Source organism: Ostrinia nubilalis, chromosome 3 (assembly GCF_963855985.1).
Source record: "Ostrinia nubilalis chromosome 3, ilOstNubi1.1, whole genome shotgun sequence".
In the NCBI taxonomy this organism is placed as follows: Eukaryota; Metazoa; Arthropoda; class Insecta; order Lepidoptera; family Crambidae; genus Ostrinia; species Ostrinia nubilalis.
The window spans coordinates 9307629-9379437 of NC_087090.1; the positions used below are offsets into that span (position 1 = coordinate 9307629).

At 36.3% G+C, this 71809-nt stretch overlaps 8 protein-coding genes across 8 annotated transcripts in view; 5 read left to right on the plus strand and 3 right to left on the minus strand.

Moving 5' to 3' along the window:
• LOC135087849 (transcription initiation factor TFIID subunit 5) overlaps window positions 1-231 on the plus strand; it is a 5950-nt gene extending 5719 nt beyond the window's left edge. The window contains exon 12 of the mRNA XM_063982678.1: window positions 1-231. This exon is cut by the window's left edge and continues 48 nt beyond it. Within this exon, the coding sequence (XP_063838748.1) occupies window positions 1-161 (161 nt within the window). The 3' untranslated portion in view covers window positions 162-231.
• Window positions 218-2138, minus strand: LOC135087850 (integrator complex subunit 10). Its single transcript, XM_063982679.1, has one exon. The coding sequence runs from the start codon at window positions 2000-2002 to the stop codon at window positions 266-268; it is 1737 nt and encodes a 578-aa protein (XP_063838749.1). The 5' UTR covers window positions 2003-2138; the 3' UTR covers window positions 218-265.
• Window positions 2139-2589: 451 nt separating this feature from the next.
• Window positions 2590-4019, plus strand: LOC135088307 (F-box/SPRY domain-containing protein 1). Its single transcript, XM_063983170.1, has 4 exons — window positions 2590-3096; window positions 3174-3447; window positions 3538-3628; window positions 3794-4019. The coding sequence occupies exons 1-4, from the start codon at window positions 2708-2710 to the stop codon at window positions 3886-3888; spliced, it is 849 nt and encodes a 282-aa protein (XP_063839240.1). The 5' UTR covers window positions 2590-2707; the 3' UTR covers window positions 3889-4019.
• Window positions 4020-4696: 677 nt separating this feature from the next.
• On the minus strand, window positions 4697-9209 carry LOC135087851 (transmembrane protein 164). Its single transcript, XM_063982680.1, has 6 exons — window positions 8941-9209; window positions 8434-8616; window positions 8049-8165; window positions 7896-7974; window positions 7287-7387; window positions 4697-7206 (listed from the first exon to the last, which is right to left on the minus strand). The coding sequence occupies exons 1-6, from the start codon at window positions 9073-9075 to the stop codon at window positions 6970-6972; spliced, it is 852 nt and encodes a 283-aa protein (XP_063838750.1). The 5' UTR covers window positions 9076-9209; the 3' UTR covers window positions 4697-6969.
• Window positions 9210-9633: 424 nt separating this feature from the next.
• On the plus strand, window positions 9634-11641 carry LOC135088308 (PITH domain-containing protein CG6153). The gene is made up of 5 exons (XM_063983171.1): window positions 9634-9720; window positions 9818-10038; window positions 10116-10237; window positions 10822-10926; window positions 11358-11641. Exons 2-5 carry the CDS (start codon window positions 9853-9855, stop codon window positions 11566-11568), a joined length of 624 nt encoding a protein of 207 aa, XP_063839241.1. The 5' UTR covers window positions 9634-9720; window positions 9818-9852; the 3' UTR covers window positions 11569-11641.
• A 6995-nt stretch (window positions 11642-18636) lies between these two features.
• Window positions 18637-42495, minus strand: LOC135087852 (collagen alpha-2(IV) chain-like). The gene is made up of 15 exons (XM_063982681.1): window positions 42392-42495; window positions 28605-28790; window positions 28462-28506; window positions 28093-28377; window positions 27432-27680; window positions 26566-27349; window positions 25873-26133; window positions 25564-25786; window positions 24977-25092; window positions 24337-24737; window positions 21026-23096; window positions 20756-20933; window positions 20322-20436; window positions 19775-19995; window positions 18637-19485 (listed from the first exon to the last, which is right to left on the minus strand). The coding sequence occupies exons 1-15, from the start codon at window positions 42482-42484 to the stop codon at window positions 19308-19310; spliced, it is 5406 nt and encodes a 1801-aa protein (XP_063838751.1). The 5' UTR covers window positions 42485-42495; the 3' UTR covers window positions 18637-19307.
• An 88-nt stretch (window positions 42496-42583) lies between these two features.
• LOC135087853 (collagen alpha-1(IV) chain) lies at window positions 42584-60335 on the plus strand. The gene is made up of 12 exons (XM_063982682.1): window positions 42584-42663; window positions 42838-42874; window positions 51498-51779; window positions 51859-52101; window positions 52300-52521; window positions 52599-52907; window positions 53129-53596; window positions 53684-54067; window positions 54162-54618; window positions 55912-57429; window positions 57924-59155; window positions 59237-60335. The coding sequence occupies exons 1-12, from the start codon at window positions 42644-42646 to the stop codon at window positions 59492-59494; spliced, it is 5430 nt and encodes a 1809-aa protein (XP_063838752.1). The 5' UTR covers window positions 42584-42643; the 3' UTR covers window positions 59495-60335.
• A 3951-nt stretch (window positions 60336-64286) lies between these two features.
• The window catches only part of LOC135087854 (long-chain fatty acid transport protein 4-like), a 20479-nt gene continuing 12956 nt past the window's right edge, over window positions 64287-71809 (plus strand). Inside the window, exon 1 of the mRNA XM_063982683.1 lies at window positions 64287-64452. The gene's annotated coding sequence lies outside the window, so the exon portion shown is untranslated. The remainder of the gene's footprint in view (window positions 64453-71809) is intronic.

Below are 71809 nucleotides of genomic sequence, written 5' to 3' on the forward strand. Positions count from 1 at the left end.
AAGAAGTAACTGCCGAGGAAGCAGGAAATAGCAATGGAGTGCAAAAAGAAGAAAAGTTTTTGTTGAGATCATTTGCTACAAAGAATTCTCCCATAAAATGTTTACATTTTACTCGTCGTAATCTGCTGTTAGCTGTAGGAACATATGAAGGAAGTTCTTAATTAGGTACTTAGTTAAGGTTAAATGAATTAAATAATTTAAATAAAAGTTCATCATATTACTTATCAATAATATATTTTATTTCATTATTATAGACAAAGCAGAATTATAAAATTTGCAACAGATATGACCTTTCTGATGTTATAAACTGTATCATCAAATTCAGTATCGATTCATTGCTTCGTGCCACTTGTGCTTTCATTGCTTGTTTAAAATCTTCTTTTACTCCTTTATCTGCACCACGGGTGCCTATCCTTCTCTGTCCCAAATGTTGTTGAGAATTTGGTAAAATGTCCAAGGCAATGTTATTACCTTGTTCATTCCACATAAAACTGAGTTCTTCTAAAATATCTATATGAATTATATATGCAGAAAATAAATGGTAATGAAATACTCCTTTTTGCCGAATGGTATCCAGTATATGCATAAATATTGCCTCTTCTTGTGGCCAACCCAACTGCATTAACACAAGCATATGTCCATATGATAAATCAGAGCTGTTACTAGTATTAAATAGTATTCTTATGAGCAATGTGCAAAAGTAGTGCATCACAGCCACTCTGGTAACAGGCAAGAAATGAAGATGTCTGTGTTTACCACCAACAATCAACTCTGTTTCCAACACTCCTTCTATATTTGGAAGTTGTGGTAAAGCTAGCAATATGTTCTCAATACATGCAGTGTAATTTTTTTGAAAGTAATTTATAGAAACCCTGATAATACAAGCTTTCAGATTAGCAACTGACAGTGGTGGAATAGCTTCCTCATATCTCCCTCTGTACAAAGCCAGCTCTTCAACAAAACCCTCTGACCATGGTTTCACTTGCAACTGATTAGCTAACTTTGTGAATTCTCGAGATATAACTTCATTGCTGTGCAATAACTCCCAACAATTTGCAGCTGCTTGAAACTGCTGAGCTGATATACCAGTAACTTCAATTTCACCTTTTCTTCTTTTAGAAGGTGGAGCATCAGGATCTGATAATGATTCAATTAAAATGTGATTTCCTTTTATAGATCGCTGTTCATACAATGACCTCAAGAAAAAAGTAACACCACAGTATAACAGTTGACGGCAATCTTCACAATTTCTTAAAAGCATGAGCTTTTGAAAATATGTTTCTTTATTCAAACTATTGTTATAATTGATAAGATATGGGTCCCACCCCAATTGTCTTGCTAGTAAATCCAAAACACCATAAAGTCTCTGCCATGGATCAGAAATATCATGTTCTGCTTCATCATTAACATAAGAGTTATAGAAATCTATAGCTTTTATAAGTAATCTCTGAAGTAACCTTGGTGATTCTAAAGAACTTAGTAATGGTAATGTTTCAACTACTAGCAAACGAGCATATCTATTATCATAAAAGAATTTATCTGTGTTTATAAGAGTTTTAACTAAACTGTCAACCCCTAACTGGGGAAATTTTTTGAGGAGCAGAACTAATAATCTGCAATGCTCCATTGTATCATCACTATTTTCAACGCTAGTTTTCAGAATGGTTAACTGTATATCTGGGCAGATATTATCAAACATTTGACTCAAAAAACTTGTCTCTGATGACCTTAATGCATTTGCAATAGCGGAAATTTCTGGCAGTAAATCGGAGAGGTTTTGTCTTGACATTATTAAGGACGAAAAGCAATCTGCAGCCTCTTGAACATTGCCAGACTGTTTCTCCATTTGATAGGCTTCAAATTGGATCTTAAAGTTTGAGGGAAATAACGTTTTTGCCGTTAGCATCCATGCTTTAGCACTGTATAGATTATTTTTCTGGGCTTCTTTGGCTCGGAGTATAATATAATCTTCATCACTAATGGGTCCTTCTATCCCTGGCATTTTGTAAGAGGTAAATGTTGGTTACCGTGAGTGAAGCGCGCGCTACTTGAAGTAACAATAAAATAATAAAAGCGTGTTAAATAAGGTAAATTTTACGATTAAACACAGAGCGGCAGCATTTGACAGTATTGAATTCACAGATCACTATATATGTAGCAATGACAGATGGTTCCGCTAAGGTGTGACATCGATACAGTATACAGTGAAACGGAACGCAGTCCTGTCGACTAAGACCATAAACTTTATAAGGTCTTTGATGCGGGCTAGTGCTTCGACTTGTACAATTTACCGCCAAGTTTTCCGCATAGTGTACTTGCGCCCATAGCATCCATATTAATATCTGTGGGCATAAAAAAAAACCAACTGTCAGTGTCAGTAGTACCACCACCAAAAAATCAAAAATCTGTCGCACAGATTAGAGAGTGATCTGCCCCCCTAGACAAAACGTACTTTTTGATCGAATCGAAAATCGAATCCGTCAAATCTCCATACAAAAAAGGGGCTTTTCGACCACTTTTCGACTGGTTTGCGATTATAATTTGCACTTTGTCTAGACCCACTGTATTACTTTTCTCTATGGAGTGATCTGTCGTGTTCGTGTGGTTTGGGCTGTGTTTTAGAACTTTGATGAAATTATCGTCAATTTATTGTTGATATACAAATTTAATTGCATGGTTCTACTGTGGTACATTAATTGTGTTGCAAATGAGGGAAAAAGGATGTAAACGACTATTTTCAGTTGATGAAAGGGCTGAAATGTATCTCAATAAATTTAAAGATCTGAATGTGTATGACGATTACAGTATTGAAATACCTGATCATGTATTGGAGAGTATATTTTCATATTTGAATCTTAAAGACCTTCGAAACTGTTCTTTAGTATGTAAGAACTGGTATAAAATCCTAAGTGATGAAAATAATGATGTATGGAGACACCACTGTGTGAAAAGATTGGCAGAAGAAGTGTTAAAATCAGACCTACTTTCAACAGTGACCACCTATAAGTCCAAGTTGCGAGCATTTTATCACGCTTGGAATCCCCATGACTGTTCACGAAATATTTATGTTAAACCCAATGGCTTCACATTACATAGGTAAAGAAGATACAGCCCTAAATTTTTAAAATTAATTATCAGATTTATAAATTTACTAACAAAATATTGTTCTACAGAAATCCTGTAGCACAGAGTACAGATGCATGCAGAGGAAAAATTGGATTTCGTCAAGGACGCCATGCTTGGGAAGTTATTTGGGATGGGCCTTTAGGTACGGTGGCTGTAGTAGGTGTGTCTACTAAAGAAGCACCCCTGCAATGCCAAGGATATGTGGGGCTCCTTGGCTCAGATGAACAGAGCTGGGGATGGAATTTGGTTGATAATCATCTGTTACACAATGGAGATACCCAAGGGCACTATCCCTTACTAAATAACTGCCCAAAATATCAAGTGAGCAGTCACAATATGTTTTACCTAAGTGTTTCAGTTTTTCATATTATTTTCTATAAACAATAAGCATTTCCAACTTTTTCTTTACAGATGGGGGAAAGAATAAGAGTAATACTAGATTGCGAAGATAATACTTTATCATTTGAAAGAAATTATGAATTTTTAGGAGTTGCATTCAGAGGTAAAAATAATTTTATTTTCAGGCATGTTGCATGTGACTAAAATGTTTGAAATTCCTAACAATGTAAGCTACTTATCTTTAAATGGCTTGTAAGTAGGTATGGTAAAAAAAAGGAAACTTTTAAAATGTAGGTCACTAAATTTGGGAATTTTATTACTGTTCTAGGCCTTCCCAACAAGAAACTATACCCAACAGTGTCTGCAGTTTATGGAAACACAGAGGTGTCTATGGTATATCTAGGCCCACCGATGGATGGCTGATAGTTAATTACTTTCATAGTAAAAAGTATAATTCTAGTCCAAACATAATAATAATGTGATATGTAATTATTTAATAACACCAATGCCTTTTTATTGCGATAAAGCCTGTTACATGACAGATTTTTTTATAATTTTGTTATTGTACTATTTTTAAAAGAGTTATGTTATTGAAAGCAGTAAATTAATGTATTCTGGTTAAAATCACTTTAATATTATTTTATCATGAACACAATTAAAACAATAATTATATAAAATAATTAATCCTCTTCTTATTATTACCAGCAGGTATTTTATTAAGTCTGATTATATTTTTCATACCTACTTAAACATGATTTTGGAATGCAATTAAGTACGTCAACTAAGTACGAACGTACTTCACACACTAGTTCGAGGCACCGTACTCGCTGGCGAGTACGATGTCCTGCCTTCCATTTCGGACGGTTCTTCTCCCCCGGTTCCGAGATCCCCTTCAAATACCCCCGGTTCCGAGATTACCGGGACGCCCTAAGGTCGCGCCCGTTGTCCCCTCGAACGAGCCCACTAGTGAAACCGCCGTAGGCTGGAAACCAAATGAAAAGCCTGGAATTAAGCCCCACACTCTGCCTCGTTGGCACCACACACGCTGACGATCGCCAAACAACTTAATCGAGTACCTTCTGTTCTCGGCCACTCTGCCCCGTGAGGCTACAAAAGCTCCTCAAGCTAAAAGCACGGAGCGGGTCGCTTAAAAAAATTGCGGAGCTTTTCTGTGAAGCACCTATGACTACACATACAAGTACCATGCTCTTTTGCCAAATAAAAAACTCGATAGTTTATAATAAATACTTTTATTAACTAAAACCTGACTAAAACATGTCTTCTTCTTACAATGAGATTATTTTAAAATAATACTGATTACGTGTACTTTCTGGGTCTGTTATAAGACAGATTCCGTGTGTAAAAAAAAATTAAGCTAAATGTAATTTACTAAGGGATCATAACATTCAATTTTACCTATAATAACTATTTTAATAATACCACAAGTGTGTTGTAAAGTAACAAGCAGTTTACATAATTATAGTACGTTAAATTTCATTCGAGTAGCAAAACTTTTTCAGTTAAAATTGGTCTATTGATCAAATACAAATTCTAAAACTTAAAGTTTTGCCCTAAACCAGATAATAGCTGGTAAAAACACGACCTCATCAATATTGCACCTATACCTATTGTTGGAATAGGTATCCCCGTCCCTAATAAAACAACACCCCTAAATTAAAGTAGGTATTTCCATTCCCTTAACATTACTGAATCAGAAAAACGGTTTAAGCCTCGGTTAACGGTTTATAGAAGTCAACGCGCGGCACTTTGCGGCAAATAGCGAAACGAAACTACTGCATTTTATCGATTTTCGACGATTAGCCCATTCATTCTTCTTGGTACATTTATCGTCCAAAATCATCGATAACATTTTATCGAGGTTGTGAAAACTAGGATAATAATAAAGAAATCATAAAGTTCAGCTAATTAATAATATTTCAAAACAAGTTGCAGTAAAAAGTAAGAAATTTTAGACAAAATGATAACTGTGCACATGGGCTCCCCTAAAACGTGACAGTTTTAATTATTTGAAGTAAGTAATTAATACAAAAATAACGCGCGACTCTGCGCTGCGCTGGGGCCTACTTAAAACTGTCAGGTCTTGTAACTTGTCTACAGGACAGATCCCATAATTTTTTGAGATAATATTAGAACCGCACAGGCGTCTCGCCGAAACTTATAATGATCCGGATCCGGTGCCTACGAGTGGCTTTAACTTTTCAAATTAATATACCATCCGTATCCCTTTTATCACTTTATCCCCATCAACTTAGTAATTTTTTTATCATAAAATATTATGGTCGGGTCAACTGTTCCCACCTAAATAATATAAGTACAGAGTGTAAGGGGGAATTAAAAATTCGAGATTTTAGCACAAAATAAATTAATTTTAAATTTCTATACAAGACTGAAAAAAAAACAGCAGTTTAAAAACGTATTATTATGATATTATTGAATAAGTTTAATTGATTTGGGGTGAGATTAAGTAAAGGCCGAACCGCATTAGAGCAGCGGGGTGCTGCGCGGCGCGGCACAAAGCGTCAAAAAGATTCACATATTTTATACATACCTAACTAGCTTTTGCCCGCGGCTTCACCCGCGTGAAATTTAGTTTGTCACAGATCTTCATAAATTATAGCCTATATGTTATTCTGGGTTATTGTAAAGTTTCATCAAAATCCGTTCAGTAGTTTTTGCGTGAAAGAGCAACAAACATCCAGACATCCAAACTTTCGCATTTATAATATTAGTAGGATAGGAAGAAGGATAATATTATTAAGTATAATAATTGTGTGTCGGGTATAGTGTGCTGAAGCGAGAGTCGTTGCATAAAAAGTGACGTGCAGCTGCAGCACAGTGCCGCGGCGCTCAAATGTGCACCTACCTTCACTGTATGAGTTGAAAAATTTACCCTCACACCCTGTACCTACCTATCGTATGTAACTAGAATTATTTAGGTATACAATGTGTATAGGCGTTCAGAACAAACATTAATTTGAATTGGGTACATAGGACTTATTATAATCATTTTGCACTTATAAATTACGACGACATATCCGTTATGTAACCATCTAATTCAATGGGATACCGCACACGAGCACCTCGTTAGGCTCTATATTGACTAGTAATATTTGGTTCAAGCATGACAAATGTAGTGATACTAAACAAAGAAGCAATACAATACATGAAATTCAACAGGACTTTGTCCGTTTAATCGATATTTATCATTATGAAATAGACTCTAATTTGACTAAAAATCAAGGCATTATGTAAATATGGTTTTGCTATTACATAATTATGGCTACAAATACCACCTTATTTTAAATACCTTATAAACGCAGTTTAAAATCTAATAATATTATATTACCTTACATCTAGTAATCACTCGAACTAAATGGACGCGATGAAATATTGTTTTTACTATGATAGGCATTTTAATATAGATATTCTAGCTACCCTGAGAGGGTTACAGCCATAGAGACAGTATAATAATACAAATTATTACTAGTCAAGTTTCGATGGTTTGTCACTTGGTTTGTCTTGCAAGTAATCTTTCATGTGCGGCTTCACTTTCGTTGGTGGGAATTTCGTGAGGCAAAACTCGGCAGCGAGGCAGTAAGCCTTGCACAGCAGTGGACAAAGCAGCGCTTGATGCGTCACCGCTGCGATGCGGTACCAGGGGCCGTCAAACGGGTCCAATATAGCCGGACATAGCATATGGTTCAAATTAACTTGGGCAGGCTGAAAAAACAAATTCATAGCTGTAAATTTTAGTCAAAACATGTACTCTGCTAATTAAAGAATATACTATTCATACTTACAATAGCTATAAATTGTAACACAATAAAATGGTACAACAAATTCAAGCTGTAGCTAAATATGGCCCAATTGAAATCCCAAAATGGTTCTATGTTATAGACACCTGAAATGATAAAATAAGTTTGTTTATTGGCAATAACATTAATTATTACCTACAGTGATTCTTTGATTATAAATACATACAAGAATAACAATTTCGAAGTCGGCTTTTTCGTAAAATGGTACGCGACGACTAATTAATTATGCCATAGGTCGCAGGGTCGATTCCCGGTCTTTTAAGGTTAATTATTTTATGCAAACATGCATTAGGCCCTAAAAGGCCCCCCTAAGTGCTTATGATACTTTAAACAATGACAGACTTGTTAAGGTAAGATTTGCACTAGAGTATCCTTTTAAAAAATGAATCTAAATAAGTGCGCTTTCACTTTTAGGCGACTTAGCAACGCGACAAACGTGCAACACACGCGCTGCCGATAATTTTATACTATATGACAGCAGATGCCTGCCTTCACATAATAAAATCGCCGCTGCCGCGCTTCTCACGCCCTAATGTGAAAGCGGCCTAAATGCTCCAATACTATGAGGAGTACAGACACAATAAATATACATACCACCAATTCTCAGAAGATAGTAAGGAATAACAAACATCATTCCATGTTGAATCCAATATAATGCGGCTTCAGTGAATATCTGAAATAAATGGGGAAAATCAATCACTGTAATGTTAACCATACTCAACTAATGTATTGCAAAAATGTAATTACCGTTCTGGAAGCTGTCTCAGGAAACAAAAAGGCTAATAAAGGGCCATTCAATAAGTTTAGATGAATACGAAATAGTGCGTTGACCATTTTACTTGGTGGTGCAGAAAGTAAGTATATCTGTAAAAGGATGAAAATTATATTGATACAATAGTTTTTACGTTAGAAAAGTAATAAGCGGTGGAAATCTCATGTTCGAAAAAGATAAATGATTTGGGTTGATAATTATAAATAAATTCCTTTCCATAGGCCATAACGTTCATTGAAATTTTTATGGTCAAAATAAATATAGTTCACCATCTCAAATTAAAAATTGGAACAAAGTTATTAAATAAATAAAGATGTATTAGAATAATATGAGAATAAATACATATTTCAATGTACTTACTTGTATTAATGTAGTAACATGACATGGATTTAACAAATATATCACAGTACGAGATGCAAACTTGAAACCAATTTCCATTCCCCATAGGAAGGTTAACAATACAACAAGCAACCGTTTGCCACCTCTATCACTTTTAATATAATTGTCTTCTTTTGGTAATTGAAGTTTTGGATAAGTTTTGATCTGTAAATAATGAAAAATAAACAATTAGACAACTTAATTATTTATTTAAATTACAAAAATACCCACTCTTTTCAAGTGGGTAGTTAAATTGTAAAAATAAATAAATTAAGAAGCATAATATTGCAATAACTTATGATTACAATAATTCAATTTAGATGAATTAAAATTATTAATAACACAATAAATTGTAAAATACACATAGGAATTAATATAAAAAATAGTTAAAAATCCATTACAAGGATATTGAACTGATTAAGCTATACAATTAAATAGTTATAAGATGTTATTTTAAACATTTTGGAAAGTATTTTTTTTGATACTTACTAAAATATAAATGCAAATACCAGTTACTAATATGGTTTCAATTATCTGCCTTTGAGGAGATAAAAAAAACGCACATTCAGGACCAACATTTCTAGGAACGGCCTTATTTGCACCACTGTAAGCCCACTCAAACATTCTTGCAATTTTTTTTAGAAAATGATGACCATTTCTTTTAAATTAGAAAATCACTAATTAAATTATAAATAATCGCCTGAAATTATTTAACGCTATCACAGTTCTCCCGCTGACTGACAATAGTGATTGACAAACAAGGCTGCCAACAAACTGCAAACGACACATTCGTTCTGAAACATTCTGAAATTTCTTGAAATGCTGCTTTTACACTGCGCGGAAATTAGCCAAGTCAAGTAAAAAAAAACAGGTTTTTTTCCGCATAGTGTAAATCCGCCAAAAAATTGTAAGGCGCTTTTACACTGCGCCGAAATTAGCCAAGTCAAGTAAAAAAACAGTGGGGTGGTGATGAAAAATGAATGAATTTCATCCCCACTCCGCTGTTTTTTTTACTTGACTCGGCTAATTTCCGCGTAGTGTAAATCCGCCAGTAGGTACACTACATCACAGACAGAATTCGCTACAATTCGTAAATGAATGTTTCACGAGTCAGCGAACTCAGCAAATGCAATGCGACATTTATAATATCTTTGGAATAATAAAAAAAAAGGGTAGATGTCATGTCAATATTGTCAATGTCAAAGTCATTTTGTGATCTTGTGCTTCGTGAAGTGCCGGTTTTGTTTTCGTAAAAACGAAAACTTTAAAGTAAGTACGTTTTAACAAGGATTAAAACAGTAATACCTACTTAATGAAATGAAACATTCGCAAGTATTATATTCCTCTCATAAGACAATTTTTTCAGGAACTATTATTGAATAAAATATAAAACACAGTAAGATGGCACACAGTCATTGTCATGATGGTCATCATGACCACGATCATGCTGACTCAGATGAAATGGGTATACAATACAACTTGTTTGAGAAAATCGATAAAGAAAATTTAGAATGTCTGAATGAGAGTATTGATGGAGCTGGTAAAACTGTATTCAAACCATGGGACAAGAGATTGGACAGGACCAATGTAAGTTAATTTGAAAGTTTTGAAAAGTTTTATGATACATTTTATGCCACGCATGATTAATTTTGATTACATTTTAGTTTGTAGAAAGCGACGCAGATGAAGAGCTACTTTTTAACATACCTTTTACTGGAAATGTTAAACTCAAAGGCATAAGAATTTCTTCTGAAGATACTGATGCGCATCCAGCCAAATTAAGATTGTAAGTACCTAGTTTATTTCCTTTATTAAAATCTTAATCAGATTTAAATTTAATTTTAAGACAAAATAATCTTCGAGTATTAAGCTATTCAAAACATTCATTCATAAACTTGTGGATTTGTAGGCAGGTAGATTGGTTGAGTTTCATTAATTGGACCAATTACATATTTTAATATTATCTAATGTGTAGAGTCATACCTACTTGGGTGTCTTTTGTTCTCCATTTAATTTAAACATACAAATAGGTACATAGATACAGATCATACCTAACTTCTTTTCTAAACTGAATAAGCATAGAATTGCTTTATAAAATTAGAAAAAACAAAGAAGTATATTTTTTCTTAAATATCTCATGGGTTTATTATTTGCGTTTTAATCTTTAGTCATGTAACATTTTTCAAACTTTTTGTAAAATGTAGGTAGGTACCTAAGCAATCTTGTCTGGTCTTCAGTGTTTTGTTTTTATGATCCAAAACAATATGCTTAAAATTGTGTAGGACTCTTAAATACTTGCTTTTTGATGTAAGTCCAGTCAATTGGATTAGAGAATTAAATCAATAAATAATTTATGAAAACTTTATTCAGGTACAAAAATAGACCAAATATGACTTTTGATGATGTGTCCATAGAACCTGATCAGGTTTTTGAACTGCAAAGGGACAGTGAAGGCGCTCTTGAGTATGCTCCAAAGTAAGTATTTTGTAAGCAAAAAATACATTTACCTATTATCTATAATGGAGAATAACACAGCATTGAGTGACTAAAAATTTATAAAATATATTTTATTATTGTTTTTTAACTTAGATCAGATTTATGAGGGCTATCGTTTTTATACTTAATAGTCACCACTGGTGAGTGACAGGACCTTACTCTACAGTGGCGCCGACCTGGTGAGAAAAAGAAGGTGCAATTAAATAGTCTTCCTACCTCCTACCACTAAGGCTCACCAGTTGGCATCACTGTTCTAGTCACAAGCAAGTAACAGGATCTTACTCTTCAGTGGTGCCTATTGTGGACGATAGACTTCAATTGCTTAATTTCTTGTATATCACAAACAAAATAGTGTTCCAACTAACTTTTAATTTTATTTTTGTAGTAATCACAATGTATTTTTTTTTCAGAGTTGTTACATTTTCTTCTGTATCACATCTGTCTATGCACTTCCCGAGTAACTTTGGCGCTGAAAGTACTAAAATCTACTACATTGGTCTAAAAGGAGAATGGACACCAGGACATAGGCATGGGGTCACCATCTGCACATATGAAGCAAGACCAAATTTAGATGACCATAAATTAAAACATTTGGATTCTGTTGCCAAGCATATTGATTGATAAAAAGTGTACCTAATCGGTCTATACCTTGTATATAATGTATAGCACTTTAAAATAAATTATTCAAACTAAATTGTTTTTCCATGTTTTAATAAACTAGGCATAAACAGGTAGCTAATAACAATATTTCCCATTGCCAAATGCTATATATATGTTACGGTCAAAGTGATAAATGTGAAAATTATGAATAATCGCCGGTTATTATGAATAATTACCACATGATTTGGTAAATGTGATTATTATGAGGTCATTTATGTGTGTATAAAACTAAATAGGCGGCTTAGGGGTGGCCCAAGGGCCACCCCCGCCGCACCTTAACCTATTTTTCACTTTAAATCAAAAAAATATGTTATAGGCATCATGGAAAAGTAATATTATGCAAGAAACATTCCAAACTCATTATGCCAAATTATATTAATACTAGCTGTGCCCGCGACTTCGTCCGCGTGGAATAATGACTTTGGGTAGGCACTTTTAATAATTTAGTCTAATTATTTTACAAATAGCTTTTGCCCGCGACTTCGTCCGCGGAGAAGTCGAAAACGTTCTCATACGATTTTTAACCCTTAAATGCATAGTGTTGCCATATGTCTACGAAGTACTTTTTTAATTATAAAAAGTAACACATTATATAAGCGTTTCTGAACGTACGCTAATATCATAGAAAACATCATAATAAAAATGAAAAAAACGCAAATGAAGGTAGATTTGAAAAAAAATTAACCGATATTTGACGTAGCGATTGCGAAAGAGAAAAAATTGGTAGTGTCAAAATTTGTGGTATTTGAATTTCGGATTCAGTGAGAATTAATTGCTAAAACGATTGGAAAAAAATACATACGTGTTAGAAATAATGTAAGAATTCATTATTATAGCTTATTTTTTGGTAATATATCCCGAATGTGCCTTCGACTTGATTTTTGTGTATGTAGCCAAATGTCTACACCATGCGTTTATGCCATAAAATTGTTCTATGGTTTGCTCATTTGGCTTTTCTTTTCAGCATGTTTGGCTTGCTATCTGAAAAGGAAATTGAGGCAGCTCTTGCTGCTTTAAATGATGGTGCAGTCTCAGAAGATGATGAAAATTTAGATGATGATAATATCGATTTTTACCCAAACGTACGGGATTTATTGCATGATCTGGATGAGGAGTCCATAGATCATAATCTACCCTTGGAACATAACGAAGATCTGATCTAATATATGCTCCTCTTCATAGAATATGGGAGGGTTATGTTCCAGGGTCTTCGTTATGTTCCAAGGGTAGATTATGATCTATGGACTCCTCATCCTGATCATGCAACAAATCCCGTACGTTTGGGTAATAATCGATGTTATCATCATCTAAATTTTCATCATCTTCTGAGACTGCACCATCATTTAAAGCAGCAAGAGCTGCCTCAATTTCCTTTTCAGATAGCGAGCCAAACATGCTGAAAAAAAAAGCCAAATAAACAAACCATAGAACAATTTTACGGCATACAAACGCATGGTGTAGACATTTGGCTACATACTGTTAATTTTCAAAAATATACTTTTTTTCGTACTACGATTTTTTAAATTATTTTTCCCCCTATCTGTGACTAAAAATCTAATTGAAATATTTTTTTCATAACTAAATAAAAAATCATGCATTTAAGGGTTAAATGTTTTTAACGTTATTATATAAATGTTTGAATACTTATAAAATATAAAAATCTTAAAGGTTAAATAAACATGAAAATAAATTTTTCTTATATTTTATGAATATGCAGCTCGGCCTTTGATCCGGTGAAAGTTACTCGGTGGTATTATCTTTTTACTACGAAATCGAAAACTACACCTACCGCAGTATTATTGGTAAACTTTTTTTTTATTTTCCTACGGGTGCTAGAATCACCAAGCTTCTAGCATGCCACTGGCCGTGGGAGAAGGAGCTTTTCCTCAAGACTACTCCCACGACCTCAAGGGCCTCCGCCAAAACTCTCGCGCGAAAATGAGTTTTTGTATACAGGGTGACTGGCAGGGTATGGAAACTTCCATACAACGGTCATCGAAGTGAAACTTGCTTCCAAACAGCGACATCGGTGAATAAATTCAAATACTTTTTAACTACCCTAAAACGGTCTAGATGTCGCTGCTCGTGTTTTCTTCATATTTTCATTTTTTTCTTAATTAAAATATATTTGAGAATATTGTTAATTACAATGTGAAAACTTTTTTTAAATGAAATTAATTTGTTTTAATTTAAAACTGAACATTGACATTTTTGTTATAATTTACATAATAGAGTAGTAGAAATTACTATTTAACATATGGCAACTTTGTTTTTCCTCCAAAATGGCCGGTGTTGTTTTTGTTATGTTAAATGCATTCTTGTTTTCTTATCCATCATCTTAGATTAATAAAACCTAGATAGATAGTCAGTGCACGAAAGGTGAGGCAGTTTTTAGGGAGCCGGCACGGCTCACCCGTAAACGTCACATGAACTGTCAAAGTGAAAAATTGGTAAACACGTCCGACGAATTTTAATTAATTAAAACGGTTTGTGCTGTGAAAGGGTGTCTAAAATACATCAGAAAAACGAAAGAAAGTGACCAGTGTTACATTTCATTAAGTAAGTACTACAATTCGACGCGTATTTTGCTTGAATTTGGCTTTCAAAAATTAAATACGGGAATGATACCAGTAACAAGAAAATTTATTTCCCAATTGTTCGCCGTACAAATACACTTTCTTTTTTATGAAATCGAGACTTAAGTCGATTTATCTTATTGTTATTAGGTAGGTACTTTGAATTCAATAAATAAGTAAGTACATGATGCGTTTTGTTTTTGTTAATTATAAAATAATTAAAAACGTTTTAAAAATTTCCCTACTTTCGGGAAAATCGCCTTCACTGTCTACACTCCCCAACAAAATTGACACTAATGACATAAGATTTTTGCCTCACTCTTGACGAAGCGTTTGTATGAAGACTATCCATCTAGGTTTTATTAATCTAAGTCCATCATTTAAGTTTTCTGTGGCCCTATTAAAGTATTGAAGAGTCGTCGAGTCAAATTCAAGTTCATTCCTTCGTACCTGCTGCTGTTCTGGTTCATCGGAGTTTTGTTCGTTCCTTCGTGAATCGCGAAGAAACTTTCTGTTATGTTCACAAGTGATCTGAGTTTTCTCAATGTGCAAATGCTTTTTTAGTGTTGTTGAAAACTTTGCGAAAAGACGCTTTTGGTGTATAATATTATGTGTGTTCATAAATAAAGTAAAATTATTAAATTCAAAAGTTTTTGTTTACTTATTTGCATTTCCATGTGCAATGTAGAATTTTTCCAAATCCATTGTTTTGAAAATAATACAATACGTACACCATAAAGATAAATATTTTCAAAATAATGGATTTGAAAAAATTCTACATTGTACATCATAAAAACAATAATTCTTTGAAGGTTATGAGGGCCTATGTGTGCGTGAACTGTGTGTATGTGTGCGTGGACTTAATGTATGTATGTGTGCGTGTACTATGTGTGTATGTGAGCGTTACGTACGTAGGTTAAGTACAGGGAATTTAACACCAGGCTGTCAATTAGTAGGCTCAAAAATTTGACAGAGAGGGTTCTCTATTTCCTATGTATTACTTTTCTCTATGGTGACTGGAACTGAACCCGCCATAGCTAATACGCGTATAGAGGAGGTCATTTGCTAATTATTGAACCTTACTTTCTATGACTAAAGTTTTATAGTTTAGGAGATATGACAATTTTTATACTTGTTTCAGATTTTCCCGAAATTTGACCTAAAAACTGCTTAATTTTTTTTTCTCGCATGATTGTAACCGATTTTTTTATTTGATACTAATATCGAATAAACCTTCAGTCAAATAAAATAAATTTCAGATCTAGATAATGATTCAATAACTAGTTACGAGCCGCCAAAGTTCAACAAAAGCACAAACCAAGATAAAAAATTCAAATTCGATTTCGATTTAAGAAAAAACTAATGGTGATAATGGATTGCCAATGATCTTAAAAATATCTCTACCTTCTCTTCTTTCCAATGACATATCACACGTAGTAATTAGATATTGAAATTTATTAATAATTCAAAGTTTATGGAAGAAAATGGAGTAATTTACGAAAATTATCCATACAAAGTTTCTTCAAACAACTCATATTTTCTGCTATACTCCTTTTCATAACTATTTTCGTGTTTTTTTTTAAATGAATTTAAAAATAATAATCACATTATAAAGAAAAAAAAATTCAAAAAATTCAAAATCAACTTTGTATGGATAATTTTTGTATTATTACTCCATTTTCTTCCATAAACTTTAAATTTTTGATAAATTTCAATATCTAATTACAACGTGTGATATATCATTGGAAATAAAAGAAGCTGGTGATATTTTTAAGATTATTGGCAATCCATTATCACCAATAATTTTTGTTTCAATCGAATTTGAAGTAGAATTTTTTATCGTGGTTTGTACTTTTGTTAGACTTTGGCGGCTCGTAACTAGCTATTCAATCATTATCTGGATCAGAAATTTATTTTATTTGAATAAAGACATATTCGATATTAATATCAAATAAAAAAAACTGTTGAAATCACGCGAGAAAAAAAATTGAAGCAGTTTTTAGGTCAAATTTCGGAAAAATCTGAAAAAAGTATAAAAATTGACATATCTCCTAAACTATAAAACTTTAGCCATAGAAAGTAAGGTTCAATAATTAGCAAATGACCTCCTCTATACGCCTATTAGCTATGGCGGGTTCAGTTCCAGTCACCCTGTATACAGCGCAAGCAGGTGCCCGCGGCTTGACCGTCATGCATTACTATGCATTGTTAGGCGAGCGCACGCAGCACCCACTCCGAGGTTAAGTGGAGGCCCCTAGAGTATGATAGTCTGTAACATGACATGATTGTAAGAAAAATGCACTAATGAGTAGGTAATTAATATCAACTTTGAAGCAAATCACCACTAAAATAACTTTCTACCCCTTTTTAACATAGTTAGGGGGTGTATTTCACTAAAATACGAAACACATCTTCTATTAATTCTGTTATAGAATGCTTATGCGAAATTTGAAGTAGATTGAACGAAGGAATCTCGTTATCCCATACAAACTTTGCCACCCCTTTTTACCTCCTTAGGGGTAGAATTTTGGAAAATCCTTTCTTATCAGATGCTTACGTCTTACAAAGAACACACCGTCCAAGTTTCAGGTCTCTACGATCAGCGATTTAGGCTGTGCATTGATCCATCAGTGGCGCGCGCAGTACTTGATCATTATTTTGCTGCGATGATATTTTAAAACTGCGATATCTCCTAAGATATTTATTGAAATCGAATGGTGTAAAGGCCAAGTATGTTTAAAATTAAATACTTGTGATGAATAACTTATTTATTTGGATAAGGATTAATATCATGTTTATGAAAAAACCTCCGCAAATAATGCATTAATATAAAACAGATTTCTTTTTGCATAAAAAGGGTTACTATGAGCCAACCTTAAAAGATAGACATATACTATCGCGGACTTTTTTTTAGAACTTTTAAAGGGGAACAATCCTGTCATACATGATTTTTGCGAAACTTTAACCGTTTACGCAGCGTCAGCTCTCAAAAGGAAAAAAAATTACTGATTTGAAACATTCTTCATTGGTGCTCCGCTCCTATTGGTCTTAGCGTGATGATATATAGCCTAAAGCCTTCAGGAACTAACGGGCTATCCAACACGAAAAGAATTTTTCAAATCGGTCCAGTAGTTCCTGAGATTAGCGCGTTCAACCAAACAAACAAACAAACAAACAAACAAACAAACTCTTCAGCTTTATAATAATATTAGTATAGATATGATATCAAAACGTTCAAAAGTTTGGCTGTACACGAGCACGTACACAAAATGTAGTGCTCTTTTATGAAATTTGTTAGTACTAAGGTTGAATTATTAAATAATCACTGTTAAATGTGATTAATTTATCACTTTTACCGCGACTGTCAGTAATTATTCATAATAACCGGTTATTATTAATAATTTTCAATTTATCACATTAACCGTAACATATATATTTATAGTCAAGTTAATTGTAAGGTAATCTATACTAATGCCAAATGCTATATATATTTATAGTCAAGTTAATTGTAAGGTAATCTATACTAATATTAAAAGTAACTCTGTCTGTCTTGCTTTCACGCCTAAACCACTGAACCGATTTCGATGAAATTTAACAAAGAGATGGTTTGAGTCCCGGGAAAGGAAATGAAGGAGAGTTTTTATCCCGGTTTTTGAAACAGTTTGAAGAAGTTTTTCTGTGACAGACAAAATTACACGCGGGCGAAGCCGCGGGCGGAAAGCTAGTTTTGAATAAAGCAACAATTTTCGAGGAATTAATAACCTGAGAGCTTAACCTTTCTTTTTATGTAAAAAATAACTGAATATTAATAAGGGTCACCGCTAAAACTGGCGTTGGCGCCCGCACGTGGTTCTTGCGGTTCAGTATCGGAAATCAGTATGAGTAAAGTTTAATGTAGGCGGGTGCTCATCGCGGACACCCGTTCCGTGTGTCCTCAAGAAAGAGTTTTTAGCACACTACAGACCTTGTTGGTCGGGACTTGGTTCTATTACTTTCTGTGGTCGGGCTGTTTATTAGTATGAAAATAACGCAACATTACACAGATTTGGCATCGGCCGATTCAAGCTCAATTTTTACCCACGTCCATGTTGATCCCCAAAAGGTCACATTTTTATGCGTAGAAAATGTCTGAAAAGGGCTTATTCCACTATTCCCCGTTAACGCCAATTGGAGCATATTTAAAAAAAAAAATATTACCTATTATTAAAAATAAAATCCTAATATAACGGGGATTGTCAACGGGGAATAGTGGAATAAGCCGAAAAAGGACGGGGTATACGGTATGCCCTTAGATTAATAATCTAAGGGTATGCCTAACAACCACTAAAACTTCCGCGGCATTCCCCGAGTTCTGATGTCACGCCAGGATCAACCCCGAAAGGCAATGATTTCTACTCTAGCTAGAGGTTATTTAGGGGTTTATATTATTATCTACATGAATTAAACTAAAACATAGTTGTATCATTGTTTATTAACATACAAAACTAAATATTTATTTACATTATTTAATTACCTGTCTACAAATACATTTTAATTAATGCGGTTCATTTATTAATCTACATGAATGAGACTAGGTATCATACAGCACGAAGAAAGTAGTTTTTTTACTAAATAATAATTTATTAAGAAAATAATTCATCTGAAATATCATTTTACTTTATGTAATGCAATGTGCCTTTGATTCTTTACTTCTGTGCTTTACTTAACTTCTGGCCTACTGGTCTCTCATTATTGTGTAAAAAAATAAATATAATTATATGCCAGTGTTATATTTCTGAACTCTCAAATAACGTTTAAATTATTCATTTGAATAGAAAAAGGAAATGATAAAGCTTAAAGCTTGTAAAATGTAGACCTTTCTGTATTTTAATGGTATAAATAAAAGCCGGCGAGTTACATAATTATCTTATTTTAAAAATATTAACTAAGTTACTATTATTGGAACATGGAGCGCTCAATAACAGCCTTTGGCAGTGAATATAGTTTTTGTACATACCTACTCAACAAAGCGGTAGTTTTTACCAAAAAATAATGACTTAACTTGTTCGAATACCTATAGTAATGCTGTGAATTGAATTCTACGGCGTATCACATGGGATTAATGTTGTGCTTGTGATGGTGTTGTTATTGCCTGGGTCTTCCCCGCACTAAGCGGCCGCCGCGCCGGTACTCGCCGCGTAGGCGCGGCCGCCGGTACGCAGGGCGGCGCACCACCGCGTTTGGCACCGAGTTTACGTCTCCACTCGGGAATGAACCTTGTCCCGAATTCCAACCTGGTGGTCGCCTCATACAGACGGAACATCTGAAATGATCAAATGAATTGCGCGTAAGTAAGGCAGCCGAAGGATTCCCTCGTGGAAGGGAATGAAATCTAAGTGTATTATGTAAGTAGTACAAATGTACTAGATTTTGCGTGCAGCTTTACCCGCGTAAATGTTACGTTATTATATGTATTAACATCAAAATTCGTTCAGTAGTTTTCGCGTGAAAGAGTAACTAACATCCATACGTCCTCACAAACTTTCATATGTACAATATTACTTAGTCGGATAAAGTAGTGGGATTTTATTCAAAAGCTTTAAGAAACTTACCTGCTAATTTTAGATACTTGGTCAGCTTTAAGTGTCTGCTGCTCAGGCTTATCAAACATTCTTGCGTCGTTAATGGTCGAAAGCCAATACGAGACGGCAGTTGCGAAGTAGTTGCATCGGCCCAGCCCGTTGCACTCGATGAAAGGTCTCGTACGGAAGTCGCGAAGACAAGACCCGGGAGAAATCAGGCTCTGCCCTGCTGCATCCGCGCCCGCTGTATGCTGTGAAATATTTTTTCTCTGATATTATGTATTGCTATGAATGATGTAATATCCAACAATTACTACTTACTTAGGCTTCAATCACACCATCGTGTGCAGATCGCCATCGCCGGCGCGATCAAAGCCCAATGACAGGTCGCGCGACCCATGACAGTTCACGCGACCTGTCATTTCCCTTTAATCGCGCCGTGATCGCGCCGCCGGCGATGGCGATCTGCACGCGTTGGTGTGGTTGAAGCATTACAACAGAATTTTGTTCAATCTTATTCACAATGACGTGAGACAGTGGATTTAAATAGCCGATAAAGTAATAATGCGGATCTTACCATAAGGAAACTATATCCGATCCACAACCTTTCCCAACCGTTGGGACAGGAAGGTACGTCGGTACTTTGACTATGGATAGCAATGGTTCTCGTTGGTGATTCACAAACTTGACATCTGCGGATAAAACATTTTATAGATCGTTAAACACATAATAAACAATTTTTCTTTCTTTCAATGCCAAATTAAGATCGTTCCACTACTGCAACTGATTTTTGTATTAGGTAAATAGATATGTAGCATCTCTTATTTTACTTTTATAAATGATTTTGAAGGAAAGGTGTCTTTAATTCATACATAAATAGCTCCATTACGTATGAAAAAGTGTCATCTTAAGATTTATATGTAATAATAATTTCAATATATTCTCTTCGGTCTTTACCTACTTAACGATAATCTCATAAAAAAAACTAAGTAAGTAACTCATTTTACTTACCTGGATATGTAGCTTCCAACGTCTCTAGCCTGTATTGGTGTCATGGCCATGGGCATTGGTTCTGGTGTAGATAACCAAAAACTATAGTCCTCTCTCTGTGCGAAATCACAGACATTGTTCAAATTACAAAACATGTATGGCATAGTTGAGAACCTTCTCAAACAGCTTCCTGGTGCACCTAAAATTGTTTTATATTGCCGTTAGTCATAACATCAAAATGATTATTAGCAATAGGTTAAGCGGAACTTAGTCTTAGGTACTAGTGCTTACCTAAGTCTTGTCCATGAGCTTTTGCATTTGCAACAATATGAATTAAAGAAAATCCATTCCAGAGAGGTGAGGTGCCATCTGGACACTGCGGGATCATACTTGTTTGAGAATGTAAAGTGAAATAAAATCCTCTTGATCTTGGCACGGGAGGTGGCGGTGCTGGTAATCCTGGGAGACCTATACTTCCCCGTAAGCCTTCGTAACCTCTTTCACCTTGGCGACCTTTGATACCTTGGAACCCTGGTGCTCCCGGTTGCCCAACAGGACCGACAAAGCCCACGTCTCCTCTCATACCTTTTAAACCGGGCAATCCGTTTTTTCCAAATGACCCAGGCATACCATCAGAGCCTGGACGGCCATCAAAACCAGATGGACCCACATCACCGGTCATTCCAGGTAAAATTTCTGATTCTGGAAGAGGGTCACCTGTGTCACCCTTTATACCGTCCGGCCCTGGTGAACCAGTAGGTCCTTGTTGACCTTCATCGCCGATTTCTCCTTTCAATCCTCTCAATCCTTGTGGTCCGGGATATCCATTAGAACCGCTATCTCCTGCATCGCCTCTAAGACCAGTCATCCCTACTAAACCGTCCCATCCAGGATTTCCTTGTACACCTTTTGGACTGATTGCATAACCAGGTTCACCAATATCCCCCTTAAATCCGGGTTCACCGGGAGCACCTTCCATTCCTGGAGCACCAGGTGCCCCAGGAAGACCACGTTGCCCTGGTAGTCCGTCCATGCCTTTCATTCCCTTTGGTCCTTCAAAGACTAGACCAGGCATACCAGGTGCTCCAATAGGACCTTCAATACCGAAGTCACCAGGAGCTCCTTTTTGGCCCATTGGACCAGGCCATCCAGGGAGACCATCTATACCCGGTCTACCTTTCTCACCTTGTCTGGCATTTTGTCCAGGTAAACCAGGAAGTCCAGGTGGGCCTATGTCGCCAATCATTCCTTTTGCCCCATCAAATCCTGAATCTCCTGTCATTCCTGTTTCACCTGTGTCACCTCTGATACCTTGATTTCCTTTCAATCCAAAGTAACCAGTTTCCCCTGGTTCTCCTGGAATTCCAGGTAAACCGTCCATTCCGATGTCTCCTAAGTCACCCTTCGAGGCAGGTAAATATGCACTAGGACCGGGTTCACCACGCTCTCCTTTTGGTCCTGTTTCTCCTTGTAGCCCAGGTAAACCGACATACCCTTGATCTCCTGGAAGCCCAGGCATGCCCATTTTACCTGGTTCTCCCTCCATTCCCTTGTCTCCTGTAATACCCTTAAACCCAATTGAACCTTGGTAACCTCTTGCGCCTTTTACTCCATTAAATCCACGTCTTCCTGGCGGTCCGGGTATGCCAGGAAAACCTTTATCTCCAGTTAAACCCCGATCACCATCATACCCACGGTCACCCATAATTCCCTTTGGTCCAACAACTCCATCTAAACCCGGGTATCCTTCGTCACCTTCAGAACCCTTGAGACCAGCATCTCCTACCACAGTTTGGCCTGGAAAGCCCCTATCTCCCTTTTCTCCGGCTGATCCTTTATAACCAGGTCTACCTATTCTTCCATCATAACCAGCTTCTCCATAATCTCCTTTCATTCCTATAATTCCACTATCGCCTGGAAGACCTTTTAACCCGGGCAGTCCCATATCACCGATTTCTCCTTTTAGACCAGGCCATCCATCCATACCGACAGGTCCTGGAAGTCCAATATCACCGCGGAAGCCTTTGATTCCTGGGGCCCCAATCAAGCCTTGTCTTCCAGGACGTCCAGGGAAACCTGTCGGGCCAGCTTCTCCAGTATCACCATCTTCTCCTGGTAACCCTGGACTTCCGATTCCACCTGGAAAACCAGGGAATCCTATAGAACCTTCATCTCCCGGGCGCCCACGAAAACCTCGTCGACCTGCTTCTCCTTTCATTCCTTTTGGCCCTTCATCTCCCTGTAAGCCATGAGGTCCTTGCATTCCTGGATCTCCGATAAGTCCAACTACTCCTGGTAACCCTGGTCGACCAGGTATGCCACGTGCGCCTTGCACTTCTATTCCAGGGATTCCTTTTCGGCCCTAAAAGAATTATGTAGTATTTAAATAAAATTATAATGAAAATTTAGTCAGTTTTGAATTGTGCTTACAATGTTTATACAGGGTGTTTGGCGGAAGGTTAGACAAACTTCGTAGGTGTATAGGTAAGGTCATTTTAAGAACACAAGTTCGCCCATTTGACTCTAAGTGAGCTACTTTTTTTTTAATTGATATTTTGGTTTTTGTTAATTTTTTTCCGAAATTTGACCTGAAAACTGCTTAAATTTTTTTTCTCGCGTGTTTTCAGTCGCTTTTATTATTTGATATTAATATTTAATATGTCTTAGGTCAAATAAAATAAAATTTAGATCCAGATAATGATTGGATAGCTATTTACGAGCCGCCAAAGTTTAACAAAAGTACAAACCACGATAAAAAATTCAACTTGGAATTCGATTTAAAAAAAAATTCAAATTGAAAGTGGATTGCCAATGATCTTAAAAACATCTCTAGCTTCTCTTGTTTCTTATGATATATCACATGTAGTAATTAGATATTAAAATTCGTCAAAAATTCAAAGTTTAGGGAAGAAAATGGAACAATAATACAAAAGTTATCCATACAAAGTAGATTTTGAATTTTTTAAACTTTTTTTTTCATGATGTGGTTATTATTTTTAAATTGATTTTGAAATAAAACATACAAAAAAAGTAATGAAAATCAGTATAGCGGAAAATATAACGATGTTGGAAGAAGCTTTGTATGGATAATTTTTGTATTATTATTCCATTTTCTTCCATAAACTTCGAATTTTTGACGAATTTCAATATCTAATTACTACATGTGACATATCATTGGAAAGAAGAGAAGCTAGAAATGTTTTAGAGATCATTGGCAATCCACTATCACCATTAATTTTTTTTTAAATCTAATCCTAAGTTAAATTATTTTTCGTAGTTTCTACTTTTGTTAAACCTTGGCGGCTTGTAACTATCTATCCAATCATTATCTGGATCTGAAATTTATTTTATTTGACTAAAGACATATTCGATATTAATATTAAATAATAAAAGCGGTTTGAAACACGCGAGAAAAAAAATTAAGCAGTTTTTAGGTCAAATTTCGGAAAAAACTTAATGAAAACAAAAATATCAATTAAAAAAAAAGTAGCCCACTTAGGGTCAAATGGGCGAACTTGTATTCTTAAAATGACCTTACCTATACACCCACGAAGTTTGTCTAACCTTCCGCCAAACACCCTGTAGAATGAAACGTGACTTACCGGGGGTCCCACTGGTCCATCAAATCCTGCGTCACCTGGTGGTCCTACTTCACCCTTAGGCCCAATTATGCCCATACGTCCAGGAGAACCAGAATATCCAGCTTCTCCTATATCACCTGGTTCACCTGGTGTTCCATCAATACCACGTTCACCTACAATGATGGATGCTCCAATATCTCCCCGTGATCCTTTCTGTCCTTTACCAGCATGAAATCCTGTAGGGCCTTGTTGACCAGTTGCACCAGGTTCTCCGTAAGGTCCAAAGTCTCCCTTTTCACCTCTGTGACCTCTCACACCAACGGAGCCAGGTATAGTACCACCAGGAAAACCTGCATCACCTCTTATTCCTGGGAATCCATCGTAACCCATGTCACCACGGTCACCTTTCCTTCCGCGGATGCCTTAAAAGAAAAATAAAATGTATTTTTCCGAATTATTAAGTTTCATGTACCTATCTGTGCTGGCTTCCATTAAGCTCGCCTCGCAGCGCAAGGTAAAGTTCAGATTTATTTATTTAAAGCCTGCCACACCACAAGTAACAATCATGATAAAAGTATAGTCATGATGTAGGTAATGTGCCTAGAACTAGATAAATAGGTACCCAAAAACGTATTACGTAAACTAATATTATAAAAAATACCTTTAATTCCGGGAAAACCAACAACTCCTTTGAAACCTTTGACATCCAAATTCGTTCCTACAGATTCTCCTGCTTCACCAGGCGTACCGTCATCTCCTGCCTCACCGGCGTCTCCTCTAAAACAAAGTTTATTAATATATTCAAGTGTCGCAAATGTTCCTAGGAAATTATTATCACTTTAGACTAAACATTGTAATTTAGGCAAGTTCATCGCACGAAGTGACTAAGGTAGAGACCGGTGTCTTTTTAGGACAGATTGATTACGAGTATTAGTATTTATATACTTACTTCAACTCGTTGTTTAAGTACACGAAAGCCTTCATTTTTAATTAATTTCAACTTTACTTTTTGTGATTAAGGCGACATTCTGTGAAGATTTGTGGATGAGATACAATAGATATATCTACTCGTATAGACGACAGCTAATACAGTAGTAGGTATAAGTAATAATAATAAATAGGGATTCATTCACACCCTTTGGCTGACCATAGAACATGTTAAATACTTAATTAGCTGACCTTAATATGTCAACACAGACATCAATACGATACATATATTTTTTTATATCTTAACATTTATTCACTTACTTCAAGCCCATATCTCCCTTTTCACCAAAGAGGAAGGCGGCTGGTATATCAGCGGGTGCACCAGGCCATCCTGGCGCACCGTCTCGGCCTCGGGTGCCGTTTCGACCAGGCAATCCAGGGAAGCCATAATCACCCAAACGCCCCTTAATCCCTTTCGGTCCATAGTCCCCGGGATGACCTGGCCACCCTTGATCTCCACGTAAACCGACCCTCCCAATAAAACCTAAAAAGATATATGAACAGTGAATGATTGTGTATCGGAAACTATTGCAATTTAAGTTTTCTACACAGCTTGTGCTTATTGCTTACCTACATCTCCCGGAGGTCCGCGGTCTGCTTTTGTTAGTGATTTTGGCGGAATTTTAACAATGCCATGTTGTCCTCTAGGCCCTTGCGGACCAGCCATGCCAGATTGTCCCTTATTGCCTTTTGGCCCTTTAGGTCCTGGGATTCCAGAGTTACCGGGAAGGCCATTAACGCCGCGTGCTCCTGGTAAACCTTCTGGTCCAGGCACTCCTTTGAGTCCAGGGAAACCGTCATCGCCTCTTTGTCCTTTTGCTCCAGGTAGTCCTATGAATTATTAATAATAAAAAAATATATTAGTAAAAATGTAAGTTGATTGTTGCGTTACTAACGGTGCCTAGTTGTTTGTGTACCGGACTACTAAGCCAAAGGTATCGGATTTGATTCCTGCATAATGCAAACATTATTGTACATGGACATTAATTGCATTGTTATGGGAATGGGTGTTTTCTATGTTTATTATGCCTATGTATTAACAAAAATGTAGGATAGTATGTATAACAGATACGGTACCCATAGTACAAGCTTTATTTTGAGACTGGATCGTGCAGTTTTTTAGTTAATTATAGCTGAACATTAAATATCCTTTATTTGTGTATATAGCACGTCAATAATTAATATCTTAGTCCCGATGAATTTTTAAACAACATAAACATCAACTTTGATATGTATTAAAACACAAATATTAGTAAGTATTACCTGATTTGCAATAGGGGCAGTCATCTCCTCGTTCACCTTTAGGTCCAAAGAAACCTGGACGTCCTGAACGACCAGGCTCTCCGACGGGTCCAGGAGGCCCTGGTTCACCCGGTTCACCTATAGGGCCAGTTACACGCCACCCAATTCCTGGATATCCAGCTGGACCCATATATCCTGGCTCACCACGATCACCACGCATTCCGGGTAAGCCATCTAAGCCCGGCATACCGCCTTCACCGTCAGGGCCTACTACTGTTGCTCCTTTAAACCCTTTAACCCCCATAGGTCCAGGAAGACCGATGTACCCAGATGGACCGCGTGGGCCGGGTAATCCTTTGAAACCATCGTTTCCTGGTTCTCCTTTGGGTGAAATACCAGGATTTCCAGGTCGTCCAGGGTTTCCTTTCCTTCCAGGCAACCCAGGTAAACCTATAATACCTGGATAACCACGCAGTCCGTCTAAACCCGCTTCTCCTTTTGGACCTGTTAGCCCTGGAGGACCTTGTGGCCCAGACGAACCTGGCAGTAATGGTTCATTCAAACTAGGATCGTATATGCCAGGTTCTCCCATCGGGCCTTGTACACCAGGACTTCCTGGCCGTCCATCTTCACCTCTTCCTCCAGGTGTACCATCTAAACCGTCTTGGCCAACATATCCTGGAGCACCTTTGTCGCCTTTTAGTCCGGGTGGTCCGTCTTGACCTCTATGCCCTGGTTTACCTCTAGGGCCATCTATACCCTGTTCTCCTTTTAGTCCCTGTATACCATTGATACCCGGGGAACCCTGTATTAAAAAAAAATATTAATACAATTTACTCAAATTTGTACTCACTACGAGCCTGCCTTATTATATTACAACAACTTACCGGCGCACCAACGGACCCGGTTATTCCTTTGATACCCTTTTCACCGCGTTGTCCTCTCAATCCTTTCTCTCCTTTATATCCTTTAGCGATTATTGTTATATTTTGTTGCACTTCGTTGTCGACAATTACGGATGGTCGTCTTGCTGGTTCACCGGTTTCACCTTGGTCTCCTTTTTGTCCTGGAGGACCAACCACATCGTCACCATAATCTCCTCTATACCCCGCTTCTCCTCGTACGCCCATTAGTCCCTATAAAATTAATGTGAACTTTAGTCACATTCATAAAAATTCGAATTACCTAACCCAGAGACGCCTCTAGAATACAGCAAATTGTATAGGTATTGAGCTGAACGAGTTCCCTTTATAAGTATCAATCGAAGTTATAAGCTTTCACGGAAACAACAATAGAAAATGTGCACGTTTTTTATTTCCTAGATTTCCATATTATTATTTCAAACATCTCTAGAAATAACTAAATAATGTCACGGTATTCGTTGGAACAACAAGCAGCGTCTCATTTATAAATACCTACCAGGTTTTATTTCTAAGTTTAAATTCGATATTTTGTAATAAGAATTATATTAATAGAAAAATAACTCCATACATGGAGCTTGTTTTTAATAAACAGTTGGTACACTCAATGTCAAAATTGGTGTTGTACCTGGTCTCCTTCTTCACCGGGTAAGCCACTATCTCCTCTCCAACCTTCAGGCCCAGGTGAGCCAGGAGTCCCTGGGCGGCCATAATCTCCTTGATCTCCTTTTGAACCTCTAGAGTTTGAGCCTCCTTCACCCGCCAATCCCGGCAGACCTTTCTCTCCTTCAAGACCAGGAAACCCTCGGTCGCCAGGGATACCTCTCCTGCCAGGAGGACCTACTACTCCATCAACACCACTGCAACCATCTAACCCTGGTATTCCTCTATCACCTTCATAACCTTGAAGTCCCTGTAATATAATTAAATGTATTAAGTTTTTGATATTTTGACGTGTAGTAGCTATTCACTTTATACACAACTCTAGTCTAAATACCTGAGGGCCTTGATATCCTCGTGGCCCGTAATGACCATCGACCCCCTGAAACAAACATGTTACTTGTAAGTCAAACGGACACCCACATCTAAAAATCAATAATTTATGTACTAGTTTAAAAATATTGGCCTAAAAATTCTCACCCGTTCTCCTTTGTCACCGTAATCTCCGCGCTCACCGAAGTCGCCTGGTAGGCCTAATCTCCCCATCCGACCCTCGGGGCCATCCTCGCCGTAGTCCCCCTGCGGTCCAGGCGCTCCAGGTGGCCCCGGAGTTCCGCGATCCCCCTTCAGTCCGGCACAATTGCAAACTGTTTGATTGCATACTACCTGTAAATAGAATTTGAAATTGAGTAACGAAAATTTTTCATCAAATGAGATCACAACATCCAGATTGGGGACATTACAATCGGAACCGTATGAACGTGCCTTATCGTCAAGACCTCTGACACACATACGAGTAGGACTAGCAGAACAAGTGTAAGACCAACGCACTTCCTACATTTTAATAGAGCATGAAAATCAACTTCACTGATCGTAGTTTATGAACGCTATTGCTTACAACTTTTGAGATGCTATCCAGATTTAAATATACTTCCATCCTGTGCCACAGTAGTAGGTAATTCTTTTCCCAAAAGCATAGTAGGTATCACAATTTACAACCATTTGCTCACAACAATTGAGTAAAAAAGGCGAACTTAATGCCATGTGACATTCTCTATCATTATTATATTCTAACCATGCTAGATCTCACACGACGTTTTTTCAGTAACATATTTATATATTTTTATTCCCATTCAAATATTCAACACGTGGGAAGTCACGGGCAAGGGCTAATTAAAGGTAAAAATACTATAGCTATACTTAGGTATGTATAAGGTTAGCAAAAGTTCAATTGAATCTAATTATACGAGTATTATTAGGTATGTTTTAGTATTTGGGCTTGCATTCTTACATTACACTAGCCTTATTTGTCTCAGAGTACTTGGAATCGCGTGTAGGTTACAATTTACACGAGATCCATCTCGTTTAGTTAAGGCGCTATTTGAAGCGTATCAATTTGCAGTTGACATGACAGCACAGCTAAATTTGCGTGCCGACGCAATGCAATCTATGAGCTAACAATGAATTCGCACTTGTTCACAGCTCTATTACGCATAACGACTTTTTAATGTCAATTTATTTACCAATGGTGATACAAAATGCCATAAATCTAGACTACTAGGAGTTTATGATGTTTACGGACATTTTAAACTAACTGGACTGCTACTAGTACTTTCGTGTGGTTTCTCTCACGTGAGTAACGGTGGACATTTTAAAAAGGCTGTATTCTTAGGATGCGCCATCACGCACAGCCAACTCTATTAACTAATTTATTTAGCTAAATGGTAATCTGGTCTCTAAAATATTTTAATATGATGCACCTATTTTTGGACAACAAGACGGTGATGGTAAGTTGAGTGGCAACTGGAAACACCTGATTATTGAGCCTAGTTAAAAAGTGAGTAAGTTTTTGAGTGTGTACGGAACTTGACTAGAGATTAAACGTTGTTAAATTTTGAGCAAATATTTTAATAGGTTGCTAGGTTACATAAAAATGCAATGATTAGATAATGCTGCCAAACTTGAATGTGTTGAACAAACTTTTTGAGTTCGTTAAAATAGTGACAAAAAGCGTCTTTTGGGTGTTAGGTAACATGAGCCTCGATGATGTGCGAAATGACAAAACCTAAATAGTAAATACCTACCTACAACAGTAAGCTCTAATGGGATTGAATATAAAACATTCCTAATACTCTGAAATAATAAGTAAAATAAGTAGTCCCCATTATCTGTTGACCCAAGCAAATGTTATCACCAAAACATCTGTTGGTGGATTACGTCATAGTGGTATGGACCGACGATGACCCACATCTTTTGCTTGATGAGAGTAAAAAACCACATGTAGTTACGAGGAATTGTGGATAGAACAACGAAATAACTTTATGAACGGCTAAAGGTTAGACCAGACCAACGCGTGCAGCCGGCGTGCACGATGACGATGGCGATGGCGACCAGACAGCGTGTATGAATTTGTAGCGATGAGTTCACATCAACGCGTCCTGTCATTGGTCGCGGCGATCTATGCAGCGTCTGCACGCAGCGATCAGCGATAATCGCGACATTTGACACTGTGACGTATCTGTTTTTTTAAAATCGATGTAATAAATAGTAAGTAGGATCTGTTAAAAAGTTTTTACACAATTAAAAATGAATTATTCATAACATACCACTAGTCTGACCTACTTGAATAATAAAAAGGTTTTAGAATAAAGTATCAATATCAGAATTTATTTTTATGTAATAAACAAATTATTCTAGTTTTCTCACGAGCAGGTTCGTTCTTCAACTTCATAAATAAAATTGGGATATTATCTGCAGAACAAAATAATTGAGAATGTACATGTCTGCAGCTTTCTGAAAGGCCCTAGAGCAATTCTAAGTATGCCATAAATAAAAACCTAATTAAAGTCATCAAACGTCTCAGTCATTAATTTAGTGCCACTAGAAACACCTAGTTGATCAAAACTGATGTCTTTTTGTATTTTTGGGTTATTATTAAAGACAAACAGATATTTGGACTATTATGTACTCTGTGGTTTGGGTGCATAAAGTAATTTCCTTTGCCTTAAAAAAAGTAAATGTCAAGACGACTGTTGCACCAAAAATGAAAATGAAAATTGATTTTGATAGATGTTGTGTTCAGTTCTGTGTAATTTTGTGCGATTTAACGATAAGAACGACAATGGTAAAATGTAATGGGGGCAATTTTTTTCCCTCAAGGAAAAAGATGAATTGGATAAAATCCTAGGATACTGAACGAGCACGTCAGCATCGACCGCGATCTACAACAGCCTACAACATGCTAGCCGACTGACCCATGAACCCTGAACGAACGTGCACCGTAGGCACTCTACACCGACGGCACATTGGACTGGACACATTGAATTGTGTACATTATGTAAATCTTGTATATAGCAATAGCATAACAGTAATAAACCAGATATCAACCGTCCGCGTTGTGTTTCATTTCCCCCACTGAGGCCAAGAAAGCCTTAGTGCAGTCCTCCTTCCTATCAAACCTTTCTTTAAATCCAATTAAAAGGTATTGTCAGGGCTCTAGGGACTACAAACGAAGCCAGAAATATAGCTTGGTTATGAGTTACCAATACCTACTACCTATACCGCATGTAATCCTGTCTCATTCAATAATATAATATGGCCGCCTGAATAAACTTGAGTGAAAAAGTGTTTCCACTGTCTCAATTGCATCAAAAGCTCCAAACAAATCATTTAATTCAGTTTCCATTTTGCCGAATAAGCGTGATTGACAATATGCGTGACAAGACAATTGTGTTGACAGTGACAACCTGCACGCGCAGTGATCGCCATCGCGGTCGCGGCAGTGTGAAACAACTTTTGCACGCGCAGTGGTCGCCATCGCTATCGCCATCGCTGCACGCGTTGGTTTGTCCGAACCTTAAGTTAATGTAATCGAGCCGGAAACGCTTGCTAAAGCAGCTTTGTGCTACTGAAATGTGTTATTTTTTATTATAATTTTTATTTATTAATACTTAATTTCATTATTTGATATCAATAAAACATTGAGAACCAAACCAATAAATGTCTAAAAATTAATGTAATAAGAATGAACCTGAAAACGAAATACCTGTATGTAACAATAATAAAGATTTATAAAAAAAAAGTATTGATATCGAAAATCAGTAGCTGTAATTAGTTTGCGAAGAAGGCTGGTGAATAAATACACGATGAGACAGCAGCGCTTCCGGGCGGGCGCGCGTGGGCGGGCGGCGTCCGGCGCGCGACGCTCTACTGTGCGTCGACGCATCATTGTATACCATTCCTCATCAGATCAATATTTCTAAGGATTTATTACACCTAATTTCCAATTTTTGTATGTAACGCAAAGAATTCGCAAATGAAAATGCGGATGGACTGATTCTTAGACTTAAATGCTACATTATCACGTGAACATGACTCCATAAGAACGTCTTATCTGCACCCAAAATAAGCTTTTCAGCAGAGTACCTACGTTGCTGGGTGACATAATGTTTGTTCAATTAATTAACTCTTGTGTATTATGGCAGCAGGCGATTATAGAACGCATGAGTCATTAGTTGCAATTCAAGGAACGGGCTGGATAAACAATCATTGCAGTGTCCCACCGATAACGGCCATTCGCACATCCCGCGGCCCCCGCGTCCCGCACCCCGCGCCCTGTCACCACGTGTAACATGTTGTAAATGTAATAACGCGACTTTTGCGGGCATACCAGCTTCTGATCATATTCGATACTCAGAAATCCTATTACAAACCAAACGAATACCGCGTTTGACCTCATCTGTATTCAGAGATATGATATCAATCAAAATACTAAGTAATATATACTAAGTCGGCCGTTTGGTGTAGTGGTTCAGAACGGACTACTATGCCGAGAGGTCCCGGGTTCGATTCCCGGCCGGGCAGAAATTGAAATGATGAATTTTAATTTCTGTGACGGGTCTGGGTGTGACTATGTATAATATGTATGTATTTAAAAAAAAAAAAGTATAAGTAGTATATCCGTTAAGCTAGCACCCATAACACAAGCATTAAGTTGCTTACTTTGGGGCTAGCTGGCGCTGTGTGAAATCGTCCAAAGATTTATTATTATTATTATTATTATAATATACCTAGGTACATTTGTTAACTTTACAATAGTATTAAGGTTTCTTGTTAAAATTAAGATAAAATTACCTTTATCATTGGCATGTTATAGTGTCCAATCCTGTAATTTACCTACCTATTTGTTTATACTCAGTAACTATGTTGTTACTAAAGTAACCATCCACGTAGATTATAGTATATTTTCAATGCTTTAATTGGTATTGCTCATAAAATATTTAGATTACCACGCGTGTTGTAAACAAAAATGTCTACATATAATCTATAATTACTCGTTATTGTAACTATGTCAAAAGTAAAAAAATGGAACGTTCCAGTGGATTTACGAGCAGTTTACTGGAATCTGGTGACCCCGCCGACTCGTAAACGCGTTCCCGATACTCGCGCTGCACCGGCCATCTCCAATCTTCACGATAGTAAAACATGTTCTATCAGAGCTGGTGTATTTAACTAAATCTGATATTTTTCAGAAATGTAGAGCCATTGGCTTTTTGTCTCATATTTTAGTGCAACAGTACTAAGCAACTATATGTTATAAATTCAGTTTAGCCCATTTAATTGTATCGTTCCGCCCCGGAAGTTATTTCCGCAGTATCTATCAATATGATAGCTAGTGTATTAGCGGTTGCGTAAATGCACGGAAGCAGGGCATTTTTATAATTTTCAGGTTTTTAGGTACTAGGACTACACATAGAGTAAAGTGAAATGCTTAAGAAAGCGCAGACATACACCGGTACAAGGCATTGTGTTAAAGCTTTGCCTGTTATAATATTGTGTAAAATATATTTTCCCGAGACCTAGTCGAAAGATTGTAAAATTGTTTGTTTATAAATCGAATGCAACTGATGATGTTCTGAATACACCTGTAAAACAAGGATATCGCTGCGCCTGCGCAAGGAATGGGCCACTGTAAGCGACCCACACTAAATATAACCCAGGAATATGGCCGCACGTTCGACTGGCTTTTGTTACTGCGCTGAAACTATTGACCTATTTCGCTTTACTGGAAGTAAGCAATAACTTTCAGTGCAATGCTCGCGCCCATAAAACCGACTTGTGAGTAACCAAACCGCGAATGTGTGTACCAATCGCGGCACTCGCTACTTGCTCGTTTATTTGTCTAACTGCAACTCTGAGATCATTCAGGCAGAATAGAATCTCATCTTCCTTTTTACTGAATACCTAAAGGGTTGTAAAATATTACTCTTTATCGTCCACGAGCTTGATGCTTGTTTTTCTTAACACAATGGACAGTATTATCGTGGGTATAATTTATGACGCATATTTTTTATCACAATAAAAATTAGGCCGACTGAGTTACTTTCGCTATTAATAAACTTGATGGTCTGCGTGGAAGTGATATCGACACATCATGTAAAAATTGAGGAACAGAATACTTCCTCTAGAGTTCAATGTTCTGTATTGTGTACGTCACGGCGATAATAACGCGCCTGATGAATCGGGCCCGAGCATTGACAGCCGATTGGAGACTCACCCCGTTATAGTAGAAGTCAAACTAGGTACCAGTATGTCTGCTATACCTTGTGTTTGGATATATCAACTGAAATACACTAAACTTCTTTGCTATTGACTCGCACTACAAAAATGTAAACTTATAGGAGAATGGTGAAGTATAATGTAACCTGCACTGATAAGCAGTTTATTAATCCTTTATGCTTTAATATTAACTTTTCTTAATAAGTTCTTCTTAAGTAGAAAAAAAATTAGCATATTCCTACCTACTTAGTTATTGTTTTAGAATCTTACTACAGAACAAATGAAGGGACAGGCACAGTATTAACATTCCAATAGCATATACATACATATACTTGCATAAATCACCACTGATATTTTTCATGCATACAACGTCATAACGCCACAGTGTTTACCTGTCGCCTGTAACTATTTTCCCTAATTTCAGTAATTTCCATTTTTGGACAGTTTTCCTAACTGAAAAAAAAACTACCGATTTTGAAAATGTAACGCTTACCTAATTTCTGTTATTTATTCTCTCTAAATTGTAGAGCTAGCTGTTTAAATATTAAAAATAGTGAAGGACAACTTTTACCGTATATAAATTATGTACTTCACTGGCGTCCGTCCCTACCTCTCGCACCGTATTTAGTTACAGGGTAGGGATCAATACTAATACTTATAGTTAACTATTTATCAAAATTCAGTTGACAACACTGCATTTTTCAGGTCGTTTCAAGATATTTATGTACGCAAGGCGAAAACAGCGCAAAAGCTTTTTGAATGGATACTGCCTGCCGGAAAACGCTGTGAGAGCCCGCCATCTGCCAATGAACCATTACACAGTGAATATAATCTAATACGTTATTGATTAAGATTTATGAGATTAAGAATAATTTATTTATTTATTTAAACTTTAATGCCAAATAAAATTTAAACATAAGGCGAACTTAATGCACCAAAGCATTCTCGACCGAGAGTTTACCTTTGTAAAGTAAATCGAGTTTACCTTTGTTTACTAATAATGTCGATAACATCTTTTTCGACCGGTTGAATGTAGTCACAGAAAGCCTTCATCTTCATCACGTATTGTTTTCGTAGCAATCCGATAATAATCCATAATTCTATACAATACATCGATTTCCGGACGTTGTCATCCCATTTTCCCCTTTCAAGGAATGAATACTGTAAAAACTTGAAACATGTGTTCATTTGGAACCCCGTTTCACCTCCTTAGGGGGTAAATTTTGAAAACCCTTTTCTTAGTGCACCTCTAGACTTCATAAGGAGTGCTCTTGGAGTCTGAAGATCCAGCGGTTTAGGCTGTTCATCGATATGTCAGTCAGTAGATAAATAATTATATTGTTAGGGTCGTGAATATCATGAATATTAGAAGCATAAGAGGTTATTATCCTTCGGTGGTTGCACGCTGTTGATTTATGAGTATTAATAAAGTTATAATGGTTGTTTAATCTTGTTTTTCTTTTGCCTAGGTTTTACTTTAATATAAAGTAGCTCATGAATCAGAAGAACTGGAACCTACACCTGGATTTTCGGGCACACTATAGTCATAATTAAAATCCAAGCTTTTAAAATAAATAATTAACTTCATCTCTATTTATATGGAGAATGTATTAATAGCATCTAGTTTAATCACGTTCTAAACTACCTACACAGTTCTGTATCATGATTATATTCTATTTATACCTCAAATGTCGATACCTCAGATCATTGCGAGCATCGGCAAGGACAACCAATGTATATCAACGCATAAAAGCTTTGTCCCAAACTGATACGGTACAAACGTGGGAGGTATTTCGGCAATAATTGCAAAAATTGTGTTATATACCTAACGACAAGTTGATAGTAGTTTCCTGCCGCTCTGATAATGAAGCCGCTGTTTGTGCCGCGACCTCGTTTTGAGAGCTTTGTCAATGGAAGCTGATTTTGACCTACTTCAATTACCCGTCTGATACTGCCTGATCTAAATACACTCGACATCAAATAAATCGCACCTCCCGCGACAAGCACTTTCAAACGTATGCATCCCCACTTTCCACCAATATTGGTACCATTTGAAAGCATTTTCATTTCATTAAAGGAAAGGTTTTTACCCCAAAAATGTGTCCTTAGAATGATCCAGAGTCTCTTCTTAAAGAAATATGTAGTTACGCTTGAGCCAACTTTTATGGCTACAAAACTGTTAAATTAAGATTCATCGCTATCCATCTGTTAAAGAGGACACGTGAGATAATTATTTGGTTTTTTAACCACAAAAATTTGTCTAATCTAATTGGTCCCAGTGAGGCCATTTTTCAAGTCACATTTATGGTACCTGATAATTGTTTATAAAAAAATAAATGTGATTTTCTTTAAGTTTATTTATTGGGCTTGCAAATAACACCAATATTGTTGAGGCACCATGATTGTGTCAGAAGAAAATCTTTAAAGTTCGCGTCGCGGAAGGTGCGATTTATTTGATGTTGAGTGTATTACTTAACTAGATGTTTCTTGTAGGGCCCTATGCAAAATGATAATGGAATCCTTTTATGTATGTCTCTGATCTACTAGGAAATGACTCTACTATTACAATAAGTAATTAAGTTGTGCTTTTTACTGTGTATCTGATATGTACGTAAATTGTTTGTTTCCCAAATACGAATCAATAAATCTCATATTTTTCCGTAATTACATCACAAATAAACACCAAAGCCAATTAGGCCAATTACAACATATTTTATTATGTATAGGTAGGTACAATTAAAAATTTGTAGATAAAAATAATACTTATACATAATTATGTACTTAACTGTAATTTTTATTTTCACGAGTAACTGGGTAGTTGTGATTGTTTTTTTACTATTTACATATTTTATAACACATTGAGTGGGGCAATCAAGCACAAGTAAGTTATCCTTATCATTAAAGAAATGTAATTAGACTTACATAATTTTTGATTACATTTAATTTATTTACGATGTTATCGTTAGCGGTAAATAATAATAAGTAATTCTTTCTGCACACATTTACATAAGTCAATATATTCAAGTAGGTAGAGTCACTTCAAGTTTTATTCAACATCTACTTGATTTTGAAGTCATCGTTGTTACAAACTCCATTTAAGTGATTAGCAGTCTTAATTCACATTGAAATACAGTAGGCTTTGTATCCAGATACTGTCTATTTGTGCGTCAAACATTAACGTTTATTTTTTCCGAGTAAGTTCTGGATTGATCCAATGATCGCAATATTATTTTACTTTTCAATTATAATTACGTAACGTATATATATTTTTAAATAAATAAATCAAGTAGGCTTTCTCAAATTAATAGGAAGGTCATCATCATCATCATAATTTCAGCCACAGGACGTCCACTGCTGAACATAGGCCTCCCCCAATGACTTCCACATCGCACGGTTGGTAGCGCCTTTCTGCTACCTTTATCAGGTCGACGATCCACCTGGTGGATGGACTAGGACAGTAAATAAATGACATAATTTTATGTTTAGGAAACACACAGAGCTATATTGTTCGACCATCATAAGAACATTATCGTATGTTTATTCAAATCTATGACCTACGTTTTAAGTTTAACTCATACGTTCATGTATAATACATTTTTTAGGTCACGAGGCTAAGGAGTGATAAACACAGTTGCCAGTTGATTATGTACCAAATAAAAAATTGAGATAAGAGAGCAAAGGTTACCGTAACATCAGATTGCTAAAGTAACGCATATTTATTTTAAATAAACATAATATTACATACATTTGGATTGGATCGTACCGGATCTTTAATGCCTTCAGAACGGTACTTATTGTGCGTTTCATTGTTATCTGCTTACTACACTCATTCATTATGAATGAGAACTACAAGAATCAATGGAGACCTAGTATCTTATACAATATTATATGTACTCAGAAATACGCAGGTTCTGCCTATTTAATAATTTGATCAAAAGTCCATGTGATATGACACTTCTTGACCTTATAATCGGACTCCATTTAGATCATAAAATAATATTATCATCTTATAGGTAATTTTAATGTTGTGCCCCATCCATTGCTACGAGTATGTTATTATTTATTATCTTACTCTGTAAACTGAAATTCAACTAAACATTTATAAAAGCACACTTTTCATAACGATTTTGTCGGCCGTTTGGTGTAGTGGTTCTAAAACGGACTACTATGCCGAGAGGTCCCGGGTTCCATTAAGCTAGCACCCATAACTCAAGCATATTAATTGCTTACTTTGGGGCTGTGTGAAATTGTCCAAAGATATTTTTTTTTTATTGGATCATACGCTGACAAACTTTCAGCTTTTATAAATGACGTAGGTCTGGCGTTCATCAGCTCTTAGTCTACTAGGTATACATTAAATTTAAGAAAATGTAGAAATTTCATCAGCTTTTTTTAACCAAAAGCTCAATGTATCTGATGTGATGTTAATGACGAATAAAACATACTTACTTGTAAAGCTTATTATATTAACTTTTAAGCTATTAGGTTCAGATAGATAATAATTGTGTTTATAACTATGAGTCTTCCCAGGAATGTTATGAAGTTTTGCAGATATCCCTTTATGTGATACCACAATAAAATAGCTTACCAATCTTTTAAGCTCAGGTTACGTAACTAAATATAAATTGTACATAGTTACATACCACGGAGCTTAGGTACGTCACAATACAAGATCATATTGCAGTCTAGAAATGCAGTTGACACTCATACAATCGAATCAATTCTAGTAGGTACAAGACATTATCGCTAAACAAAAATACAAGATGGAGTTTAGTCACACACTGTATTAATAAATTGGTATTGCTAACTAGAGAGACACATTGTATCAGCGAATATGTTTTTCATGAAAAAGAGCTTCTACAATAATGTAGGTTCTTACCTATGTTCATAAGAGTCACTTAATTACTTAAGATAATTGCTGCTTAATGGTTCCGTCTTTTGGGATTTAAATATGTATTGCGATTATGTACCTAATTCTAATTCGCCAACCTGTGAAAGAAAGCTCTTTCGCAACGGACATACTCGTACTTACAAGGCAAAAAAAACGATATAAGTAATCTTGAAGTTTGAAGTCAATGGATATTTTAAGATTTTAATTGGTTAAAATGATGACATCGTGTGTGTTTAACATGATACTTTTGATAGCCTTTGGTATCAAAGTAGGCACGCAATAATTATACTTATCTCCAAATATAACATAAGAAGATGCCGATTTTAGAGTTCAGCACTTAGATTTAAAATAAGAAAACTACTCGTACTTAACTGTGTCCGAGACTATACTGGACTTTTATCAGGAAATTAGTTTTAGGTCCTTGATTGTCCGAAATAGACAGTTTACAATACAGAATTTCATTTGTCTACTCTCCACTGCACCTTTCTTAAGAACCATCGGTATTCATAGATAAATGCATGTTCTTATTTGGAGCAGATAATTACAAGATTAAGAAACTTCTTTGTGAATTGCACAAAATCACATATTTTGTGAATAGGAAGGTACAATTTAAGTACCTACTTGGAAGAAAGAAATAAAGAAAAATGTTTTTTTTTGGCATTTTACTTCTTGATTAACTTCATCATCAACATCATCATTGTATCCATTATTAGTTTGTTTATAGTGAGGTAGAAAGAAAAAATATGTTATATAATGTAATGAGTTTCTCTCAATTTCATTACCTAACTTGATTGTAAATAACATTTTGGGACAATGCTTCGATTGATTAAAGTTAATACATACTCATTACTCAACACGAGTACCTATGTATGTATTTAAACCTATTACGCGTAGACTAGATAAGAATAAGGTAGGTATCTACTTTTTGCAAATGCTAGGATTTTATTAATTTAAAGTAATTTACGAAAGTTAATATTATATCCGCTACCTTACATAGACTTAAGTGAGCTTTTTTAATCGTACCTAGTTATAACCTACTTTTCAATAGGATCGATAATATTAATCTTCACATCATTATGAAATATCTGATTGTTATGAATATTCTAACCTGAAAGACAAAATATTGTTAGATATTATATGTATATCTCTCTAAACGTGTGTTTTTAAGCAACCGCAGGAAATAACTTGTCTACAAACAGAATACCTACGAATTGCGGGAATATTGCTAGCGCGTTTCTAACGTATTTAAATGTATCGAAAGAAAGCAGTGGCATTGCTGTCAATGTCTGCGGTTGCTTCATCAGCTATGGGCTTGCTGTTTAATTATAATCTCATCTGGGAAGGTAGAGATGTAATCTCACGATCTCTTTTCTGAACCCCTCAACCCGGCAACTCTAAAATAATGAAGCAAAAGTGAAAATAATAAAGATGTTTGCCCACATAAAATTATCCTGGAATACGTTATAAGTACCTGGTTGTTTAATGACAGCCAAAATTAACAACAAAACAAAATATTATAGGCTCTACATATCGAATCCGCTGACGGTAAACGATTTCATTTCATTAGGAAACAAAATTTGTATAATTTGGGATAATAAGTCTATCAATGAAAGTCCTGAAAATATTGGAAGCTCAGTAGCTTCCGTATCTATGCATAGTTCTTGCAACTCACGAAGGCGAGTTAGGTTTACTTGTGTGTGTACGTGTACATGCACATAACGATAGTGTAATGTCTATCAACATTTTTGAAAAACGAACCGTAGCGAGCCAGCACTCACCTAAAGCACAGCCTAAAGCCGTGCCTAAAGCTCACTCGCCTTCGTGAATTGCAACAACTATAATGTGTATGAACGAAACGACATGAACGGGATTTTGTGACCACACTCCCTATCACCTATGACCTTTTCTCCGGAAAGTTGGTATCCTGCTGAACTATACCGAAGGTTTCTAATACTAATGCATTAAAAAAATAAAGTAAGTCAAAAAAAGGCCTGAAATAACTAGATAAATAAAAGATCAAACAAAACATGAAATAAAAATAAGAAAGGGATGAGAGATGCAATAAGCCTACTAGGTCAACTCTTCCTGACTGCAACGTTATTTACATCATCTATGTTTTGGCTTGCAGTCATTGTGGATGAAACAATTCAATGTAGTTTCATACATAATCAAATCATAGTGTCGTATCGCAGTTTCAGCATGAAACAGTGCGGTTTCCGAATGCCCAAGAAAATTTTCAGGTGGATAATGGGAACAATTATTAATATTGGTTTTCTTTTATGAAATGGTCTTAATTAACAGTTAACTATTAGGCAACTTTGCGCAGTTATAGGTAGTATATACAATGTAGACTTAGAGCTTTCATCACTTCAGTTGTAAGCTAAGGTTGTAAGTGGTGTTGGCTTGATGCGGCCTAACATGTGGAGGCACATGTTAGGTTTGACAAACTTCTTGCACTTATTCATTAATTTTAATCAATTAACAAAACATATTGAGTTAAATATATCGCCGGGTCATTCTTAAATTGTTATTATAATATAACTAACCTATGGTAACTATAAATTTAAGCGGGAGTGTTAGCATTAATGAGCTTAAATCTATCACCAAGGACACCCTGTATACTATTTACCCAATCAAAACCAAAGTTAGTATTTAATTTGTGAAAAATATCATCACCAAAAGGTTAGAGATTACTTTATTTGCACGGGATAGAACGCTTCGACAGCGCTTAGTGCGTTGAAATCTTTTATATGGAGCGTAACGAATTTCACATATTTTTTTAAATTAGGTTATGTTACAGTCTGTAAGTAGTACTCACTGCTGAAGATAGCTGAGGGTTCCATAGAAGAAGAAGAAGCGTAACGGGCACGAGCCGGAGCGCGATGGGAGGCGCACGCGCCGGGCCCGACATGGCTGCGCCGTACTAACTGGACGCGCGCCCTCGCGCCCGGCCCGCGAGCCAGCGGGGCGGGGTGCAACCCGCGGCGCGGCGCGACCTCTCCTCGCTCCTTTAGTATCCCGGCACTAACGGCGCGCGCGCACGGGATTCAGGCGCAGCGCGCTCGGGGCCATGGCGGTCTCCGTACTGTGGTGAGACATTTTAAACAAAGTTTTTTACGACTCACTAAACTGAATTCTATTTTGAAAACTTTACATTTTTCATCCGCTCCTATTTTAAAATGGTTTTAAATACAATAAAAGTGTAGACTACGAGTTACTCCAGTTTAATAAATATAATTAAAACGTAAATTATTTTATTCGTAGGTTAGTAGCTGCGCTGGCGCCGCTGGGAGTAATCACAGTAAGTAATTGAAATACTTTTATTATTTTGATTGACAACCTTACGGTTTTGAAAATCATTAAAAATACATTAGACAAAAACTTTCCTGAAATTAGGGAATGGCGCGGCGCGGGCGGCGGCGGCGCGCTCGCCGACTCGCCCGTCCGCTTGCATTCGTCTTTTTGCAATTTCTTCAAAAACGTGATCAGTATCCGCGTTTTGCAAAGCAGTAACAAAAACACTTTGTTAGGCCCGCTCTGATGACTTCACCCATTGATTTCTTTGCTTTATTTCCTTCTAATATCAACATCTTGATATTTAATTTACACAAGTACTTAACTCTATATTTTATATCAACTGTGACGACGACCGACAAAGTTTATCATCGTTCGGATGTAAATGTAGCGGTCATTGCACAAACGCAAATGTACTGTTTCAATACCACATAAAATACCTACCCCTAAAAAATATATTAATAGCGCTACAATATTATTATAGAAAGTAATTTTATTCGTTCTATTGCTTTTCATAATATAATTCAATAATAATCTAACAAAAAAATTTTCAAAATTAATAAAAATTGTGATCATGATAGGTATGGAAATGAAAAATCTAATTTATCGGCCATTCTCAGATGAGCTAGTTTTTGCGTGTCCGGGCTGTTAAATCGTTAAAAATGACAAATTAGAGACATGCAAGTATTTTTATATGTTACTTAACAACCCCATCCAGTTCTGCATTAAATCATAGGCCTCTATTTTAAGTATTTGTGACTTAATTAATTTCATGAACCTCAGTTCTCTAATTACCGTTACGCGTCCGCACACCGACTTAATGTTAAAACTTGGCTGTAATTTTTATGTCGTATAGATTTGGTTTACTCCATTCAACATTTTAAAGAGTACAAAAGATTGTCTTACGTATAGCAAAATATCTATTCAATAGAACCATTCTGTAAATAATTAGAATTAAAAAACTGCTTGTCCGAGCGAAAGTCCTAATTCCCGTGACGTTTTCTGTTTTTGGGCACACAAGCCTAAATAATAATATTTGATACATCATTTACGCGCGCGGCGCGAGCCCTTAGTTAGTTCTAAGAACTGTTAGCAAGTTGACGTCTATTGCGTTGGCGTACCGTCGATGAATTGCGTAAGAGTATAATTACCATATCTTTGGTTTTCAATTTTTCTATTTACCATGTCCTTATTTTTATACTTAATTTTTGAAGGTAGATCCACGTTGTTAATTTAAATAGATTCAGTACTTTGGCCTTCATACGTTGTAGTAAGACAGTATTTGCATACGCTAAAGATTTTGGAAATTTTGAAGAAAAACTATCGTTTTATAATTTCCATGTACTAATTACCGTATATTTATAATCACCGTTGTATGAAATTGTTACCTACAAATTGCACTCACGATTGAATAAGTATGATGATAAAATATGAAATATACCTAGACTTTCGCATAACAATTGTACGGACTTTTCTTCCAATCTGACAATCAAAATTTTTAAAAACTTTCGTTAGAGTAACTTCGAAATAGATTCGATTTCATGACGAATGTTCAGCTTCAGTTGCTGCATGGTTGTTGGATTTAAGAGTATATTTTAACCCCTAAGGTGTCCCCACAAAAAGAAGTTACCTGGAGTGAAATCTGAGCTTTCTGATGGCCAGGAAATGTCACCCCTGCATGAAACATGTCTCGTACCAGATATTTATTTTTACTATTGGTATAATTGATATTAACATCTTAAATCATTAATTAATTCTAATATAATACCATTAACTTCTATCTATAATACCTTTGCCCTAAGAAGATGAGATTTTCCAACAGTAACACTTACCTGGCGTGATCACATTAAGAACAAAAGAGAACAAATCAACAGACAATGGGACTTTTCAAGGCAAGAGTGTATAGGCACTTTGTACCATCCTAAACTGCATCCTACCTGCTTTGTTATGCATAGAAAAAACTTCGTGATATGCAATGGGTACTGGACAGAAGAAGCTTGGAGAACAAACTATACAACGTGTCCCAAAATTCAAGGATAAGCCGGCTCCGCAGGATGGACATAGTCATGACTACTTTAGGAAAAATAAAAAAATTATCTATCTCAATTATTTTTTAAGTTACACAATAAATTATGAAATTCGTCGAAAATTGACACCCCTTATGATATTTTACATTACCACAACTACAATTTTTTAAATACTTCTGTTTTTTTGTTTGTATTGGCAACTTAAGTAGTGCTGCTTTCCACTCCAATTCTTAAAACCCCCAGAATCCTTGCAGTTTTTACACAAAAGTTAATCAAAATATGATATTTCCTTAAAATTGTAAACGATTTTTACTTTCACTCCACTTTGACTCGTCGTTTTGTAAAAAAACAGTATGAACACTGCTGCGGCAAGTTTATTATAAAGTTGACGCAACTATCCAAGATTCCAAAATGGTATAATACTCTAAGAAAACTAGTCGCAAAAAAGATATGCGTACCATTTTTACAAGCACTTCGCTTGTTAGTAGTATGGGATAAATCTTGCAACTAAATTTAAAACCAGTTCTCCTCAACCAATTGAGCTGAAATTTGGTATACTTATGTAAGTACGATGACAATGCAATATTATGGTATCATTGAGCTGGATGGAGTCTGGAGGTGGCCATAGGAACTTCTAAATGAAACGGCGGAATTGCATCTAGTTTAGGTTCGTTAGATTTGTCTTTTCAAGCACTTTAGTGCTAGATGATGTCCAGGATCCTAATGATGAAGTCAAGAGGTGGCCAGGAGCTGGCCATAGGAACTCCTAAACGAAATAGTGGAAGCTTATCGAGTTTGGGTTCGTTGGATTTGTCTTCTCGGGCACTTGGGCCATAAGATGAATTTTTGTGTAAAAACTGCAAGGATTCTGAGGGTTTTAGGAATTGGAGAGGACAGCAGCACTACTTAAGTTGTTGATACAAACAAAAAAACAGAAGTATTTGAAAAATTGTGGTCGTGGTAATGTAAAATATCATAAGGGGTGTCAATTTTCGACGAATTTCATAATTTATTGTTTAACTTAAAAAATAATTGAGATAGATTTTTTTTCATATTTTTCCTATAAAAGTAGTCATGACTATGTCCATCCTGCGGCGCCGGCTTATCCTTGAATTTTGGGACACGTTGTATACAAATGGATCCTAAAATCCATGTAGACATGGCATCGACTTAGCCTCGCAAATGTAGAAATACTTTAACGTTTTCAAAATAAAGTTTTAAAAATCTTGAGCTGTGCACCTTGGTTTACAAAGTCCACTGAAGTGATACCAAACGTCAAATAGGGTGTGGAAAATCCTGTAAAGCTTACAACCAAAGACTAGACCTTCATGCAATCTATTTGCTGCATCCCTTCTAAATTCTAAGAATTCTGCATTTAGGCTCAGGAGAAAGCGAATAGCATCAATCTGAAAACTTATTGTAAAAGAATCGAGGTGACAAATTAAATCATGGGATATGCTGAGCTGGAACTGTCATTATTACAAATTCAATTTAATCTGATAATGGGTGATGGCTGATCGCAGATAGATTAAAAAGAGGAAAAATCACTTAAATCATTAATTAATTTTTCGATATCGATGGCTCCTACGTATACTGGCGTAAGTGAAAAAAGTAAATTTTACAGGAGAGCCATTTTAGTGGCCAGAACCATATTTTTGGGTCATATCTTCTGACCTACTAAAACGAATTTAATGAAATTTCACATTTAGCCTTAACATGTAATGCTTTTGCTACTGCTGTTATCAATTTTTATATTTTTCTTATATATTTTGAGATTTTACGCATTGCCCTTTTACGTCGTCACATTTCTATAATTTCATGTATATTGTTCAACGTAAAGAGACTTAAATGACAACGTAAATATAATATTTTAAGCGATTACTCTCTTTGTTTATGCATGTAATTATTTTAATTGTTATCATGTGCTATATTAATAATAAATCAGTTAGAAAAAGTTGTTTAATGTATCGTAATAATGTTTTAACGCAAATACGCCCATATACTGTGCTCGAGATTTAGTTAGGTCTTTTAACATAATGTGTCATATTTTTAAAAATTATAAATAACTTGAAAAAATCGAACTGCCTAAGGCGGGAATTGAACCCACGATGCCTTAGGCAGTTCAATTTTTTCAAGTTATTTATAATTTTCAAATTAGTTTGAGATGCGACTCTTATCGCTAAAAATTAAATAACTATATAATGTGTCATAATTTATAAATAAAACAATTTGCTAAATATTTTCATGGCTTTATTTAAGATTTGGATTATAAAAAATATATATTTATGTAAGCAACTACTCCTATAGATTGACGAATCGTATGATTGGGCTTTATACGTGGCGTAGTTTTGCACATACGCCTATTTGCCTAAAATTTTATTTTGTATCTAATGGAAAAAAAATTTTTTTTTCTTACTTACGTTATAGATTAGAGCAAAATGAAATCATTGCTTAAATAATTGGAAAAAGGCGTAAGCGGCAGTTTCGCCTTTATACGTAGGAGCCATCGATATATGCATATCCGAAAAATCAAATTTGTGAGATCTCCTGATCCATTATCTGTACGTTAAATAGTTTGTACCACATTGAAATCAAATAAATGATGATTAAGATTCTGATGAAATGTGACACGTAGCCCCTTCTGGCCGAAACTAAGTGTTCCTGTTATAGCCTCGATTATTGCAGTATACTGAAAATATCTTGATACAATAAATAATAGAAATGAGTGTTTTCCTTTTTTCAAAGGGTTATTAAGTGTACCTATAGCGTTTTTTATGACGCTATATATTTATATACAAATTTATCAATGCAAGATATTGTTTTCTTGCTATTTTACATATTTTTTCTAATTACCGTTAGATTAAGTATTAGCCTTATCTAATTACCGTGACCATAAAATTTTTGGGTCTCATTTACGCGAAAACCGCTTGGAATAATTTGACGCCTTAACGATTGTTAAATTCGTACTTTTCATGTGTTTCATATTTAAATGCGTTTAAGTCAATTAAGCCAAATTTCAAAAATGATATGGTAATTAGGCTGAGAACGCCTAATCGTGAGAATGACCGTTATAAATCAACTGTCCTCTCCTTGGGTTATCTAGAGATCCTGTCGCTAGGCTTGCAATAAGACCGCCTTTTTTGCCGTTTTAGTTTTATATTTCTTTAATTGGTCGGTTTTGAGTGGTGTGCAATAAAAAGGATATCGTCTTATAAAACAATGGGTTATCTTAATATATCTCACGCATATTTTATTTTATTTTTATATTATGTAAAAAAAATAATTTTATAACATTTGAACATAGAGCAGCTTCTTGTAATTTTTTACAAACTTATTATTTGGAATGCAATACCTACCGGCGGAATTTCGTGATCCTCCTAGCCAGAGTCAAGATGAAACTTATTTGTAGCGTTTGTTCCTTCAAGTTCTAATGAACATCATAAATAATATGTATTATGGAACGTAACATAATTTCAGAATTCACACAAATTCCATTTTTCAAAATAGTGGCGTTAATGAAACAAAAAAGTATCCAAATTGTACTAAAATAATCCAGCAGATTAGAGCTAGCCAGAGTTTGAATTTTTAATTTAAGTAAGTACCAGCAGATAATTATTTTACCCAAATTTTATTATACATTCGACACCATTCTACTTTACAAAGGTATTTGCTTCTGAATTTCGATTTTATCATTTTGAAATCATCAAAATAGATGTAAGATTCTAGGTAGGCACTTAATTGGTTTCCGTACAATCTTTCCAATGAGTTCGCAAAAGCTCACTTGATAAAATGTTAGCAAAAACAGTGAACAATCACAATTCAATGGTGATATCAAGTAGTTTTCAATATGTAATTCAATAAATTCCGTTGGACAAGGCAGACTTTCAGACGCAACACAAAAAAAATAAGTAGGTACTATGTGTAAATACTAATCAAAATAAAAAAAAAAACATAATTGCGTCATTCATTTATTAGGCCACAGAATAAGTAGTCACTTACTTCGTAGAATGACTTCACTACGATGTTTACACACGAGTCTAGAACCCACCTAGTTGTAAGGAATGATTAAAACTTTCGGAGTCGGTGCCAGCCTAAGAAACTGAAACTTATTTCGCATCGACTGAAAATTAAAAATCGCAAAATACCTGGCTTCATTATTATGATTGTATGTTCAATGTTCATACGGGTACTTCACACATTGTACCTAGGTATAAGTAATCAATCATCATGCATCTACCGTTTCAAAATCAATAGCGAATAATGTCTAATAATCGACACCACAGCTAATCCATACCTACATACGCTGTAAAAACTTACAAGTAATAAAATCGATTGCGATTAAAAATTACAAATTAACAACAAGAAACGTTGTTAATTAATGAAAATGTTTTTAATCTCATACTTTTTTTTTTACTACAATGATAAGCTATGTTTTGAGAAACACAAGTTTTCAGTTTATATCTCGTATTATAATGAAAAATGACGATTTATTCAGTAGGTAGGTCCATACAGTTTCATAGATAACATTGCCTCACAATTATCTCTTGTCGGACAAAATTATTGAACAAACAACAAGTATTAAATGGGGTCAAGTTTTATATTTGATTAGGGATAAGTTTTTTGGTACTTGCCCAATTACGTATACACCTTCAATACCTAGTTGGTTGATTATTTTCTTTTAAAAACAATGAAACAAATAGTGGTGCAATAGTTATGAAAATATTAAATACCTAATCGTTATGATTAAACGGGGTATTGGTTTAGTTTTTTAATAGCCTTTCAGAAGTTTCAATGAAATGTAGATATTTTAATCGACTTGGAAAAAAGTAAGAGGTTTTCAATTCGTCTCAATACAACTTACTTTACTTACCTTTATTTTTCACTAGCTTTCCGCCCGCGGCTTCGCCCGCGTGAAATTTTGTCTGTCACAGAAAAACTTTATCGCGCGCCAAATTTCATCAAAATCAGACAGATTTACTTTCATAATATTAGTAGGGATTTAGTATTCCCGAAGATTCCTGTATGAAGTCGCCTGAAACGTTTTGGTAAATTGGTAATATTTAGGTAGGTACTTACACTAGTGAATGTTGTGAATAATAGGGAATATGCAAGGTTTTTTTTATAGTTGTTACGGTTAATGTGATAAATTGAAAATTATGAATAATCGCCGGTTATTATGAATAATTACCGACAGGCTTGGTAAAAGTGATAAATTAATCACATTTATCAGTGATTATTTCATAATGTAACCTTAATACTAACAAATACCATAAAAGAAAACACCGGCTCGTGTACAGCGCTCATGTACAGCCTCACATTTTGAACGTTTTGATATCATAATATTAATATTATTTGGCAAAATGAGTTTGGAATGTTTTTTGCATAACATTACTTTGCCATAATGCCTATAACACATTGTTTTGATTTAAAGTGAAAAATAGGTTAAGGTGCGGCGGGGGTGGCCCTTGGGCCACCCCTAAGCCGCCTATTTAGTTTTATACACACATAAATGATCTTATATTAATCACATTTACCAACTCATGCGGTAATTATTCATAATAACCGGTGATTATTCATAATTTTCACATTTATCACTTTGACCGTAACATAGTTATTAAATTTTTAGCGTTAAGAGTCGCATCTCAAACTAATTTGAAAATTATAAATAACTTGAAAAAATCGAACTGCCTAAAGGCGGGAATTGAACCCACGACAAGGTTTTTTTTGTCTCACATTTCAGTAGCCTTAGCATTATCAAATCAATCAGTGCTTTTCTTCAACAAAAATTTTAACCAAGATATGACATTAGAGATCTCATGACGTCATTGGTCATGTTAGAACGAAACGAAACATTCGAAAATTCAATATTTCCAGGCTTTCCAGCTTCCATACTACATGATGTACTTATGCCGGAAAAACAATATTAAAAGTGTATTTTTTTATCTATACTAGTCTATATCTAAACTATTTATACTTCTATACTAATCTATATCCATACTAATATTATAAATGCGAACGTAACTCTGTCTGTCTTCCTTTCACGCCTAAACCACTGAACCGATTTTGAATAAATTTTGCATAGAAATAGTTTGAGTCCCGGGAAAGGACATAGGACCGTTTTTATCTCGGTTTTATATTTTTTTTTTTTTTTTTTTTTTTTTTAGTTTCTTTGTGACAGACAAAATTTCACGCAGGAGAAGCCGCGGGCGAAAAGCTAGTTAAATAATAAAGTCATAAATTGCATTCTTATTAAAATTATTTACGGAAAACATTAGGCTTTACTTGCTATATTATTATCAAGAGATGCGTGCCATGAATGTGATAGAACTAAATGTATGGAAGATGGAAACATTGAATTTTTACTATTAATTTGTAACCTATTTTTGGTACCGTTTCATAGAGCTATAGAGGACTTTTAAGGACATAGGACACTTTAAGGATCAGTAACCAGTTTTTGGATATCTTGTATAGTTTAGATATAATCGAGTGAGATCACTTATCGTTTCCACCCTGTATTCCTACTTGAATAACTATAAAAAACATCTCTTTCAAACGTCTTTAAGCACATTGTAAACAAAAACTATTTTTTTATTTATTTTACAGCAAGATGATGGATATGCGGAATGGAATAACGTCGATTCTCAATGGCCGCCTAGAGAATGGAACCCTCCGCCACCGCCCGCCGAAGTTCCACGCTCATACAACACGTACGGCTTGTCGCAGCGGCCCGACGTGCCGCCTGCGCCCTCGCGACCACCGCCAAGTCCGGGGCTGAACTTCGCCGTCTACGACCCGGTCACCAGGCAACGCACCACAGCATTTGACCGCAACTGCACCGCACCTGGATGTTGCGTTCCGAAATGTTTCGCTGAAAAGGGTTATCGAGTAAGTAAACAATTCAGCATTCCTAAACCTGTTATTCTATTTTATATCTCCTGTAATGTAAACCTCAATTCTATTTTAGGGTTTCCCAGGTGTTCCAGGCCCGCAAGGTGAGAGAGGCATGCCCGGTCATGAAGGAATAGAGGGACCACAAGGACCTAAAGGTGAAAAGGGGCAAATTGGGCCACAAGGTCCACGAGGTCCGAAAGGAGAACGAGGAAAACCTGGTGCTCAAGGTTTTGTTGGTCCGGTTGGGAAACAAGGTGTTCAAGGAGAGTCTGGTTTGCCTGGTATTCCTGGTAGAGATGGCTGTAACGGTACTGATGTAAGTAATTAGCTTAAGGTTGAACGTACTAAATTAATTTACTTAATTCATAAAAATCAAGTCTTCGTACGATTTACTTGTAAAGTCTAAGTACCTATTTAGTTGAATTAAATGTTATACATAATATGAGGAACATTGGAATTAACAGTTTAATCTTCTGGTTATTAAGTTACTAACATATTTAACTATTCCATCAAGGGAGAGCCTGGTGCACCTGGTCCCAAAGGATCACAAGGGCCTCGCGGTTTTAATGGACCAAAAGGTGAAAAAGGTGGTAAAGGTGAACCAGGTTATACAGGACGGTATCCTAAAGGACAGAAAGGTGAACCCGGAGCTGATGGAATGCAGGGCAGACAGGGAGCAGTTGGTCCTTCTGGGCCTCCTGGATTGCAAGGGCCGAAAGGAAACACAGGACCTGTGGTAAGGCAGCCCTTCAATATGTTTTAAAATCTATTCAGTTCCTTAATTCTACATTACCTCAATTTATTTAATTTAAGGGTCCGGCTGGCTTTAAAGGTGACAAAGGAGCTAAAGGATCTAAAGGTTTATCAATAAAGGGAGATAAAGGAGACCGGGGAGATCGAGGTGACAGAGGGGCTTCATGTCCTGATATCACATTGCCTGTTGCGACGGATTCTAAAGGTGTCATACGAGGAAGTCCGGGAGATATGGGTGAAAAGGGTTCTAAAGGAGAGCCAGGCATTATGGGTGAAAAGGGTGACACAGGAGCAATGGGTGAAATGGGTATACCAGGTCTAGTAGGCATGAAAGGAGAAAAAGGCATAAGAGGAAATCCTGGAGAACGTGTAAGTAATTTAGTGTTATACACACTTTATACTGAACATACCTGTTTGGTGTATGTATAAGCGCGATTTGTCAATGTAATTATACGTGTATTTTAAGGTCAGTACATTTGTGTACATAATAACAAACGACAAACGAGATAATTTTAAGTAAATTAAAATCCTCGTATGAAATAATGGATGAGGCTACTCACTAGAGTACAAACAATATAATATACTTTCAGGGTCGTGATGGTATGTATGGAGCTCCTGGCCCAATGGGACAGAAAGGAGATCGTGGCTCTGAAGGGTTGCCTGGACTTCCTGGTCGTCCAGGTAGTAAAGGAGAACCTGGTAGAGATGGACAAACGGGACCGAGAGGATTGAAAGGTATACCTGGTCCAGCTGGAGGTCGCAGTGGATCTCGCGGCCCACCAGGTCCCATGGGACCTAGAGGCTATCCTGGCCCTGGTGGACCTAAGGGCACTGATGGTAGGCCTGGAGATATGGGAGAAGCTGGGCCAATGGGTGCACCAGGAGGTCAAGGAGAACCAGGTTCGCCCGGTATTGAAGGTCCAGCTGGCCACAAAGGAGAAAAAGGAGAACCTGGTCTAGATGGTCTAATGGGTGACATAGGTCCTCGAGGATACGACGGTCCAGTTGGACCTCAAGGCCCAAGAGGGCCGAAAGGCGATGATGGTTACTCAATTCCTGTAAGTTAGATTTGATACATTACTATGTATTTGAAAGATATGATTCATAAACAATAATTTATGCTTATTTTATATTTTTTCATGCAGGGTCAAAAAGGAGATGGCGGTATACCTGGTCTGCACGGTGAAAAGGGGCAAAAAGGAGAAAGAGGACACACTGGAGCGAGAGGAATACCTGGAAATTCCACACTAGGAATACCCGGGCCTCCGGGTGAGATGGGTGCCCCTGGTGAAAGGGGTGAGAAAGGTAGCCCAGGTTTAGATGGTTTACCTGGAAACCCAGGACAAAAGGGAGACATAGGTGGACGTTGTAATGAGTGCTGGCCAGGCGGCCCTGGCGCCAAAGGAGATCGTGGAAATAATGGTTTCCCAGGTGCACCTGGAGAAAGAGGGCCTACTGGCCCCAATGGTACACCGGGTGAAAGAGGAGCAGACGGACTTAACGGTTTCCCGGGAACACCTGGAGCACCGGTTAGTATACATAAAATCAGTCAATCAAAAATAATATATGATTTCTAATTTATTTATAAACATTAATTACAATAAATGAAAATATTTCCTTCAGGGTGAACGTGGTGATGATGGACCTATTGGACCACCGGGAGAACCGGGTAGAGATGCTACTATACCACTAGATTTAACAAGAGGGCCCAAAGGTGAAAAGGGATCGCAAGGACCTATAGGTTTGACAGGTCCTAAAGGTGACAGGGGTCCACAGGGTCTCAAAGGTGATATTGGACCTATCGGTATGCCTGGAACTAAAGGTGATCAAGGAGACTCGGGACCACCTGGAGCCGACGGCATCCCCGGTAGCGATGGGTTCCCAGGTTTACCAGGAATCAAGGGAACTAGTGTCAAGGGAGAAAAAGGAACACCTGGTGACCGGGGGTACAAAGGAGATAAAGGATTCCCAGGACGTCCGGGAACCAGAGGCGAACCAGGTCACTGTGCAGCTAATTTGGAAGAACTTACTAGAGGAGACCCAGGTCCAAGAGGAGATCCGGGTGCACAAGGACCACCAGGTAATATTGTGAAGTTTGGTTTGATCAAGTTTGAGTATGCTAGAAACAGCTTAATATGAAGTGATGCTAATTTCTACCTAAAGTACCTATCCTATAGTATACATAAAGAAAAAATAATAAAGTTTAATATTGTAGGATTGATTTTTAATTATGAAAACACGTAGGTACCTACTAATTTGATAAAAGTAGGTAGGAATTTTTGCGAGTAGTGTAGTGTATTATCCGTAAGTCTAGATATCAGCACATCACTACATTATTTATTATAACTTCGCAATTTTGTATACCAATTTTATTATTGTGTGGTTATTACAAGAATGCGTAATAAATGCAGAGAACTGCCCCTGAGTCAATAATGTACCTACTAAAGTTATTTCGACCGGCAGACAGTGGTGACTGAGTTTGTCGCGGTGCTTCTTCTCGGCACTTGCCAAACGTTGGTCTCAAAGCGCTGGTTGGGCAAAAAGAGATTGATACATGTAACAAAAGCTCTATAAGAACAAAATTTTTAAGTTTTTTTAAATACCTAGACTTTTATTTTAATTTTAATAGGCCACTGTTTAATAGTCCGTGCAAATTTCTATCCTATTGTTAGTAGATTTTCTGAAACCAAAGTTATGTTATGTTATTATTACTATTTTAACTAGATTTATAATATAAACTATACAGGGTGTTAGGTAAATGGGTATATGAGCCGACACTAGCCCATGTTAACATGGTCATATAAATGGTATGGTGAAGTCAGAAATTTGATATAATCATTTTGTTTTTTAAATTTTCATACAAAATAAAATTTATAAAATCCGATTTGTATGAAAATTAAAATAATTAAAATGAAGATATCAATTTTCTGACTTCACCATACCATTTATATGACCATGTTAACATAGGCTAGTGTCGGCTCATATACCCATTTACCTAACACCCTGTATTTAACACATTAAAAGCCTAACTAGTTTTAACACGTCCGTCCTATCAGACCGATGTCAATATACATACCTACTATTACCTACAAAGGTAATTGTTTGAATTGGCGGCTGCGATACAAGCTTTCTAGCTTAGTGCAGAGACTGCCAGAATAATTGTACCTGTGACATCTTTTAGAAATAAATACTTTTTACTTTTTTTTTAATAAAGGAATATTGACTAAAAAGTAATAACGCACACTTATAAAAAGTAATTTAGAGATATTCGAAGTCCTGTTCCTTTCAACTCTATAGTACATAATATAAGAGATAACAACATGAGTTTTTAATTGTATATTTTTTTAAACGGTTATTTTTATATCTATTTTAGGTGAACCTGGCGAAAAAGGAGATAAGGGTGGAGATGGACGTCCTGGTGAAAAGGGAGAAATTGGTCTTCCAGGTAGAACCGGGCCTGTCGGCCCTCGTGGTCTTCCAGGACCGAGAGGAGAGAAAGGAGATATGGGTCCGATAGGTTTTCCTGGGGCTCCAGGTCTTACTGGCGCTAGGGGCTTCCCAGGAGTACCAGGAACTAAAGGAGATAAGGGTGAAATAGGTCCTTCGATGCCTGGACCTCAAGGCCCTCCTGGATTATCTGGTCTTAAAGGAGAACAAGGCCCAAGAGGATTCCCTGGTACACCTGGTGATGACGGTCCGCCTGGACCCATTGGATTGATTGGAGAGAAAGGTGATAGAGGTTTTACGGGTCGTGTTGGTCAGCCGGGGCCTTTTGGACAAAAGGGAGAACCGGGACCGGCAGGACCACCTGGCTTACCTGGAACACCAGGATTTCCCGGAAAGGATGGCGCTAAAGGTCAACCAGGTTATCCTGGACTTCAAGGAAAACCGGGTGTCATTGGGTTGCCTGGTCTAAAAGGAGAACCGGGAATATTAGGCCGCGAGGGGCCTAAAGGATTACCGGGCATGCGTGGCAGACCAGGAATACGTGGAACACCAGGCGTTGCCGGAATACCAGGGGAAAAGGGAGATAAAGGTGACATTGGATTACAAGGACTGCCAGGCCAAGCAGGACTTGATGGACCGCCTGGTCCTATAGGTGCGCCAGGACTTAAGGGAGATCAAGGATACCCAGGACCACCAGGCTCAACAGGGAGAACAGGTTTAACCGGAGAAAAAGGAGATAGAGGTTTCCAAGGACTCGCAGGTCTTAAGGGTGAACCTGGATTAGCATCTGATAAAGGAGAGAAAGGTGAACCAGGTATACCAGGCAGAAGTGGACTAGATGGTTTACCAGGAGAAAGAGGTGATAAAGGAGAACGTGGTGATACTGGTTTACCTGGATTCGGGCTGCCAGGCCCTGTCGGGCAAAAAGGTGACAGTGGCAGGCCAGGTAGAGATGGTTATCCAGGACCAGCTGGTCCTAAAGGAGATGCAGGTCTTTCGGGACTTCCCGGCTTGAAAGGAGACAGGGGGCTCCCTGGTATTAATGGACAACCTGGATCACCAGGAATGGATGGTTTGCCAGGAGAGAAAGGAGATGTTGGCTTAGATGGCTACACAGGCGAAAAGGGTGACAAAGGTGATTCTGGAACACCCGGTCAAGATGGATTCGATGGCCTTAAAGGAGATCGTGGTCCACAAGGACCCCCCGGATTAACAGGGCCGATTGGTTATCCTGGTCCAAAGGGTGATATAGGTCCCCCTGGTCCGTCGCTAAATGTCAAAGGAGAAAAGGGTGACATTGGTTATCAAGGAATACCAGGTGCCAAAGGTGCCAAAGGAGAAAGAGGATTAATGGGAGAGCGTGGCATGGAAGGTCAAAAAGGAGAACGTGGATTTACAGGCCAGAAAGGTGAAAGGGGATTAAATGGTTATCCAGGAGAAAAAGGTACGCTATATCTATTTGATATAATACTGCTTCTTTTCAGCACTAGCACATTTGCTATCTCGAAGTTAAAGTAATACTGGGACGTGTAAAAGAGCTTTTTATAAGTCTTTTGTCCAGTGTCTAAGTATCTCAGATGGAAGAGCAATCTCCCGGCAAGTGAAAGGCCGTGGGTTCGATTCCCGCCTTAGGCAGTTCGATTTTTTCAAGTTGTTTATAATTTTTATAATGAATTTAACATTTAATTCATTTAAAAAACCCATTAAACAATAATTATGGTTATCGAACTAGATACTTCAATTTTTTTAAATGAGTCACTTTCATTCTCATGCTGCGATAAATATTTTGTAAATTATTTACCCCAGTAAAAACCATTTAGTTAGCTAATAAATACTTTATCACTTTCGTCAATTTATTGATGTCACCAAAATAAATAGCTACGATAGATACTATGTTGTTTATATATAAATATAATAATATGCTGCCTCTTATTTCAGGAGACAGAGGCCCCGCTGGACCCGAAGGTATGCCTGGATTGACAATAGTTGGTGAAAAGGGATTACCTGGTCTTAACGGTAAACACGGGCGTCCGGGTGCACCTGGTATCCCTGGAGAAAAGGGAGACCAAGGCTTCCCTGGACTGCCAGGACCAACTGGTGTAGCTGGTTTGAATGGACGACCTGGACCACAAGGTGAAAAGGGTGACCAAGGGCGAGAAGGCTTAGCAGGACCTCCAGGATTCGATGGACAGCCAGGTTATCCTGGGCCTAAGGGTATAATGGGTGTTAAAGGAGATAAGGGAGAACGGGGTCTTACAGGATATGGTTTGCCAGGTGAAAAGGGTGATCAAGGTCTACAAGGTTTACCAGGTGCTCAGGGTCAAAAAGGTGATAAGGGTGATCGTGGTTTAGATGGTCTTCATGGACAGCCAGGACCAATTGGCGTGCCCGGCGAAAAGGGTAATCAGGGATATCCAGGTCCTAGCGGTTTTACAGGACAACAGGGTAATAAGGGTCAAAAAGGAGAACCTGCTTCTATAGTTTTTGGCCCGAAAGGAGAACCTGGACCACGTGGTCCACCTGGGCTGAACGGATTGCCTGGACGAGATGGGTCTCCGGGCGGACCCGGTTTAGATGGAATACCTGGAGAAAAGGGTGATCGCGGATATCCCGGTCCTATGGGACCAGCAGGCCCGCCTGGACCTCAAGGTCTCCAAGGGCTGATGGGCGAGCGAGGTGAGATCGGACTATCAGGAAAACAAGGTTACCCCGGAGCACCTGGAGCTCCATGCCAAACGCAAGATTACTTAACTGGTACTTTATTGGTAAAGCACAGCCAAAGCGCAGAAATACCAGAGTGTGATCAAGGGCATGTTAAATTATGGGATGGATATTCTTTACTCTACATTGATGGTAATGAGAAAGCGCATAATCAAGATTTGGGCTATGCGGGTTCTTGCGTGAGAAAGTTCAGCACCATGCCGTTCCTATTCTGTGACTTAAACGATGTATGTAATTATGCCAGCCGAAACGATCGAAGCTATTGGTTGTCTACTGGTGAAGCGATTCCCATGATGCCTGTGGAAGGAAATGAAATCGCGAAATATATATCCAGATGTTCAGTCTGTGAGGTGCCCGCTAACGTCATTGCTATACACAGTCAAACCTTAGACATTCCGGCGTGCCCCGGAGGATGGAGTGAACTATGGATTGGATACAGTTTTGTCATGGTAATTGTCAATTTTTTTTTAGTATTTCTTTAATGATTCCAAAGTCAAATAGTTGTACTAACAAATGTTTTATGTTTTTAGCATACTGGCGCCGGTGGGCAAGGCGGTGGCCAAGCTCTGGCTAGCCCTGGCTCGTGTCTGCAGGACTTCCGTGCGACGCCGTTCATCGAGTGCAACGGCGAAGGCGGAACTTGCCAACACTTTGCAAACAAGCTCAGTTTCTGGCTGACAACTATAGAGGACAATCAACAATTTGCTAGCCCCAGACGGTCTACACTTAAATCTGGAAGATTACTTGAGCTTGTCTCCCGATGCACTGTATGCATCAAAAACACTTAACATAATCGTTGCCAGCTTGTAAAAATTTATATTATAAAACATTTTTTAATTCAGACGCACAGGAAAAACTATTTCTAACGTAACTTTCAGATCCCACATCTAAAATAGTTCTCCATTTAAGTACATAGTATTTTTACTTATTTTTTATTAAAAAGACTAGCTCATCTCCGTTCTTAAAGGCCACGAAGCTACCTGCTAAAAATTGTGTCATATTAGTCCATTAAGTACACCAAAGCAATTATTCTAAGACAAAATTATAAGTTAAGGATATTTAATTAAATAATTACCTAATTAACTTACGTATTATAATAAATGATAATATCCCGCAAAATATAGCAAAATGATGAAGCATACACACAAGTAGAAAATGATTAATTATCGAAATTAAATTGTCCTTAAGTTAAGTAACTTCACTAGTCACAGTAAAATTCATATAAGAACTTACGTTACTATTACTAAGGTAATAAAAATAAATTGTATATATTAAACAAGTTGAAGTTTTGACTTAAGTTTAAGCGAGCAGTTTATACTGGTACATATAAAATTATATGAAAGTCCTATACGATCTAATAATTATGCTTCATTTTCTATCACATTACGTCAATTGGGTAGTGGTGAGGATATTGAATAAGCACTGCCATTGTAGATAAATAAATGTTATAGCTCAATCACATCTTGTTTTGATGTCGACATTTTATAAACATAGTTGCCGTTATCTATTGTATATGTTATCATATTATTATTTTAAAATTTGTACAATAACTTACTAGATGTGATTAAGCCATAATTGGAAAATACTTAAGTTGAATGAACTCTAATAAATAACTTCAAAAGTTTGAAAGTCTTTTATCATGTTACTATCTACTACTTAACTTACGCAAAACGAGGGCTCAGTGTGAGTTTACATCAAAGTAAACGTCCTCACTAGTGAGCGGGGAAAAAAATAACATTAAATGTATGACGGATTGTACAGCGCCCCTAGCGGAATCTTTCAAAAACTAACATTTTCATTTAATTATTTTTTTATCGTGCTCACTAGTGAGGACGTTTGATGTTAACTCACACTCAGCCTTCTGTATCCTACTTCTTGGTTTTACCATTAGCACTTCAATCAAAACTAGCTAGTTAATCTACTACTCCGCCTTGAAAGGATAATACACCTTTCATATTATTACTTTCATATTTGGAATTGAGTAAATTACCCATTATAAAATACTAATAAAAATTAAGCAACTTTATCGGCAGGTAAAGTGTTCTTTCGTAAAATTAAACATTATTTATTTATTTAAACTTTAATGCCACCTAATTTGTATACAGGGCAAAGTCGAATATAATGCTTTAAGGCATTCTCTGCCAGTTAACCTTTGGAAAAAGAATTCGTTTGGAGGTGCTTAATTATAAAGCCTCCTACGACCCAGTTTCGAAGATGGTACTTCCGAGGGTAATCCCAATGTCCTAATATTAGAACGGCATAATTAATTTAATAAAGTACTGAACGCCTAGACCAAAAATGTTTCGTATCTGGTTAACCGCAACTTAAACAGCTGTCATATTTTAGGGGTGTTATAACATTGATTTAAGCTTGTCAGACAAAAAGAAAAAACACCATTAACTTTTGTTCTTTATTTAGCACATTGGGCTGTCACAATGTTATAATCTACAGCAAATCGAACAGTCTTCAAAATCTTATAAAAAGTTAGTATTACTTAATTCTAGCTGAGATCAACAAAAATAGCTTTCAGCTTTATAAAAGTTACAATTAAAGTCTTCTTTCTCATCGACCACGTCGCGAGACTGGTGTTGGGTTCGCAGGCTCTGATTCTGAGCTAGTACTGCTGTCACTGTCAATTTCGCCAGCTCTGGTTCTGCGTGGAAGATACTCATCTCCTATATCATCCGATCCGAAGGGATCGTCCTTATCGTCTTCGAACGAAACCAAACGAAAACGTTGAGCTCAGCGGCCTAAAACTAAGTATGACAAATTATACTGTACAAAAATAAATATCCAATAATCTTTGTTTCTCTATCACGCGAATACAAAAACTCATTCGAATAAGCAAGATGCCAAACACAGATCACAGAAACTAAAAGAAGATGTGAAAAGAGGGCCGGGCCAGGGTCGCAGCAATATGCCCAAAAACAGAAGTTGATAGTTGATTCTCTATCACCCACTTGAAATGATTATGAGTTTTGACTGTAACAGTAATAACAACTTTTTACTTTGTTGTAGTCCACGAGACCACGAGCTAGGTAGTAACACTTGTTCATCGGTTTTCATCGGGCGATGGCTTGTAAAATGTTTCAAAAATTTGTATCACAGTAGAACAGTATTACCTACCTCAGGTCCAATGCTTGATATTTCTTCGTCTCTAATTAACGGTTGCTGGAATGTAATGTGCGTAATCGAATATTTTGGTGCCTGTCGTTTCTGTTTGAGCAATGTCATCATAATACGAATTTGTGCTATCAGATTTTCAAAGCGGCGGCGCGGCGGACGGGTTCAAAAACGATTTGATTTCGACGAGGGAGGTGGAGTTTGTAAAGTAAGTAATATATTAACAATATACGGCTGGTCCATCTTAAAACCTAGTAAGGGACACTTTTGCAGAGTTTTGTTTTTTGTCATAAGTCACCTTAGAATTAAGGTCTCCACAGGATGTAAAGAGAGGAATCGCTCTATCACACATAACACCGGAAAAACGCGTTGTTAAAACCTAGTAGGTAGGTAGGTATACTTAAGTCCAGTTGAAATCAAAATCTACCAAGTGACAATGGCAATTTTAAAACCTAGTAACTAGTAAGTGCATGGACTTACTAGGTTTTAAAATGGTCAATCGAGCGCTGATTCGAGAGTCAGTCGATTGGTAGTTCGAATCTCGTAGTGCGCCAACTATATTATTGTGGTGTAGGTACTCAGTAGGTCCCCGCTCCTAACACAGACATTAAATAAGTTACTACTTAGGTATAGCTTATCTGGAGGATTAATCTTTACAAAAAATAGGATATATACCTAATGATTAGTCAGTCAGTATGTATAGAACGAGGGGGGTACTCGCTCACGTTAGTTCCTGATAAGTTGGATACCTAAACCTGCATAAATATGTTATAGGATTAGGCACCTAAAGTTTTTGCAAATCTCAATTGATTGATTCATTGTTATTATCGCATTTACGGATTATTTGCACTTGATTATCATACTAAGTACCTTACTTTAGGTATTTCATATCATTTGTTTGATGACGTACCTATCAAGCAGATTAGAGTTATTGTAACTCTATAAAAAATAATATTTAATTTACTGAATTATTTTTTGTAATTAATTAATCTTCCGTATTTTAAAGTCATAGAAACTCTTGTCCACTTCATTTTTAAACAGATTTGATTGTAAGTAGGTATTTGTAGTAGGTATTTTATGTGTAAGAAAGAAAGAAAGAAAGAAAAAATATTAATTTGGTACTAAAAAATAGAATGATACAAATTGACATAAAGCAAAAATAATAAAATGTAGGTAAATTGATTTAACATGTAGTGATTAACTTAAAATTATTGAACTTTGACCCAAAATGTGTGAAAGGACTATAATGGAATAGTAGCGTGACATGATGGTGACACGGCCAGTTGCACACGATAGTCCATACAAAACAAATTTAACAATTGGTTCAGGAGTTGCTATAGAAACAGCATTCAAACTTAAAGGCAGTAAATTAGATTGGATTCATTGAACCTCACGCCACTAAGCGACATGGTGCTATTCTAATTATGGAAGTAGGTTACGAATGTGGCTACGAGAAATTAGGTTTATTAACATCTTGACCGCAATTATCAAGGGCACCGGTATCAGACTCTTACAAGGACGACCCTCTAATTATTTTCAAGGAAAGCTTTATCTGCTATCTTTCTTTATGGTTAGGGCAAGGTCTTTTTTACTCCAATTTATTAAACGCGATAACACGATTCAGCAATTTGGCATACCTACCTACTCAACAATAGGTCAACATAAGTTAATAAGATTAAATTATTAACTCCAACTAGGATTTAAATCAAATGTATGAAGAACCTATCTAGATGAATTAAAGAGATACTAGATCACGAAGATTAGGTAGTACTTACTATAAAACGCTGTTAACCTTTAATATCTCTCTACATAATATAGAGGGTGGAATTTTGTAAAGCCACGCCACCTGAAAAGGGAAAGTAGATAACTCATAATACTGTGGAAGAAAATTTTACTCAATATGTACCTATTTAAAGATTTCCGAAAATTTCTGAAAATTCACCACCATACTGATTTCTTGTAAATAATTAAAATAATTTAAAATGAGTACTTTCCCTGCAGGTGGCATTACAACTAGTCCAAAACGGTTTGACCGACTCTATGAAATTTTGTGGGTATAATCAGTAGGTCTGAGATTAGGACGTAAACTATTTTCATATACCCCTACTAGGTGCAAAACAACGTTTACTGAGTCAGCTAGCAGTTTTGCTGATGAGTCAGGACCCCACTCTCCGGTCCATATCCCACCGACCATCATGAGACAAAGGGAAACTCTACTATCGGATAAGAAAGCCTGCGCTTTTTGCATTATGCACCTGAGTATAGTCATCAATCATGTTTGGCATAAATTGCTGTGACTTTCTAGCCGCTTTGAAGGCTGAATGTGTTTTTCTTGGCACCGGTGAATGGAGACACGCGTTCCTGTGCTGTTTCTGTCTCCCACGGGCCACGGTGAGATTATCTGATACAATCGGCACCCCACACCGGGTCTAGCCACGCTTCCGCCGCGCTCGCCCGCCATGCCACAAAGTCGCTAGGCCGCGACCCGGCTGCCAGTGTCCATTCGGCCTTGTTCGACTTACGAAAAAGTTTTTAACGTTCGCGGCTTCGCGGTAACGCGGGAAAATAAAACACGGGTTATTACATTGGATTGCAAGAAAAACAAATAGTTTTGTTAAAATTGGTAAGTGATTTTTCAAATATTTTTAGTCTAAAAGTATTTTTTTTAATGTTTGTACGTAGTTATGAAATAAATATTATGAACAAAAATACCTAAAAAATATGTAGATAATTTTCATGGAAATGGCGTTGTGTTCTCAAATGTTTTTGTTGAATGACAACAACGGTTTTCTTTTCGAAATTGTTGAAAAATTTTTGAAACAAAGACGAGGTAAAAAAAATATGTTTTTTACTCTTTTGCATTTATTAATTATCAAATGACAAAGAGCTAAACTAATATTCAGCTTATGGAATATGCTAAAAAAATAGAGATAGATATTTATTGACTAATAATATTTTTATTTATGAACTCTATTTTTATTTAAATGTGTATGTGAAGTATTCTATAAACTTAGGGTCATTTCTTTAATTTTAATAGGTAGGTAAAGAACTTATCTACCTACCTCGAGATAAAAGTTGTTTTGATCAATAATTTCGATTTTTAGATAACATTAATATGGAATGTCATAATCAGGATTTATAGTAGTTATCTTATTACGTTTGAGAATTAGTTACCTAATTTCTCTGTGCCATACATCATATTTAATCAACGTTAGATAATTTTAGATTATTTGTACATAATTGTACCTATTTTGCAAAATGTTTATTCAAATTCTTTAATTTACTTAGTTAGATAATTGTACCTACACATTACCACGGAGCAAATAATAACTTATAGTTGAATAATTTATTTTAATCCAATTTTTTATTGAACAACACAGTATTAAATGATTTCGAATCTCTCTATAACGCAGGTATTATTTTATTTATTTAGGAAATTATACTTAAACTTTAACTTAAATAAATTAATATTTATTTATTTAATGTATTATAACCATAAATCATATTAGTTTAATTGTAGTTCTATAGACCTAGCTAGGTTATTTCGAAAAATGTGAAATATAAGTATAAATATATCTACTTAGGTAAGTTTTTCACAAATATTCAATGGAAAGCTTGCTGTGCCATCATTAGCAGGTTCAATGCCCACCTACCTTCATTTGCCTACCATAAGTTAGTTCGTTATTCGTCTAAAGTAACTCAAGGTCTGTCGTTAGTACCCCAAAGTGATTCCGCTATTATTAATGACTTTAAAACTTGACGTAAGCTTGCATAATGATTACTATGTCTTTACACCACAGCGTACTTACCTAGTCATTATTTTCTAACCAAAAGTACCACATATACAGGGTGGAATTTTGTAATGCCACCTGAAGGGAAAGTACTCTTAATATTGTAGATAGAGATTTTTTCTCAAAGAAAACATTCAGTTATTTTCGAAAATAAATAGAACTGCATTCAAAGATTTCCAAAAATTTGATTGCCACACCTGGGAATCGAACCAACTAAAATCTCTAAAAAATTACTCCCTGTATTTTTATTACATCGATCGTTAGGGTTAGGTATAAGGATGAAATCTCTCTAACAAACTTGATAAATCAAATGAAAGGAAATCCATGTAATCTTAAATTATTTTAATTATTTACAGAAAATTGTATGGTATGGTAGTGAATTTTCGAAAATCTTTGAATGCAGTTCTCTTTATTTTCAAAAATAAGGGAATGTTTTCTTTCAGTAAAATTTTCTACCTACAGTATCAAGAGTACTTTCCCTCCAGGTGGATTCCACCCTGTATGTAGTAGACTTAGACTTATAACAATAGGTAGGTACTGTTACTCATCTAAATGAGGATAAAATTAGCTTACAATCCTATTAATTTTATTTTTTTCATTTCCAACTCACACAGCTTGACCAAAAAGCTCAACCATGAAGGCTAAAAATTGCTCTGAAAAAAGAACTGTCATAGGTCTGTTGGAAAAATGTAAGAAAATCCAGCATGAAATCCAGCATGACATACAGGTCACTTAACACCAGGTGCGATTGCGGTCAAATACCTGGCTTGTCTAGCATAAAAAAGACACAAACCTAAATAATCCAAATTTTATCTGCCTAAGTATCATTATATCAAACAAACGTAAGCAATGCGATGAAAAGATAGGACAAAGTTTCCATACAATAATATAGTCCATTTGTTATTAAATTAGGTGATTACAATTATTACTTACATACCAACAGAATTGTGTAATGTGTATTACAAAATAAATGCAATAGTCGAAATGGTCAGCTATTGTGTTTGTACTGACTATCATACCACCATTACTGAGTACCACCATTACGTTACTATTCATCAATCATTTTGCATAAAGATTTTCATTTCATATCTTTCAGAACCACCCGATTAGGATCTGGTAACTTGAAATTGAACAGAATCAAGTGTATCCTGTAATTATACCACAACTAATACAATTACGTGTGGGTACCTACCTATAATTCTTTTGTTAGGTCTACCACGATGCTTGCTTATTTCATCAAGTGTTAGAGTGTGGCACTAACAGCCAGGCTAAACAATTGCTGCACGCGCACGCAGAGACCGTTGCGTCCCGAGTTGCGCAAGCGCCTTGCGTTGACATTCGCAATCACTCACAAGTATCATCCGAGGCGTTCACTCGCAGAAGTTAGAAGCAAAGACGATGAATCTGATATGTGTGTTACGTGTAATTTATTACACCGATCTTGTCGCGACAAGGAAAAATTTCCGTGCTTTTAAGCGATTTTGTGAAAAATATTATTGGCAGATAGTTGCTAATTGCTCATAAGATAGGCCCCCTTAATTGATATTATTGTCCGTGGTGCATAATATTTTCTTAAAGGTTTTAAATCTTTGTTTATCACCTGTCATCCGCTTTGTAATGGAGGGAAGTCGAACCTTAATTTCGAACTCCTCCTATGTTCTTCTGATTAATTTCGTTGCGGGTCCAATGACAGAACTTTCCCCCGGGACAAACTTGACCTTCATTGGTTGGGTTTTTATGGCGGTCAAGCTGTAGATCCTGGCTACACAGGAGTTGCAGTGGTGGGAACGAGAGGTGGGAATAGTCCCGTCCGTTACGGAGATCATAAATTGATGCCAAAGTTACAGTTACAATATTGTAATACTGTGCTTAATTTGTGTCGGTCGTCTGTAGGCATTGTGCAAAATAACTAAACTTTATACTGAAGGAAAAGTCAGAGTCAGAAAATTTGCCCAATAGAGCTATAAACAAAAACTACTTACATATCAGTACCACCACTCAGTACCTCCAAATCAGAACTTACATAATTACAGGATCCGCATGCATGACGATAAATTATAATTATCTTATCAAGAGATTTTATTTCCTAGCAATGTCGATTTGGTGAGAATTATTATGTAAACAACAAACACTATCAATTTTATTGCTACCTAAATAAACATATTCGTAAACTCTAATCCTAGGCTTACTTATCAAGATTTTAAACATTATTTACTTTTATGGCTACCTCCCTTAGTTATGTCCTTGCATATGAATGAGCCTACGCCGCGTAGGTACTACTAGGTAGTTATTTGTACGCCTTAGGTCAAAGTTCGACCTCTATTATAATAAAAAATAACCAAAGAAACCTTTTAATAATTCGATACATCATAATACGTGCCAACCTGTCCACCAAAACCAAAACTATGTGGGCTATGCCCATGCTCGAAAAGATAGTGACATAATCTTACATAACAACCAGTTTTTACTTCGTTTGGAAGAGATGATTTTATTGGCGTTTTTATATCGATCTAAATAATTGGTTGTGGATTGAGATGGTTAAACGCTTGTTTGTATAATTAATTGATAGAACATTGACTTTACATCTAATTTATTATGATAATGTAGAGTTCATCATCTTAATAAGGAACTCATGCCCGTTTTCACCATCAATCCCTAATGTTTAAGTGACCCCTATGGTAAGACATAACAGGGAATTTGTTTCATAGTTTTGGGGTCACTTAAAAATTAGGGACTGGTGGTGAAAACGTGCATTAGTTTATTACAATGTGTGAATATTATGTTTTTTAAGAAAATAAATACTTTTAATCCTTAATAAATAAGGACTCGACTTATTTGTTTCTTATTTTTATTTTTTTCTTATTAATTTCAGACGAGGTTTATGGCAACAAAAGCTATAAACATTAAGGTTATTGTTCCCTTCTAATTGTTACTTTAGTAGTGTACTAATGTAATAGCGCATTATGCATGCAGAGTTCATAATCATACCACGATCATATTCGTGATACCTCTATTGTGACCCAAATCTTGCGTATTACCAAACTTGCACGCAACGTCTTGCGACCTTAGACCCTACTAACATTGAGAAAAACAACCAAGTGTAGGGTTTTCTGGGCGTTTGGTTTAGTGTTGAACAAGTAGCATTCATACCTCTTGTATGCCATATTTTAATGCCGTTCTTTAATGTCTCTACATTTCTACACAATTTAAACTATACTTATACAGGCTGCCCCATAATAACTTTAATTGGACTTAGATAAATTAGTATTTAGAGACCCGTCACCCGTCTGACCAGCGTGTTGTAGGCAAAATCCTCCAATTTATCTTTTGATAATAACAGAGGATTGTGCTCCTTCAAAGAACCTAATCTCTAATGATGATTTTGTATAGAAACTTAGTACCCACCTACAGGATGTTAGGTAAATGGGTATATGAGCCGACACTAGCCCATGTTAACATGGGCATATAAATGGTATGGTGAAGTCAGAAATTTGATATCATTTTATTTTTTTTTAATTTTCATACAAAATAAATTTTATAAAATCCGATTTGTATGAAAATTAAAATAATTAAAATGAAGATATCAATTTTCTGACTTCACCATACCATTTATATGCCCATGTTAACATGGGCTAGTGTCGGTTCATATACCCATTTACCTAACACCCTGTATATTAATAAAAATCGTAATAACATTGCATGTGTGAGGTTCTCAAGTAGCGAGTAAATACTAATTTACTCGCGTGGTGGCAGTAATTTCTATGGTTGTGACTCTACATAAATGGTTTGACCGTTAACCACTGTCTTTGACTTGAGAGCCTCGCTTGCATACAAAGCGCGTTGTTTAACCAAATGTGACTAATCCATCATTTTGTAGTTACTCAACTACTCATTAGAAATAAACTGCAAGGGCAGGCTTTTCCTCCTATAAGATTCAATACATCTTGTAGGTTTTTTTGTAAGTTTTAAATCTTATCCTTAGGTTTCAGACTGCTTTTGATATGATGATGGGAAATTAAAATCGATTTTTTGTTATTCAAATTTATACATAATGATTATCTTTACATACGTGCTGAGCTGCTCTATTCCGTGGTAATTTGAATATTAATGATTTTTGTTGTACCTGACTGTAATTTATAATGATTGGGCAGCGTTTTTTTACTATGAACTTTGAAAACGTTGACTAATATTATTTTACGTCACAGTTTCCATGTTACGGCACTTTGATACATAAAAATTGGAGACAAACGAGTTTCTTTCATCAAAGATTATACCTACTGCTACAGGTATTTAGATATACTGTATAATAAATAATTTTGAACCGGTCACATTTCAATCGTATTTTTTGCAAGGAAAATAATGATCCCGCGTCACACGCACGTTGATGACGTCATTCAACAAGATTTTTAACCTTTTAAAACGTTATAGGGAGCCCAGTTAAATCTACAAAAGTATATTAACCATTCTAAAATTTTTATATTCTTAAAAACAATTTGGCTACTGTCTGGTAGAGCTGTTATATGTATAGAGTTAATTTGAAACCTTTGAACCTTCGATAATCAGGTTTTAAATAAAAACACACGCTGTATTAGGTACAGTTACATTTTTCAAGCTTCGCTTAAAAAAAGAACAAACTCGTAACGTTAGTTTAAGTCAGTCAATATCTTAAATCCTCTGACTGGCCAATAGTGATCATAAACCCGCTGCAATAAAATTTGCTTTCACTCACTGATGCACCGTGTGCAGGATAGGTACCTTTAACTTTCACATTGCACAACGAATTTTGTCGAGACGGTCGACAATAAAATCTCAGCAAACAGAAAATAATCACTCTCTGCGTAAATCTTTATCTCCAGGAAGTTTAGTTAGCGAAAATCTGCATGTTAAATCCTTTGCAAATCATCAGAACAGACATAAACAGGGCATTTACCACCAATCAATTGATGTACTTTTTAAAACTGTCAAAACTAGACTCTCCCATAGATTTTGTAGGGCAATACATACTATACAGTGATGTCACTATTTTGTCAACTCAATTAAACTACTTTGCAACGAAAAATCTTAATTTACAGGTAATTTAAAATTAATTAAGTTTTTAAGACCAGAATGAAGTGCCTTCTTAAAAAAAATGCTTTAGAATTATTGGGGAGTGGTGGCCAATACGCAATTACGCAAGTAACGCAAATACGCAAATTCAAAAAGTATCTTGTGTGCAACATCTCTCTGATATTTGAATTTCTAATTAACATTAAATTATAGACAGCCTTGAAGTCGGTAGGTTTTTTTCATTTCATTAATCTACTCTTTTAACGTATGTTTGCAAAACGACGTGTTTCCTATTAGAGGTGAATTACTGCTGGGGATATAGGTAAGCAAATGGCTTAAGTACTAAACTGCAGGGTATTCCTAGAAATGTAAATATGGGTACCTACTAGGTATATATTGCATCATATCTTAATGGTATTTTAAATATTTATCAATTAATTAGTCACTTACTTCGCTTTGTTTTGTTTTGTTGAAGGACGTAGAGTACGAAATATAATGCAATTTCAAATATTAAGAGCAAATAGCTCTGCTAAGTAGTACTACCTACCTAGGTACATCTTGGTTTTGTATTTTAGATTGCAAACAAGCGTGTCAAACAACATAGGATGTCTATCAAAACATATTATTGGTTCGTAATATAAAACCTCTGTATGAACAGAAGTACTGCGAGCGAGTCATTATGAGTTCTGAGTGGTGAGGAAACTGCAAGTAGGGCATAACCCTGAGTGAATTCCAGATTCCAGCCATGGAACTGATAGAATTATGGCTCTATCACACAAACAAACTTAGGATCGTGAGATAAGAATTTCCACGCATTTTCCAGGTAAGCCCATAAAAATACGCACTATGTATCGCTTGAAAAAGCAAGAGCTAATTACTTAGCTACTTTGTAATACTAATTTTAGGTTATCAAAACTAAGTAGATACTTTAGGACTTAGGATATAAATGTTACTACACGGTCAATTAAGTTACCCTGAAACGGCCAGTTGCCTCTATGATGACAAGGTATGCCATTTATCCAACGTAATTAATCCCTAAAACAATATTTAATAGGCACATTTTGCTTCGTATTGATGCATAACATTAAAGATGTTTTAAGTCAACATTAATGTCTGATTAACAAGTGTGAACAGCTAATTACG

Bases quoted from the DNA above. Each gene is read 5' to 3' on its own strand.
- LOC135087850 (XM_063982679.1), bottom strand. From the start codon at position 2,002: ATGCCAGGGATAGAAGGACCCATTAGTGATGAAGATTATATTATACTC.
- LOC135088307 (XM_063983170.1), top strand. From the start codon at position 2,708: ATGAGGGAAAAAGGATGTAAACGACTATTTTCAGTTGATGAAAGGGCT. The intron at 3,448-3,537 runs GTGAGCAGTCAC...TTTTCTTTACAG, and splicing joins ATAACTGCCCAAAATATCAA to ATGGGGGAAAGAATAAGAGT. The intron at 3,629-3,793 runs GTAAAAATAATT...TTACTGTTCTAG, and splicing joins TTTAGGAGTTGCATTCAGAG to GCCTTCCCAACAAGAAACTA.
- LOC135087851 (XM_063982680.1), bottom strand. From the start codon at position 9,075: ATGTTTGAGTGGGCTTACAGTGGTGCAAATAAGGCCGTTCCTAGAAAT. The intron at 8,617-8,940 runs GTAAGTATCAAA...CATTATTTACAG, and splicing joins GTATTTGCATTTATATTTTA to ATCAAAACTTATCCAAAACT. The intron at 7,975-8,048 runs GTAATTACATTT...CATTTATTTCAG, and splicing joins CTGAGACAGCTTCCAGAACG to ATATTCACTGAAGCCGCATT.
- LOC135088308 (XM_063983171.1), top strand. From the start codon at position 9,853: ATGGCACACAGTCATTGTCATGATGGTCATCATGACCACGATCATGCT. The intron at 10,039-10,115 runs GTAAGTTAATTT...ATTACATTTTAG, and splicing joins AGAGATTGGACAGGACCAAT to TTTGTAGAAAGCGACGCAGA. The intron at 10,927-11,357 runs GTAAGTATTTTG...TTTTTTTTTCAG, and splicing joins GCTCTTGAGTATGCTCCAAA to AGTTGTTACATTTTCTTCTG.
- LOC135087852 (XM_063982681.1), bottom strand. From the start codon at position 42,484: ATGTCGGGCCCGGCGCGTGCGCCTCCCATCGCGCTCCGGCTCGTGCCC. The intron at 26,134-26,565 runs GTAATACTTACT...AATAATTCATAG, and splicing joins CTGCCCCTATTGCAAATCAG to GACTACCTGGAGCAAAAGGA. The intron at 25,787-25,872 runs GTAAGCAATAAG...ATATCTTTTTAG, and splicing joins CGGACCTCCGGGAGATGTAG to GTTTTATTGGGAGGGTCGGT.
- LOC135087853 (XM_063982682.1), top strand. From the start codon at position 42,644: ATGGCGGTCTCCGTACTGTG. The intron at 52,522-52,598 runs GTAAGGCAGCCC...ATTTAATTTAAG, and splicing joins AAGGAAACACAGGACCTGTG to GGTCCGGCTGGCTTTAAAGG. The intron at 54,619-55,911 runs GTAATATTGTGA...TATCTATTTTAG, and splicing joins GGGTGCACAAGGACCACCAG to GTGAACCTGGCGAAAAAGGA.